Source organism: Hipposideros armiger, unplaced genomic scaffold, assembly GCF_001890085.2.
Source record: "Hipposideros armiger isolate ML-2016 unplaced genomic scaffold, ASM189008v1 scaffold_210, whole genome shotgun sequence".
NCBI classification, from domain to species: domain Eukaryota; kingdom Metazoa; phylum Chordata; class Mammalia; order Chiroptera; family Hipposideridae; genus Hipposideros; species Hipposideros armiger.
The window spans coordinates 1,710,415-1,775,626 of record NW_017731560.1 but is presented as its reverse complement, the minus strand read 5'-3'; the positions used below and the strand labels follow the sequence as shown (position 1 = coordinate 1,775,626).

The following is a 65,212-nucleotide window of genomic DNA, read 5'->3' as shown; positions in this document are numbered from 1 at the left end:
GGGCCAGTGAAGCAACGACCTCCACAACTAGATTGAAGAACAAAAACGACAGCAACTTGTCTGTTCCCCTTCCCCCAATTCCCCAGCGCTGTTCCCCTCCCCGCAATTCCCCAATAAAAAAAATCTTAAAAAAAAAAGAAAAAAGAAAAACAGATACACAGAACAATGGAATAGAATTGAAAACCCAGAAATAAACCCACAATATGGACAGATAATTTTTGACTAAGGAGCCAAAAACATACAATGCAGAAAAGATAGCTTCTTCAATAAATTGTGCTAAGAAAATTGGAAAGCCACATGCAAAAGAATGAAACTAGACTGCCACCATGAACCAAAATTAACTCAAAATAGATCGAAGACCTAAACATAAGACCTAAAACAATAAGCTGCATAAAAGAAAGCATAGGTACTAAACTTATGGACCTTAGGTTCAAAGAGAAATTTATGAATAGACCTCAAAGGCAATGGAAGTAAAACAAAAATAAGTGAAAGGGACTATATCAAACTAAAAAACTTCTGCTCAGCAAAAAACCATCAACAAAACAAACAGACAACCAACCAAATGGGAGAAGACATTTACAAATGCTTCCTATAAGGGGCTAATATCCAACATATATAAGGAACTCATACAACTCAACAACAAAAAGACAATCCAATTAAAAAATGGGCAGAGGACATGCACATAAACTTTTCCCAACAAGACATACAAATGGCTAATAGACATATGAAAAAATGTTCAACATCACTAATCATCACAGAAATGCAAATCAAAACCACAATGAGATATCACCTCATACCTGTTAGAGTGGCCATCATCAACAAGCAAATAACAGCAAGTGTTGCAGAGGCTGTGGAGAAAAAGGAACCCTCATACGCTGTTGGTGGGAATGTAAATTGGTACAGCCACTGTGGAGAACTACATGGAGGTTCCTCAAAAAATTAACGATAGAATTACCATATGACCCAGGATCCCTCTCCTGGGTATCTACAAAAAATATGAAAATATTTTCCATAAAATATATGTGCTCTGATGTTCATTGCAGCTTTATTTATGGTGGCCAAGACTTGGAAACAACCAAAGTGTCCTTCGATAGATGATTGGATAAAGAAGATCTGGTATATATACACAATAGAATGCTACTCTGCCATAAGAACAGATGTAATACTGCCTTTTGCGACAACATGGATGGGTGTTGAGCTTATTATGCTAAGTGAAATATGTCAGACAGAAAAAGTCAAGAACCGTATAACTTCACTCATATGTGGGATATAAAACTGAAAGCAACAAAGGAACAAGACAAATCAATAAAGAAACAAAAACTCATAGACACATACAACAGTTTAGTGGTTACCAGAAGGTAAGGGGGGAGGAGGGATGGTAGAAGTGGGTTAAGGGGGTCAAATATATGGTGGTGGAAGGATAACTGACTCTGGGTGGTGAACACATAATGCAACATATTCATGATGTATGATAGAATTGTACACTTGAAACCTATGTAGTTTTCTTTTTGAAACCTATGTTGTTTTGTTGACCATTGTCACCCCAATAAATTTTAATTAAAAAGTCCTCATCTCAATCGATGCAGAAAGCATTTGATAAAATTCAGCATCATTTTTTTTAACAAAACACTCTGCAGATCTTACACTTTAGATTAGAATGTAGAAAATAACAAAACATCATCACTCCCACCCTACAAATTAGAATAAGCTGGATAAGATACAAAACTATGGTGCTTTTCCAATACCATCATAGAGTTAAGGCTGCAAGTAATAAAAATAAACTATATTATTTTCCAGAAAATGGTAAGGCATTACTGTGAGACTCGTGGCCATTTCATCCCTAGAAGAGTGTCATGGATAGGGGTATGGAGAAACTTGTCAAACTTCCTAAAGAAACATTGAATGTCCCATGTTGACTGGTATGACATTTTAAATTCCCAAAAGTCTCATTTAGTGAATTAATTTGTATTAATTTGTGTTATAAGATACTCTGTCTTAGAAGACTAGTCTCCTGCTAGCCTTGAAGAAGCAAACAGATATGTTATGAACTGCCTATGGAGATAACCACATGGTAAGAAACTGAAAGTGGACTCTAGGAGGGTTATGTCTAACTGACATCCAGTAAAAAAAAAACAAAGGCACGTAGCCATACAGTTGCAAGGAAATAAATTCTCCCAATAAACTCAGTGATGATTTTGAAGCATATTCTTCCCTAGCTGATCCTTGAAATGAGAATACAGCCCAAACAATACCTTGATCATAGCTTTATGAGACCCAGAGCAGATGATCCAGCTAAGTCATGCCCAAATTCCTGACTCACAAAACTTGTGAGACAATAAATGTGTGTTGTTTTATGCTACTGCACTGGAGGTTATAACCAGTGCAATAAGACAAGAGAAATAAGAGACATCCAGATTTCAAAGGAATAAAGAAGACTTTATTCACAGATGCCATAATCATCAATGTAGAAAATCCAATGGATTCTACAAAACAAAACCACCATAATTAATAATATATAATCTGAACTTATAAATATTACTTATATTTCTGTATATTAGCAAATTAAATGTTTTTAAATACCACTTACAATGGCAGAAAAATGTGAAATACAGAGAAGTCTAACAAAATAACTGAAAGACAACTGAAAACTAAAAGTTATTGCTGGTAGAATATAAAGAAGACCTAAATAAATGGAAATTTACCTTAGTGAGTAAAAAGACTGAAAATTGATCTACAGATTCACTGCAATCCCAATCAAAATACTATGAGGCTCTTTTGCATAAATTGAAAACTGATTCCAAAATTCATATTGAAACCCAAATGACCTAGAATGTCTCCGAAAATTTGGGGGGGGAATAACAAATTTGATGGCTCAACAAAATGGTAGCAAAGCAAATTCAACAGCACATTAAAAGGATCATAATCATGATCAAGTGGGATTTATTCTTGAGATGCAAGAATAATTCAACATACACAAATTGTAAATATGGTATACCACATTAATAGAATGAAAGACAGAAATCATATGATCTCGGCTACTGTAAATGATGCTGCAATGAACATAGGGATACATATATCATTTTGAATTAGTATTTTTGTTTTCTCCAGATAAATACCCATAAGCGGAAATGCCAGGCTGTATGGGTTATTCTATGTTTAATTTTTTGAGGAATCTCCATATCATTTTCCACATTTGCTGTACCAATTTATAATCCTACTGACAGCGCTTAGGGTTCCCTTTGCTCTACATTCCTGCCAACAAGTTATTTCTTGCCTTTTTGATGATAGACACTCTGACAGGTATAAGGTGGCATCTCATTATGGCTTTGATTTACATTTCCCTGATGATTAGTGATGTTGAGCATCTTTTCATATGTCTGTTAACAATATGTATGTCTTCCTTCTTTCCTTCTTTGGAGAAATGTCCATTCAGGTCTCCTGCTAATTTTTAATCAGGTATTTTGATGTTGAGTTGTATGAGTTTCTTACATATTTTGAATATTAACCCCTTATCAGATACATGATTTGAAAATATTTTCTCCTATTCAACAGGTTGCTTTTTCATTTTGCTAATTGTTTCTATTCTTATGGCAAAGCTTTTTAGTTTGATGTATTCCTACTTTTTATTTTTGCTGTCATATCCAAAAAAATTGTTTCCAAGACAAATGTTGAGAAGCATTTCTCTTACATTTTCGCCTAATAGTTGCACAGTTTCAGGTCATGCATTTAAGTTTTCAATCTATTTTGAGTAAAGTTTTGTGAGTGGCATAACATATGGGTCCAATATCATTCTTTAGCCTATGTTTATCCAGTTTTCCCAGTGTTATTTATTGAAGAAACTATCTTTTCCCCATTGAGTATTCTAGGCTCTCTTGTCACATATTAGTTGACCATATATGTGGAATTTGATTTCTGGGTACTACTCACTTCCATAGGATATGGGTCTATTTTTAGGCCAGTACCATACTGTTTTGATACCTATAGCTTTGTAATATAGTTTGAAATCAGAAAGTGTGATACCTACAGCTTTGTTCTTTCTGAGGATTTATTTAGCTATTTATGTCTTTTTGGTTCTATACAAATTTTAAGATTGTGTTGTCTTTTTAAAAATTTTTCTGTGAAAAATGCCATTGGCATTTTGATGAGGATTGCTCTGAATCTACAGATCGCATTGGGTAGTATAGGCATTTTGATAATATTAATTCTTCTGATCCATGAGCATGGGGTATCTTTCCATTTGTTTTGTGTCTTCTTTAATTTCTTTCATCAAAATCTTGTCGTTTTCAGAGTACAGACATTTCACTTTCTTAGTGAAACTTATTCTTAAATATTTTCTTCTCGATGCTGTTGTGAATGGCATTGTTTTCTTTATTTCTTTTTCAGTCATTTCATTTTTAGTGCATAGAAACACAACTAATTCCTGTATGTTGATTTTATATGCTGAAACTTTACTGAATTCATTGACTAGTTCCAATAGTTTTAGGTGGTGTCTTTAAATTTTTCTATACATAAAATCATATCATCTGCAAATAAAGACAATTTTATTTCTTCTTACAATATGGTTGCCTTTTATTTCTTCTTTTTAAAGATTTTATTGGGGAGTGGGGGAGGGAACAGCGCTAGAGAATCAGGGGAGAACAAGCAAGTTGCTGTCCTTTTGTTCTTCAGTCTAGTTGTGGAGGACGTCGCTTCACTGGCCCATGTTGGTACTATGATCATTGCGCTCTTTCCGGCTGAGGCAGCCGGTCGCCGGCCATTGGACGGCCACTCATTGTGGCTCACGGCAGTTCACGCCTGCTGCTGGCTGCTCATGCTGGTTGCTGGCCACTCATGGTAGCTTACGGCAGCCCACTGCAGCCCCATTGCAGCCTCACTGCAGCCTACACCGTTGCCGGCGACTCACAGCAGCCCAGCTCCATGTTGAGCTGTTGTTCACCACCTTAGCTGTAGAGGGCGCAGCGTCACTGGCCCACATGGCATCCGAACTAGCGGCCCTGCTGCTCAGAGCTCACTCTCCCAAGCCAACTCTTAACCAATGAGCCACTCGGCTGGCCCACCTTTTATTTCTTGATCTTGCCTGGTTGCTCTAGCTAGGACTTCAAGTATTATGTTGAATAAGAGTGTTGAAAGAGGACATCCTACTATTGTTCTTGATCTTAGTGGAAAAGTTTTCAATCTTTAACTATTTGATGTAATGTTAGCTGTGGGCATTATATGGCTTTTATTATATTGAGGTATGTTCTCCCTATGCCCAATTGGTTGAGAGTTCTTGAATGTTGCCAAATGCATCTGTTGAAATGATCATGTATTTTTTTAAGAAAGTATAGTTGCCATAAAATATTATACTAGTTTCAGGAGTACAACATAGTATTTGACTTTATATACCTTATAATGTGATCACCACAATAAGTCTAGTAACAATATGTCATTGTGCAAAGTTATTAAGGTACTATTGATTATATTCCCTGTGCTGTACACTATATCCCTGTGTCTTATTTATTTTATAAGTGGAAGTTTTAATCTATTATTCTCCTCCACCTTTTACTCATCCCCAACCCCTCCTTTCTGGCAACCATCAACTTGTTCTTTGTATCTATGAGTCTGTTTCTATTTTGTTTGTTCATTTTTTAAAAAGATTCTACATATAAGTGAAATAATATGGCATTTATCTTTGTCCGATTTATTTCACTTAGCAGAATGCCCTCAAGGTCCACCCATGTTGCAAATGACAAGATTTTATTATTTTTAATTGCTGAATAATATTCCTCTGTGTGTGTGTGTGTGTGTGTGTGTGTGTACACAAAATAATAAAATGAGTTTACTTGTGCTTTTTCCACATGGCTTAAAAACCACCAAATAAACCAGGTAACAAACAGGAAAGTAGATTCTTTCAAAACATTCCCTTCACTTCGTGGCCTTCCGTGAAACCAGGTTTTCTTCTGATCGTATTGTTTCCCTTATATTCCTCCCCAGTGCTCACTAAGTTACATATTTAAAGTACAGGGAACAGTGAGGATAATGCCTATGTCTAATCACCACTCTCAGCCCCAATCTCTTGGTTAGTAGTCAGCACTGGGGAGGAATATAACAAGACTTAGAGTGGATGAGCTCTACATTTTTCACTGGCTTTAATATTTAAGGGCTCTAGATACAACTGCTAGGGTCTGCCTGAGATATCACAGTTATTATCTAACAGCTTGTCTTATCTGGAGAGAAAGGACATATTAGGAAGGAACTTGAAGGTTGCTTGTTAAAAGTGCAAACCACATCCAAAACGTACTGACTGCAGGCATCGCAATGCATCTTTATGTCAGTGGAAGAATCCTAAAATGAATGGGCCAATGTAATCTAGTGGTTAAAGACTTCAGCTTTGGAGACTAGCTGTTTTCCACTAACCAGGTGTGAAATTTAGGCAAGTTATTTAAACTTTCTGTATCTTATTTTCCTCAGTAAGACAATGACAGTGATGGTTAGCATGTATCTCAGAGTTGTTATTAATATTAAATAACATGATGCATGTAAAGCTTTAAACAGTGTCAGACATTTTTTATAAAAACTAAATATGTGTTAACTATCATTATAATCATTATAAAATAATAATTATTATAGGAGGGGTAAAATGTTACATTTCTGCTGTCTAAAACTCTACACAAGGAAATAACCTAAAGCACAGTGTGCAAAAATAAAAATACATACCATTTCACTTTCTGGAGCCCTGTCCCTAATATGGGAAATTTCCAAGCATGTCATGAAGTCTCAAGCTTTCAAGAAATGTTGGAGGTCCCTCCAGTCAAATAGCAGCCCACTCTTCTCTTACACTTGGAAATCATGTCTCCAGGTGTTTCTAGGTTTTCATTTTCACCAGTCCAGGGGAGATTTCTCAGTTGAAGAAACTTAGTGATCTATCTTTTTATTCCCCTTCCTCCTGTTAGAGGCCTTCTTCTTAAGCTTCGTTCCTTTCCCCTACTTCTCTTTTATCCCTCCTTAACCATTTATTCTACTTTAACCCTTGCATTCTCTTTATTCGATTGCATCTCTTCCCCTTTTTTCCATTTTACTCCCCTTTATTGCATATCACCCTCTCTCCTTTTGTCCACATCACCCACTCCCCTTAGTTCCTCATCATTCCCTCCTGTTTATTCTACCTCAGCCCCGCCCCGTAATTTCTCATTTTGCTTTCCTCTTTCTTCTACCTTACTTCCTTGATTCCACTTCATTTCATCCTCTTATTTCAAGTAACCCCTTCGCCTTTCTCCTACATCACCCCCTCCTCTTTATTCCACTCACTCCATCCCTTTGTACGATGTCACCCCTCCCCTTATTCCACATCACCGTCATCTCCTCTTTCATCTTCAGCTCCAGTCAGAGCATCCCAACTCTCCAACAAAATTTCGAATTAAAAAAACAACAACACAGTAAGCCAAGAATATTCTGCTGTCACCATACAGATGTTTATTAATGATAAATGCCAGAGAAGTTTTAACAATCACAAATCTTCGAGCTCTGCGGTTGTTACCCATTATGTGATCAGTTTCTATCCCTCAATACAATACATTCTTCATTCTATGGACCTTAGCAGTTGTTACTCTTAAATATCAGCTATAATTTTGGATGTCATACATAACCCATATCTGTGTTACCAGAGCATGTCCCGCAAATTTTTACCGTCCTGCATAGAGGAACTATAAAGACGATAGATAAGATCATTTGTAATCAGGTGACTAACTACTTGGAATTATGTGTCCATACCTAACTAGCTATTTTGTTGACAACAGGGTATGAACCCCAGCTGTCTGTAAAACAAATCCAGGGAATAAAATTAATTTTTTCCTCTAACTTTTGACCAAATGAAAGCTAGACTTATACTTGAGAGTGTTCTTCGTGTTGGCATTACCTGAGCAAAACTGCACAGAATTTTGGGAATGGCTGGTTGATGAGCCATTGGTCTAAACAATTTTGGGGGAAAATATCCTGAGGTGGTGGAGTTGCTGCGGGGACATGGCTATGAGTTGGTGTGACATGGTTTAGCATTAATAGTTTGTCAGCTGTCAATAGGCTGACCTAACGTCCTAGCATGCCTCTTGAGGGCCTTTCCAGTTGAGCTCTCGGGAGGAGGGTAGGAAAGTCAGGAAAAGCATGCAATCCCCTTTGGGGGAGGGAAAGCACCTCAAGATTTGTGAGCTTCTCTGGGACAGGTGTTTACCACAAATGTCACATCAATTAAAGGAAGGGCTGTAGTGTGGGAAAGCCAGGATCAAGGGTAAAAGAGAAAGGCAAGGTAGCACCAGGGAGCCTGGGCATGACACAGAAACATCTCTGCTTTTACCAGCTGAAGGGACCAAGCATCCCCAATGCAGGGGCTGGCAGTGTGTTTGGAATTCATAGCCTGACCCGAGCATCAGGTGGAACTCCTTCTCATCCTGAGATCTTTACCTTTAAGATGCACTCCTTAATGTTTCCTGTGACATCCCAGGTCACCCCCACCCTTTTTCCCTGTCTGGCACCTCATAGAAGGAAAAAACATCTAAGGAAAGAAGTAGCCGATGCCAGTTTTGGCCTCCTTCTCCCGGGGCACACGGAGCAATGGGCGGTCTTGCTCCAGAATGGGGGGGTTACCCGCTCCTTCCTCATCGTCATGGGAACGGGCAGTGCCGGGAGGCACAGCTGGCTCCTCAGAGGAACCTGGAAAATAGTAACAATGTTATCTCCTTATGTTTCTACACTTCATACTTTACACAGCACCCAAGGGACTAAGACCTAATTTTGAGCTTCAAATACACTATGAGGCAAGAAGTTAGAGCAGGAATGATTATTCCCACTTGACTTATAAGAAAACTTCAACCTAACAGTAGAATATAGATCTCTAAAGGTAGGCCAACTGTGGAAGCTGTGGGTGGGGGAAGAGAGGTTGGTTAGAGAACAGAAAGAGTGAGACAGATACCCCATGCTCAGAGCAAACGGATAATACCTCCAGGGAGGCGGGGAAGAATGCGGCCTCCTAACAACCACCACCACCCTATAACCAGCCTAACTAATTTTACTACACAAATGAGTAACAAAGCTGGAGCCGGAAGCTTACAGTACTTCATGGAGGGGAGAAAGCAGGTGTCGGTCTTCAATGACTCTGGGGAGGACTTGTAGTCCATGACTTGACCAGGCTGAGACTTGTTTTTAAGAAGGATGAGGGTGGTATCTACAGGAGATGTAACATCTGCATCTTCTTTATGGAACTGGATTGCTTTTGGATCCTGAACTTCTTTAGAGTCAAAATAATCAGGCACTGGTACTGCTTGCACATTCATGATTTCTTCAAGATTGACAGCCAGATCTGGCTGAAGGTCTGGAATTGTATTGAAAATGGAGACATCATCAGTCTCTGGAGTCACATTGGTAATTTCATCTTCTTCAAAACTGTTGGCTTGGTCTTTCTGAGAATCTGGAATTTCAATATGAATTTGAGCATCTTTAAGCTCTGCAACCACATTGAGAATGGAGTCTTCTTTGACATTGGAGTTTTCTTCAGAGTGTTGGATTCCACTTACATCAGAGGCTTTTTCTTCCGCATCTGAGGCTTCTTCATTGTTTGGGACTCCACTCACATCTGAGAATTGTTCCTGATCTTGAATTTCATCAAAATCAGACACATCTTCTGGACTTGTTACCACATGGAGAGCTGGGGTCTCTTCAGGGTTGGAGTCTTCTTCAGAACCTGCAATGCCATTGACCTCTGGAGTTTCTTCATGATCTGGAATTTCTTCAGTATCTGAGGTTTCTTCATCATTTGGAACTACATCAAGAGCTGGAAACTCTTCAAGATTGGGGTCTTCTTCAGAGTCTGAGAGTCCATTAACCTCTGGAGATTCTTCGTGATTTGGGAATTCATGACCACCAGAGGCTTCTTCGGGACTTGAGACCACATGAAGAGCTGGGACTTCTTCAAAATCAAGGCCTTCATCAGAGTCTGAAATCCCATTGACCTCTGGGGTTTCTTCATGGTCTAGAATTTCTTCACCATTTGAGTCTTCATCATTTGGGATTTCCTCAAGAGCTAGAACCTCTTCAAGATTGGGGTCTTCTTCAAAATCTGTGCTTTCATCATTATCTGAGGCATCTGCCTGGTCTGGGATTTCATCCATGCCTGGGGCTTCTTCATTGTTTGGGATTTCATCAGTATCTGAGGCTTCTTCATTGTTCGGGATTATATCAAGATAGGGAACTTCTGCAAGGTCAAAATTTTGGTAGTTTTCAAAATCTAGTCCTTTGAGGTCATGATTTAGGTTTTCTCCAGGGTTTGGGATTACTTGCACATCTGGGGCTGGTATTTCTTCAAAGTATGGGATTTCAATGAGTTCTGGAATTTCATCATCAAGGTCTAGAATACCCTCAAGGAGAGGAAGATCATCAAAATTCAGGGTATCATCATCATCGTCATCATAATCATCATCATCTTCTTCATCAAGGTCTTGTATGTCTTCAAGATGTGGGCCTTGAATTTCAAGGTCATTTAGTATCTCAATACCTTGGGCTTCTCCGAAGGCCACCTCTTGATTGAGATATTCAAATACTAGCTCTTCATTGACTGTCACATCTTCCTCAGATGACTCATCTTCCTCCAGGGGCTCATCTTCAGCAAAGACCTGGCCTTTAGGAAGGGCCTGACCTTCACCAAGGGACTGACCTTCAGCAAAGGCCTGACCTTCAGCAAGGGTCTGACTTCCAGCAGGGAACTGACCTTCATCAAAGGGCTTGCTTTGAGCAAGAACAGCAGCCCGTATTTCAGCAGAGTTTTCCACTGGATCAGAAAGTAAAGCATCCTCTTCCATCTTTATCCGTGCACTCCTGAATGAGAATCAATTTGACAAAGCAACTCAGTTTGTGTACTTTCGTTGACTAATATAAAGATTGTGTAGGGTTTGAAACCCCCATAGGAGATTCTTTTTCAAGCTAAGCATAAACAAATCAAGAAAACACTCACTGGATCTTCCTCAAATTCCTGCGTCTGATAAAATCAAGGGCTTCAGGACTGAATTTCCACACACGCTTAGCAACCTGTCTCTGAATATGGGGAGGCACCTGAGAGTAAAATGAGCAATGTTAGCCTTTATGAAACAATGTTTCCAAAAATTTATATTTATCTCTATCAGGAACCATGACAGGTTAATGTGAGAAGAATTTCTAGACTGGGGGATTTTGAGGTAACTTTGGCTACCCTCAGGGATGCATGCACAACTTTTCCCTGCCTTGTAAACAGGAAAGAGCTGTGAAATAAGTGTGTCCAAAACTTTCACCTACCTGGAAGAGGATATCCCAGTTGTCAATCATGGCACGGACCACATTGACAGAAGCAACATAGTGGTCAATCCCCAGTCTTGTTTTCCTGGACTCCCTCTTGGCAAATTTCCCCTTCTTCAGGAGAGCAGATCCAAACACCAAGGCCAAATTGGTGGAAGTCATCCGGTTACCTGAAACCTAGGTAAAGGAAAGCAGGAAGTGGTTGACTTTGAGGCAGTAATGGAAGTTATACAAATGGAAACATCTCTTTTTGTTCTTGTTTCCCTCTTCCTCTGTCTCTCTGGTTCTGTCTCTCTCATATACTGCCACACATGTCCCCTACCACAGCTCTCACTACCCTTTGCAAGAGCTTTTTACCAACTGTCCATCAAGGCCAATGGAATCCTCGCAGTTCTCAGTGATTTTATGCAGGGCTTTTAGCAGACGCTCCAGGGTGTCACTGTGGCAGGGTGGCATCAGGTAAACCAGCAATTGCAGGGCAGAAAGCTGATCTTGTGGCTTCAGAGCTATAGGAAAGAAAACAGGGGCTGACTCAGTGGGCTAGCCTTGGCTGCAGCCTGTTACGAAGAGAAATGTGTTTCTGCTTGAAAATCACTGAAGGCTATGGAGAAAGTCGCCAGGCATCTTTTCTTTGCTTATTCCCATAGCATTGGAGCTCAGAAGCCCTAAAAGTAAGAGGTGCTCCTATCATAATTGAACCCCTTCTACAAAAAGCAAGTTCTTCTTTGCCCTGAGAGGACATGCACACCTTCAAGAACCTCTGGAGAAATTTCCAAACAGCAGACTTGTAATGGAATATTATGAAATACAAGGAAAGTAGTCTGAAGAGGTGTTTTCATCTTCAGATGTCATTCTGTCTTAGTTCCTTGGAGTCTTGCAACCTGAGCTCTGTCCCTAGACCCCCCCCCCACACACACACACACTACTAGCTCCTTTCCTTGCCCAACAAGGGAGAAGAGACATCAGAAGACTCACTTGCTGTCAAGAGGAAAGACATATACAGATCATCTGGCAACAGAGAGTCCTTCATGTCACGGAAAAATTCCTTGAGGAGTGCAGCCACATCATGCACATTCTGAGTGTCATCCAGCACTACATCCAGACCTTGATCAAATTCTTCACGGAGCTAGAAAAGGGAAGAGAATACATGTCTTCCTACCCTGACCACCACAGGCTCCCTCCTGGTCATTCCTTCAATAAGTCTCAGGCTTCACTGGAGGTAGCTGGCAATATGGTGCTCCTGGGGGGCTAGAAAGAAGACTTTGCTCCCACTATCAGACATGAAACTCCCTTGGGATCTATGGGGGAGCCCCCACCTCACCTGATTTTCTCAGTCAAGGAACAAAAGTGTAAACATAGCCAATTTACCTCACACACTCTTTTCTCGGAGTATTCCAAGGTAAAAATCCCCACTGTGCTTAAGCCTGAAAGAAAAGACCAGGGGATGGTAAGAATCTCTGGTCCCCTTCCCCATAGATAGCATTTCCTTCCCACCCACCCCCCTGCATCCTTAACCCAGCTGGTGGCAAGGGAACATTTCAAGCACTTCATCTTGTAACCTCTTTTCTCTCTCCATTTCTAGAACACCGTTCTTTCTTTAATGGCCTCCTACCTTGATTTAACCATAATTTGTGTCCCTCTTACCATGTTTCTCAATGAAACTGCAGCAAGCCTCAACAACCTGGGGGATTTGTTTAGCAATCGGATTGAGGCTCATTTTCTTTTTGGATCCCAGGAGTCGCTGGCCAATTGGAAAAGAAATCCTGGAAAGTTGCAGGGTCTGCAGCAGCAGGGCCCCGTCCTCCAATTCAGCCAGACTATCCACAGATACTGCACCCTGTGGAGAAACCCAGACTATCTTAAAATGGGGGATCTGGAGGGTCGCTTCGGACTTTCCTGAGAATTGTGTCACATTCACAACAGGAGGCATTTTTTTCTGGGACAAGCCGAGTGCTCCCCTCCAACTTGTGCTGTACAGCTCCTCCTTTCTCTGAATACACAGGCCTTGACCCTCCCCCCACATCCCTTCACACCTCAGGAAGGGCCCCTGCCTGAAACCTAGAGGGTTTAACTCACTCGACGCCCACGGCGAGTGAACTCTTGGGGCAAGGAGGGCTCATCCCGTCTGCGATTGAAAAAGCGCCTGATGCGGCCAAACATCCTTTGCACCACGTTTCCCCGACGACGGCCCGCAGCCTGACCCACAGATTCTTCAGTCTGCATCGCGGCTCTTAGTTCAAGATGCTTGCGGCGGGTAAGCTCATTCACCAGCACCTCTTCCAGACGAATGCCAAACGTCTTGAGTGATACGACTAGGGAACCAGGGAAAGAATGAGAAACGTCAATGTTTCACAGCGTTTAAACCAGGAGGAACTGCAGGGGCTGTAACATTCCTCTAAGCAACCACCCGCAGTCAATCCTTACCCTTCCAGACCTGCAGCGCCCCTCCTCGCGGAATGAGCCAAAGACACCCTGCAGTGGTTTGGCTGAAGGACTCAGCTCCACTCAACTACCCCGAAGGAGCTCTAGGTCCCTGCCATAAATCCTGCCAGGGGAGTGACCACCTTGAAGCAATGAGGATAATTTCTTCTGGGCGATCAGTCTGGGCTGGATCGAACAGGAAGGCTTAGGCCGATCTGATGGGACAGCCAGACGCATGCAGTTAATGCACCATTTCCTTAAACAATCCCCTACAGGGTTTCTGGGAGGGGACAGTGGGCACGCCTTGTCTCCAGTAGCGAGGGACACAATACAGGAGGGGTGTAGCATCCCATTTCTTTCCTAAGGAAAGTACGAGAGCTCCTCACCCCTCTGTTGTCCTCTCAGAATCAGAAACCACTTCTCCAAAGTGTTTGGACGGTCAGTAGGTAGAGCTATGGGAAGAGAAAAAAGACAAGACACGCACACTCACACAAATAGGATTTGGTAAGTGACTAAAGTATCTCAGTGCATTGATCCGCAGGGATAGGGGAGGGGGGCAAACAACTCTGTCCAGCCCGCAAAAAAGTGGTTTGCTTTCTCTCAGCCTCAGCTTCCCTGTTTGAAAACGGGACTAATCCTATCTACGATATATGAGGTTCCAATAATTGAACCAAACCAGACGATCTTAGGCGCCGCGTGTGGACCACGCATCTTATTTCGCACCAGTAGTAGCAGAGCACAACGCTTAAAACATAAATTCCAGGGCGTTGAGCGCCGGGACAGTGCAACAGGCTAGAGGAAGGGCTCTGACTGCGCAGCCTCCTAGAATAGGTGTCGCCAAGTTACTGCAGACGGGTTCGCACCCGGAATGCGGTCGGCTCCCAGATCTGTCCCCGGCTCAGAACCCCTCAGCGGCGGCTGCCCTACGGGGTCTTGTCGCCCTTTGCTTCGCTCCTTGACCGCTGCGTCAGCTGCGCGAGCCTAGCGAACCTGCCGCCCCTACACTTTTCATTACTGCAGGGGCGCTCCTCGGCCCGCGCGTTCCCCTTCCCCCTCCCCTCAGCTGCTGAATCGGCGCCCGCACCCTTGAGACCTCCTGCACACTCGAACCCCCTCCAAAGCTTGGTCCCACTAGCTCTTCTGCAGCCAGCTGAGCTGGGCAAGCGCTCTCAGCGCACCTCCCTCCGCCGCTCTACGCCGGGATTGGCGCGTCTCTGTCTCTCACAGTCTCGCTATTTCCCTTTACTCTCCATCTCTTAACGGCGCTGTCTCTGCCTGTCCCAGTCTTCTCTCAGAGTGTCCCTCTGCGCCTTTGTCCTCTGACTCCTTCTCACACTGTACCTGGTGCGTCTGTCTCTTCACCTGTCCTCTGCTAACCTGTCTGTCCCCGACATATGCCTGTCGGTCTTACTGTCTCTCAAGACCCCAGATCTTTGACCCAACTCAATTAATCTACACCTCTTTTGCAATTCAACAAACACACTTCAACGCCTGCTTCCTCAGTTCTCCTGGCGCCAGTAGAACGGAACAGATCTGAGACCAGGCACGAGCCCCTCCCATCCTTTTGGACCCCCAGCTCGCCCGTCCCATCCCCGGAGGGTCCACTCGCCCAAAGGCGAGGACGCCACACTCCAGGGTACCGCTCACCTCGGTCAGGTTTGAATTCAGAGAGGAAATGTCTGGCCACGAGTTCGTGGTAAGCAGTCTCTTGCAGCTTCAGACGCTCCAGCTCCGAGAGACTGTGTATTGATATCATCTTCGTCTTGTGGTCTGGGTTGTGTCCTGGGGCTCCTCCCAGGACGTTCACTAAAAATATGAAGGCGGACAACAACAGCAAAAGGGGCATTATTCTGGGGCACAGTGTCCTTGCTGCCTTCAGAAAAGGAATGCAGCCACCCATTCTGGAATCGAATGATTATCAAGGCTGCATCATCCAATTGTCACTGGACTTGGTGGAGGGAACTATGGGGGGGAGGTTGGTAAAGGGGGAGGGAAAACTGGGAGGTGGCTTCACCCTCAAGCAGAGCTGCCTCTGGTTGCTTATTTTAAAAAAATTCAACTTAAAAAAAATCAGTCCTGAACCAATAGTCCAGAAAAGAATCTAATTAGGCAAAAATAAGAAAGAAAGAAAAGACTAAAAAAGAAACAACCTTACTTACAATTTAAAAATGTACACTGAGACAAGAATAAGTTAATCTTTTCCATTAATTAATTAGAACATTGATGAAGTTTATTTTTATTTTTAATGTTAATACTCGATGCTGTCCAGGTTGGGTGAAATGGGCACATCCATCTAGGTTAGGGGCCCTGTAAATCTGTACAGCTCTTTCAGAAAGCAAACTGGACACATGAGTCTCAAGCCAAAAATCATCCCCAGGCCCTTTGACCTAGTAATTCCCCTTCTAGGAATCTATCCTAATCGAATCTTCCTACAAAGAGGAAAAACCACATTTACATGAGCCATAACAGTAAAAAAAAATAAGGAGGGAAATGGTAGCCCAGCAATGAAACTAGTTATATAAATTGTGAAATTGTCACAGTATGGATATTTACAAAGAGCTCTTAAACAACAAATACAAAATGCAGAATTGTATTATGTTTACAACTGTGTGAAAAAGCACACATGAAGATAAAAGACTTAAAGAAATGCACTCAGATACTAACAACATATGTATTATGTATTATAGTATATATGGGATTTTGCTTGCCTTCTGCCTTTTATCTATTTACCAAAAATTGTGCAACTTGATTTGTATTATTTTTTCATTAAAAAAACACATCCATTTGTACCATGACATTTCCAGGACATTTCTGGTGAGACTCCCCATACAAGATTGCTGATCAGAGTGAAGTTTGTCTTGTTGAACTGGCAAAGTTGTCCCTTCTCCATGGTGCCCACTATCTCCTACTGCTCCCAGGTTGCGCAGGATACTTCGGTGGGGATCTCCCTGGACCCCACACATGGCATCCTTTCTTGCACAGACTCACCTCTATTATTCTTTTGTTCTTTCATTTATTCATTTTTAAAAAGCCTGTATTAAATGCCCACTTTGTACCAGGCACTAAAGATTCAAATATGAGTGAGATGATATTACTCCTTTCATAAAGGATTTAACTGTGCAGTGAAGGAGATATACAGGTTAGCAACAATTTGCAAAACCTTGTGATAAGTCAATCAGCCAAGATATAAACAAAGTACCCTGACAGAAGAAAGGAGGAAACATCTAAGTCTGCCTGGAGACAGGGAGGGGGGAGTGTCCAGAAAGAGAGAACAGCTTGTGCAAAGACAAGGAGATGGGAGAGAGGTTGTTATATTCTTAAAGCTGTGTAAAGGAGATAAAAAGAGATAAATTTGGATAGGCAGGGATGACATCATGAATGTCCCTGTTAGCCATGTTAAGGAGCTGGACTTGCTCCTGAAGGCAGTAGGGAACTACTTCAGGGTTTTAAGTGGGGAGTGGCAAAGTCAGAGCTGCAGCTTGGAAAAATAACAGAGAGTAGTGGAAAGCCTGGTTTGGGTAGAGCCTGAAGTAGGTAGATCAGCCAAAAGGCAAGAGATGCTGACACAAGTCAGTGTCACTGGGGCTGGAGCAGGGGATGGATTATATGGGTAGAATTTTCTGTACTTACGGGAATTTTGTATTGTAATGGAAAGGAAATAATTTAAGATAGCTCTGAAGTTTATGGTCTTGGTGAGTGTATATAAGTTGACTCCTGACAGAGAAGATAATTTGGAACACAGGGAACTAAACCTTTTGACAAGAAAGGAAGAGGTCACATGCCACTTTTCTGAGCTTCCCTTTCCCATAGAGTTTTATGATGACATTCCATGTATTATTGGTGGTGGGGGGGGGGGAGATTTAAATTACAAAGATCAGGTTATGTGTCTTTGCCAGAGAAAAGGCAGGTAGGAGTTTATTATTCAATAATCTATATAAATGAGCTCTGTCCAAAAAAACAAATGAAAAAAGCCACCTTACTTTTGTTTCCAAAATTCTCTTTTGTCCACTTTCCTTAATGGTCAAAATCACACATGTCAGAAATAAATGCTGGCCAGATAATTAAAGTGCAGTACGAGAAAGGATGAGGGGGTCTTTCTATGGCTTTTGAAATGAGCTAAGGTGAAAATCCTTAGCATGGGTCTTTTAAAACGTCCTTCAACTGCAATGCACCGTCCCCTCGACCCAAAGCGAATGCTTAAGCCCAACGAACAAACTACATCCACAAAATTACCATTTTAACCAAAGGCACATGCACATAACCTAACCACAGTCCCAGAGTAAGCCTCTAACAATCCTTCATTCACAATAACAGTTCCAAAACCTGTTAGCCGAAGGTCTCATCCTGACACAGGCAACCTAGCTCTGGCTTCATTTTTCTAACATTGTTCCCATCTCCCCTTGTTCCAATTCAGATATTTTTGTACCTGTTTTGGAGTTGCAGTTATTTCTTCTTGCTGAAGCTTACCAGATCTGGTCATCCAAAGAGTATAGCTCGTTCTTTCACCCAAAAATCAAGATGAAAATCAATTCCTTTCCCCCTGCCAAAATAAGGTAAGAACAAACAAGAAAACCTCACAATAACACCAGCCAAAAAGAGAGAGAGAGGAAAGCCTTTGAGAGATGAGTCAGTCTAGATGCTTACAATTCCAAAGGAAATCAAAGGCCTTAGAATAAACCGTTTGTCATTGCCTCCTGCTCAAAGATACAGGGCTAAACTTAAGAGCAATCATATGCTTCAGTTCTGCCAGCAAAATTGACACTATCTTGTTTACTTTCAACCCTCTCAAGGCACCAGTAGAATACACGACAGAAGCAGAGTTAGGAAGGCCATTGTGCCCAGACGCGAAAGCAGATGAGCAGGGTGGGGAAGGGAGGCAAGTAAGAAGGCTTCAACATTATTATGAGAGAGGCACATAACAGGTTCACAAGATCTGATAGTTGTCCTCAGGCTTGGCTTTTTAAGCTGAACACAAAAGGAGGCTCCTCACAGGGAACAAGGTGCCAAGAGACTGCTCTTGCTCCAAAGTGTCTTCTCCTTCCCCCTGCAGCATTCTATGGTGCTGACCTGAAGTGACCAAGTGATAATGACATCAAATGATACTCAAAAAGAAAAATGAAAGCAAGCCCTCTCAGTTTTGGCCTAGAATTCAAGACATTTTCAAACACAACATCTTTAGACAAATATCCTTAGTTTCCACTGGGGTTTAAGCTAAATAGAACTGTTCAAAGCCAGACTTCACAATGTCTTAGCTGTGTGACCTTAAAAAAGTTAGTTGAATTCTCTGAGCCTCAGTGGCTTCCCTTATAACAGGGGGAAATAATGCAGTACGCATTTCAGCAGTTGTGTGAGAATTAAATGAATAATGTATGTGTGATATTTAGCATTGGTTTTTAATAAACACATTGATATTGAAGGTCCTTTGCAGAGGTCGTGACTTTACCAGAAAATATCAGGTTTCAAAAGTAATTACATAAAATTAGAATTTGTAGCAATGCATCTAACCACTTACTCTGATCTATCTCTACTACATTTGAATTAAATTAAACAGGTAAAGAGATCTTGAAAGATTGTTGGGAATAGATCTTTCTTATTCAATCTCCAATGGCATCAGGGTCAAGTATACAAAAATCACCTTATAAAATTTAGAAAAACTAACTGCATAAGTCAATTTTTCAAATGCTATTATTCAGATCAGCAAAATGCTTGTATGTCTCAAAATTTATTTCTCTTTCAAACCATTCACTTTTACATTGTCACTGGCAAAAGAATGTGTAATTTTATTTGGATCAGTAAAAGGGCTAGGGTATAAGCAGATACCAGGAGAGAGAATTTGAACAAAGAGCAGAGGCACACCTAGATGGAGTCTTCAGCGGTATAAAAAGGGGAAACACTCATGAGTGGCATCAAGCTTGTTCCTCACGTCCTCCCACAGTGCATGGCACAGATGGAGAAACAAATTAATGTCAGAAAGGTCACCTGCTTCGACATTGCCAGGACAGAAAGGCTTTCAGCTAGGCATAAATCCACAGCCTTCACAGTTTGGAGGACTAATGTACTCTGCTGACCCTATCAAATACTTAGGGACGACACAGTGCTCCCTAGTAAACACCTATGAGAAAAAGGTGAAGAACTGCATTGATATCATTGTTGGAGTCCTTCTGAGGATTCAGTTTTTATAAATTTTTATAAATTTTAACTATGTAAATTATAAATTTTATAAATTCAAATTTTATAAATTAGTCACTTTATGGCACCATCAGAATTTTGCTCCAAGCCTCCAAAAGCTCTTCAGAGTTTGAGAAATTGCTAGTGGAAAGGGCTGGGTGGCCAGAAGGCATTGCTTTTGTTATTCAAATGTCTACAGGAGGTGACAATGGATAAAGGAATCCCCATTACTATATCACAACACAGGAAAGAAAGGTCTCTAGATGAAAACATTTGGGCACCAATTTGGTCTGCTGGCATATAACCTCATTCATCCCTGTGCATTAATGAGTTAGCCTTTAAGTTGTTATCCTATAACCTCCATTTCAGCAAAGGCAACAGATACAAAATGGCTCATTTTATCCTATGCAGTGATAATGTCCCAAGATAATTAAATTTGGGACAGCATTCTTCAATATGTGAAGTCAGCTCATCATGCTATAACAGAAGCTCATAAACTAGAGGTAGCACTGTGAAAATGTATTGAGAAAAGCTCTGGCTTCAAAAAAATAATGTTTCACAAACTGCTTAGAATATTAGAATGGATCAGGGATAAAAGGGACCTTAGCCACCACCTAGTTCAAAGCTTCCATTCTACAGTTCAGAAAACTAAGGCTCAGACAGGGACAGAGGTTTGCCCAAGACCGCACAGCAATTTGACATCAGCGTCTAGACAAGAACCTAGCTCTTCTCAATCCTAATACTCTTTCCACTGCCCCATCCACCTTTGCTCTTAATAGCTGCAAAATAATGCATAGCTAAATAATGAAATCTGAAGAATGGACATATAATCAAAGCCTGATTCGATATGCCAGGAGAGGTCTTATATGAAGGCAGACAGCCAGCACAAATTACAACCTCTTGGTAAAATAAGTATAGTTGTCATTCTATAGAATGTGGCATGCCCTTTTAAAATTGTATTGACCAAAGAAACAACTCAAGCTCAGGATGAAAGTCAATCTCTATGCTATAAATGTCCCAAAGGATAGCGTAAACAAGGTGATGTGGAATCAAGTACAAGAAGATATAGATATCCTCACTATTATCTGTAGTATGTGTTAGAGTGCATAACAGTACTGGCATCACAAGCTGTGTCACTATTTAATCCTTTTTTCTTTCCCTTTTGGTTGCTGCTTCTATTATGTTGTTGCAGAAAAAGTAAAAAGTGAGATTTTCCATCAACAGGAGGTAATAAATAAATAAATAAATAAATAAATAAATAAATAAATAAATGCCTAATTTGTCTTGTGCCTTATTTTCTCGAAAGCTTTCCATATGTCCATTATCTCCAGGCCCTAGCACACAGTAGGTGTGCAATATGTGTTTGTTGGGTGAATCATAGGATTGCAAACTCAAAGGGTTTTGAGAGAACATAAATGTCTTATGATTAAAACAACTGTTTATAATTCATGGATAAATGAATCATGCTACTTTGCTCTCACAGCAATCTCTGGAGAGGTTGTGACTTACTTGAAGTTGCACAAAAATGTCATGGAAGAATATGATTGGGAAACCAGCTGTCCCTACCTATCCTCAGACCTGGCCTTGATCTTCCCACTAAGCCACAGTATTTCTTGGTATGCATCACCAGCATCTGCTGCCTGTAATAGGGATAGTCTGGATCAAGCCTACCTTCTTTCCTAAGGAGGAGGCTGGATATACACACTATTCCTAAAAAATGAGAGTGAAGGTAGATGACTGATAGTTTAGACTAGATAGATAGATAGATAGATGATAGATACATAGATAGAATAGATAAATAAGACAGATGATGATGAAGAAGGTGGTTTTGAAGAAGACTATTATGAAAGGTAGAGGAGAGGAGTAGATAGAGCAGAAAGGCACCAACAGCTCTATGTATTCCTCCCACAACATCTTTCACGCCAGTCCACCTCCAAGATGACAGCATGACATCCTGAAAAGGTCCTGAAGTATGGACTACAACTTGGGTTCAAATCCCAGCCTCACCACACGTATAATAAGTTCACACACTTACCAAACTAAGTGACTTGGAGCAAATTATCTCACTTTTCTGGTCCTCTCAGTTCCATCACCTTACAAAATAAGAATCATGATGCTTCTTAGGTATGGTTGTGGTAAAGACTAAATAAGAGATAGAGTGGAATGAAAGAATCCTCCGCAGGGTACAGTGCTGTATCAAGGTAGGGAATTGCCCTCCAAAATACCCAAGAGTCAAATTTAAGAGGAAGACTGAGCAGAAGTGCTACTATCTGGAATAAGGCAGATAGTGTCCCCATTGAAGAATGCCCTCCCACCATTCTTTGAAGCAAAAATGGATACTCATCCCCTGTTAGCAGGAAACACACTTTCAGAAGGGATGGGTTGAACTGTCTCTTCACTGGGTCTTTCATGATCAGATATACAAGGCAGTTAGTTAACTGTAGGGATAAGGGGATTAGTCTTGGCCAGGGGTCTGCAAATTTTTGAGACGAAAGAGCCACCAGGGGTCAGCAAACTGTGGCTCATGAGCCACAGGCTCTGAAGTAAAATTAAAAATGAAAATAAAACTATCATAGTTTCATTTATAAAATTTTTAAAGGATATTATTTACATAATGGTGATTATGTAAAATATATATTTATGGTTCTCAAATAATTTTTAAATTGTTGTGAGGGACAGGATTGGCTCGTCCAGGGATCGGCAAACTTTTGAGACAGAACGTACCCAAAGAGCTGCATATGGCTCATGAGCCGCAGTTTGCCAACCCCTGGTCTAGGCTATAATGTAGAAAAAATTTTACCAGCCCACAAAAGGAATTTAATCCCTACCTTTTGCTTCCACAGCACAGTGTGCAACCCATGCATGCCAAGGATGGTGGAGGAAAAGGGGAAACGATCTGGAGTGGCAAACCCCATTTTCTGTCCTTGGGATCTTGCAATCTAGTTGGAGGTCACGTAAATGTCAAGAGTCTGAAGGACTGGGCCAGCTGAGTGGCTCAGTTGCTTAAGAGCTTGCTCAAGAGTGCGAGCTCTGAGCAACAGGGTTGCCAGTTCGATTCCCACATGGGCCAGTGACGCTGAGCCTCAGCTGAGCTGCTTCTGAGCTGCCAATAGGTGACAGGATGGCTCAGCTGGTGAGAGACGTGCTCCTAACCAGGTTGCTTGTTCAAGATGGTGGGTTGTGCCTGCCCGCAGTTAAAGACTGAACTCAGCACTTTGAGCTGAGCTGCCGCCCGGGTGGCTCAGCGGATAAAGCGCATGCTCTTAACAACAAGGCTGCTGGTTCAACTCCCACATGGGATGGTGGCTACACCCACCTGCAATTGAACACAGCTCCTTGAGCCGAGCAGCACAACTAGACTTGGAGCTGAGCTTGCTGCGCCCTCCACAACTAAGATTCAAGGACAACTTGACTCTTCCCCTTCCCCAATTCCCCAACACTGTTCCTCTCTCCCAATTCCCCAATATAATCTTAAAAAAGAGCCTGAAGGACTATCAAGAAAGGCCCATGGGTGTAACATTATCCTTCCCTGCACTGATTTAAGTACATTTGCTCTCCTTTGTTCCTTTAAACAACATCAATAATTAACTGTTTCCTCAGGTCTACCAGCCCTGGGAAGACCTTTACTCAGTCATAGGTTTTCAGTATGCACTCAGTGAACTCTGATTAATTTTTCCCATCTTCTCAACTCCCCTGGCTCACTAAGTTTCCCTCTTTAAGACCATTCCTTTTCAGGCACACACGTTCCTTCTCACAGACATCCATTCACATGTGTATCCTCATATTTTCTCACATATGCATTTTTACAGAGAGAGAGAGAGAGAGAGAGAGAGAGAGAGAGAGAGAGAGAGAGAGAGAGAGAGAGAGAATAGACATCTCCAATGTATTCACTGCAACAGAAGGAAGGAGGGAAATGAGACTCTGAATTCAAGGGAGGGTCATCACCCATTTGGCCCTCCACACCACAGCTAGGGCATCTACAGAATGAACATGATAGAGAAAAGACCAATGAGACACTCCCTTAAACCATCTAGACAGAGGCCTGTCAAGGAAAGCTTCAGAATACAGTTGCTCTCAGAATCTGTGCTGAGAGCTACCCGTCCTCCCTCTTAATTCCCCAACCCCCATCTGCTTCTCTTCCTCTTTAATTGTATCTTCCCCAATAAGCATCCCATTTTCTGCCAGTTTTCCTTTTCAAAACCCTGTCTGAGTGACTCTCATAGGGAATTGGGGCTGTTGCAGATGTTTTCCAGGTAGTTTTCATAATAGGAGTAGTGTTTTAAACCTACTTTAAAACAACCATTTAAAAAAAAATATTAATCCTTATCTGTCTAACTACCTATTTAACCCTCCTCAAAATTAGACTACTGTCTCGGATTTGATGCAGTGGAAAAAGTCCTAGACCAAGAGGCAGGAAGCCTGCGTAGTCACTAAGCAGCTGAGAGGCCTTTGACAAGTTATTGAGCATCTCCAAGCCCTAAACACAACCAGGGCAATTTCTTATTATCCTGTTTATTTAAGAACACTGTAGAGACACAGTACTCATATCTGCAGTCCTTGATTCTTCTACTGGACTAAGCCAACTCTAGAACACAAGGCCACACTGCCACTGTCCACAGCTTGAAAGAGAAAGCACCCCGGCCTCTCTGTAGACCTAAAGACCCCAATGTGTGTGTGAGGAGTAGGGGAGTGAAGGGGATCCTAAGTGGGTCTTCCTTTCCCTTTCTTCTGGAACCTCGACCCTGCCAGGTTGCCAGCCCTGGACCCTGAGCTAGGTGACAGCAGAGGGAATGGAGAGGGGGAGGGGGTGAGGGGGTGTGGTGAAGGGGTGGGAACTGACCAGCTGGCCAGCCGTGGACCTTGCATCCTCCCCCTGGAAGGGTGGTCCTAGGTCCCCGACTGCCCCTGTGCTGCAGAACTTGGCCTTCAGTGTGTCCCACCCCTTTGTGGTTTGAGAGAGCACAGGACCTGCAAAGTTAAACAAAGCTCCTCTGCGCACAAAGACCATTCTTCCTGCCTACTCTTGCAGAGAATTCAAAGAATTAAATCTTTTGCATGCTCAGAAACCCGGGCAAATTTGTTCAGCACCCTCAGGCTTCCTCTCCCTCCCTCACGTAGGGCTCTCCACAACGAGCTGCCCTCAGGCCCCTAGAGCCCTGCTTCTGCACTACCTCTTGGTGACTCTCCTGGTCCGTCCGACCAGGGAATAAGTAGATGTGTGACCAGCTGGTCATTCCTGTGGCGTGGCCACGGCCTGTCCTGGGACGAGCTGTAGATACTGCTAGCAGAGCCTGTCCTAGGATGAGCTGCTTGTGCTAAGTTATGCTACTCAGGTTCCCCACTCTCTGTGTAAAGCCTTTTGCAGAGGGATAGGGGCAGGGGCTGATTCATGGCAATTTTCCACGCAGCAGCCAGCTCAGTGCCTTCTGCATACCTGTTTGCTAAATTCCCTTGGCTACTCCCACTGTTTCTAATTGTTCCCCCACAATCTCCTATCTCTTTATTCAGAGCTGATCCCTTTTCCAAAACTCAGCCCAAATGTCTCTTCCTCTCAGTTCTCTGACTTTCCTCTTCCTTGGCTGTGGCACACAATCTCACATTACAGGTGAAGGAAAGGGAGTTGTGGAGGTTCATACGGCTAAGAAACTTACTGAAGGACACAGAGCTAATTAGTGGAGAGCCAAAAGGAAGGCCCATAACTCTTGGATCTCAGCCAAGCACACTTTTTTGCTACTCCTCATTGTTGCTCTTCTGCCCTAACTTGTATGGCATTGGAGAACAGGGAGCATCCCTTGTTAGACCTGTGCACACAAGGACTGCCCAAGGAACAACCACCTCCTCTCCTTGCCTCACTTTTCCTCCTCTTTGTTTCCCATCTTTACCAGGGTCTCTGCTCTTCCAGACTCAGAGGCAAAAAGATCATTTTGTTCAAAGTTCAATGAGCAGCAAGAGCAAATGATGCTAACTTCACAAAGTCCTCTACACACCTGGATGAGAATGGTGTCAGCCCTCCCCCAACACACACACACACACACACACACACACACACACAACAAAACTATAGTCTTCATCATTTTTTTTTCTATCTTGTTGGCACTTGGAGAAGTCAGAAGGCCATCCACACCTGCTTGAACCATTTTATCTTCTAACACATCTTCCAAAAATGCCTTTTCATCTGCAGCCCAACAATCATATATACAGATCACTATTCAGCCAAGCAAAAATATATTATTCACAAGCATTGAATATTCTCAGCTGACGCATCAAGGGCAATATGGGGTTGTAAACGCAAGTGGGGAGGCTTTCAAATACACGATTACACCCCCTTGAAGTCAATTTTCTCCTCTCCTGGGCAAAGTAAATGGAAAAAGGGAGAGTGCTGTTGACAGAGAAGTACAGGAATGGAAAAGAAAGGGCAGAGGAGAGTGACGAATGTCAGAGACTATGCATGAGCCTGGCAAGAGGGAAATAGAAGGAAGCAGAGTCTAGGTGAAGAAGAAATGGAAGGAAGGGGAGCGGAAAGGATATAGGGCAGCTGCTGACTCCAGGCATGCATACAGGTACTGGGGCAGCCCAGGAAGACATGGACTTGTTCCCCAAAGGCTCAGAGATGTGGCTCTTAGGGACCCGGATTGGAAGTGAGCTCCAGAAGCCCAGTGGCAATTCTCTCTTATCCCCTAGAAAATGGAGAGAGCTTCTGGCTCTGGCAGAAGCATTGGTGGCGCTCTTTAAGTACCACCTCACCACCATCACTACCGCGAACATGCTCTCTTCCCCTCCTCTCCCTTCCTACCCCCCCTCCCGCAATAATTAAATAAATCTTACCCAACACAGGATCGGGGCGGTTTTCCCTTTCATTGAAAGAGAGGATCTCTCCCTCTCCTCTTGCTGAAAATAGGCTAGGTGCTGCCCCTTTATACATTCTAGACCACCAGATCATGAGAGGGGGAGAAAGGGAGGGAGCCGCAGTTTGAGGCCAGTCCAATTTGTCTCTGGCATCCTCTCTCTCTCTCCTGTTTTTTTTTTCTGCAACCCCTCCTTCTGGCCCTGGCAGCTCTGCTCCCCTTCCTCACTGCAGCAGCCTGCAGCCAGTTCCCCCACCCTGTGATAAAACATTGATATTGGGGGTAAATCTTCCTGGTGGTGCTTGCTTTCTAATGTGGGATATTAGAATAATATGACTGGGAAAGATTTGACTTGAGGGTGGTTGGGCTTCCTGAAAGATGAAAAGAGAAACCAAACCAGGTAGCCAACTGCCGTGTCAGAAAAGCAACACAGGTTGACTTTGGGGACAGCTGGGAGACATGATTTGAACCTGAGCGCATAGGGAGCCAGTAGCCAGAGGATTGACAGGTTGTTGGCTTGGGTTACAATGATTGTCTTGATCACATAAATGCATAAAATCTGCATAACATATTATAGAGAAGGAGGGTGACCGAATATCACTCAGCCTCAGTTTTCTCAACTGCAAAATAGAGGAATAAATGCTCACTCCATAGCACTGTGGGGAGAAGTGTGTGAAATAGCATTGGTAAAAAAACAGCACAAGGCCCTGCACAGAGCCCCTTGCCCCCTTAACTTCCGTCTGGAGTTGGGCACAGGAAGGATAAGGGCTTGCCCAAGGTCACACAGTAAGTAGCAGAGTCAGGATTGGAACCCAGGTCTCCCAAGCATACCCCCAGGAAAGGTGCTTTCCACTCCACTTCCTCTGCTAAGTAGGCTGCCAGGGCTATCCTTCAGGACTTCGTGGGGGTGGAAGTGGGGAGGTGGGTTAGGAACTGACTCTGTGCGTACGGATATAGACTATATCACTTAATGCCAGCCTCAAGGGCTCAGGCTTCTGCCTCATCCCCTTTCTCATCATCACTCAGGTAATCTCCCCATGCCATCGTGGACTGATTCATTGCCACTTTAGCGCCACCTCTACTGCCTAACTCTGAGACAGTGAGTCACCTTTTAGCTGGCCAGGGCCGCTGCCCTCCAGGAAAGAGGCTTTCTTCTTAATTGACTGCAGAAACCTCAGTCACAGTGAGACAACACTCTTCCAGGCAGGCTTAGAGTTTGAAGACTTTGAGAAGGAATAGAATAGCCCCTTATTCAAAAGCCACTGCCTTCCACCGCCACAATGCTTGGGGTGTCACTATTGAAGTTCTCTCTATAGATTCCTTGTGATAACTCTTTATGTGCCCTCAGTCTCAGTGTTTCTTAGAGATTTCACCCAGGGCTTTGCTTTGCCACTTGTACACAGCCTGTGCTGTGTCTGGCACTATGCTAGGCACTGGGAAGACATAAAGTAAGAGGAGATGTTCCTGACACTCAATAAGTGTTCACTATAAATATATATTTTTAAAAAATTGACACAGGCAACTTGGAAAACGGGAGAAGAATGCAGGGGTAGTGAATTAGTAAGTCCCTGTGAGGAGGTGAGGAGTGGAGGTGATGTGCCGAATGGTTTCACTGCAGCCCCAAGGACTCCACAAACTCCCAAATCTTTATCTTTGATGAGGATGAGGGAGAGGAGGAGACAATAGAAATCTCTGGGATCTTAACTGAGATAAGCGTGTTACATACACGCTTTACATGTTTTGTCCTTTAAACTTCACAACCACCCCGCGAATTAAGCCAGTGATTTGCCAAGGTAGTCAGATATGAAGTGGCAGAGCTGGGACTCGAACTTATAACGACTCTGAAGTCTATGCACTTTGCATGGCAAGGCGCCGCAGCAGGCCGGAGTTCTCTTCCTCCACCTCTTCTTCACCTGCTATCCATCTCAACAGAAAGGAGGCACACAGAGGACAGGAGCCAGATGGTCATCTGGATGCGGAGAATTCTGCAGTGATCCTTGTAGCCCTCTACGGTGGGCGGGGAGCTCAGAGTTTCCCGAGGGGGATATGCCAGAAGGGCAAAGCACCTTTAGCAACTCTACCGCCCCCTGCCTCTGGTGGCTCCCTGGCCAATGCCTCTGTTCTCAGCAGGGCATGTGTGCTAAGGAAAACAGCTCGCTCATTGCCCAAGAGCTGTCTGGGGCTGGTGCTTGACTGCAGATAGCCCTGACAAATTTGGTGATATCAGCGGGAGGGAGGAACATTTATAATGCCCTACTATGTGTCCAGCGCGGTGTCAGTGATTTCTCACAGTCATTGCCTTCTATGTAGAAAATTAGTTGCTTTGCAAAATGTTGAGCCTTCTATTAAGACAAGTCTTTAAGCTACATTAGAACAGGTTTTGCAAAAAGGTTGTCTGTGGATCTAAACTTCTTACTTGTTGAAACCAGTAAAATCCTCCACCCCTAACAGTTGTCCACGCTTTCAGGTAGGGGAGGAAGACGCTTCCCCTCCGCCCCAGGGGGCCGGGCAGAGGTCTAGGCAGTGAAGGGTTCTGGGGACGATGCGGGGAGGAGGAGCCTCCGGCGGGGTCTACTAAATGCTGAATCAGGGTCCTCGCGGAGCTCTCCAGCCCCGCGCCAGCCACCTGCGGATGAATTCCTTGGACCCTCCAGTTTTCCTGGGTTCTGACTGAACCCCACCTAAACCCAATTCACTCACTCCCTTTGCTTGGAAATGGGGAACAGGCGCGTTAATGGGGTCAAAGGGAAAAGACCGTCTGTGCCTGCACTGCCTCGCCCGCCCATCCTCCTTCCTTCTTTCCCCTCCTTCTCCCCTCCTTCCCCCCTCCCCTCCTCGCCCCCTTCTCTTCCGCCGGAGGAAGGAGGGGGCAGGCTGTGTGTGTATGTATGTATGTATGTTCGCGTGTATGTGCGCGCGCGCGCGAGTGCGGTACGTCTGTGTGTGCATTTGGTGTGTGGCTGTGGGGGGGGTGTGCGCGGTGCGTGTTTTAGTTCAAGTGCATGGTGTGTATTTGGTTTACCCTTACACATGGAGCATGTGCTTGTGTGGTGTTTGTGTGTGCACGCTTGTAGGTTGTGTTTCTGTCAGACTATAGTGTGACTATATGGATGCAGTCTGAATGTGGGTGTGTTCGATGTATGTTTCTGCTGAGGTTGGTGGTCGTGCTTTGGTGAGTGTGTATACGTGTGCAGTGTGTGTGTTTGGTGTGTTTACCCTTAGATGCGCTGTGTCAATGTGGGTTTATGGGTGGCGACTGTTGTGGTGTGTAGTGTGTGAGTGTGTTCGTGAGCAAGCTGTCTTTATATATGAGACTACTTAAGGTGTGTGTGTTCAAAGGCTTATGTGTGTGAGGGTGCAATGTGTGTGTGTGTGTGTGTGTGTGTGTGTGTGTCTTTGGGTGTGATGTGCTCATGTGGATGGTAGGGATGCGTGTGGCTAGTGTATGTGCTCACTTGGAGGGCTGGAAACCGTGTGTGTCTTGGAGGGGGGGGCTGCCGTGTAAGTGTACGGGTGTGTATGAGAGCATGGGGTTGTCTAGAGAACCCATGTGACCCTGTGCTTGGTGGTTTGTTGTTTTTTTTTTTTAATTGGAGTGGGAGGCGTTGCTCCAGGACTGGGAGGAGGAAGAAGTAGGGGCCCACGACCAGGGCCAGGGTCGCTGGCTGGCTTGATCTGCCGGGTCTTAGTCGACCCACCTATGCACGAAGTCCTGCTGGGGCAAGGTGTGTGAGCTTACCTGGCTGCTCAGAGGAAAGAAGAGGAAGGCGCCGCACGTGATTGGTCAGGTAGGGCGCCTAGGGCGCAGTGCAGGGGCTGGTGGGAGTAAACTGGAAAGATTCTTGGTCACTCCCCCACCCCACCCCACTCCACTCCAGCCCCCGCCCCCAGGAGATCCCAGTTTGTGCCCAGCAGAGCCCAACTATTTGCTCAGGGCCTGAGAGTTACACACCTCCTTGGCTTTGTGTGGGCAAATCCTGTTGCCTGGAATCCCTCTCCCCCTGGGCTTCTTGACAAACTCTTACTTACTTTTTAACACTTAACTCAAGAGTCGCAAAACTTTTTCTGCTTCTCTGTACTCCTCCCTCTCAATTGAGGGCTCCCTCATTTGACCCACCACAGCCATACTCTTCATACTTCTTATGACATGATCAAATATAACTGCAATTATTTGTCTCTCCTTTTAAAATCTGAGCTCCTGTAGAGAATGCCTGGTACACAGTAAGAATAATAATAATGAACATAATAATAATGTTAGAATTTATTAAGCACTTATTGTGTATCAGGCACTGTGCTAAGTGTTCTTACATGCATTATCACCTTGAGTCCTCACAATGACTCTGTGAGATAGATGGAGCTATGATTACCTCTGTTTTACACATCAGAAATCAAGCTCAGAGTAGTTAAGCGACTTCCCCAAGGTCACACAGCCAGTAGAAGGTACAGTTGGTATTTGAACCCAGGTCTGCCATGCTCTCTAAATCTTTCTTCTATACCAGGCAGCCTCACCAAGGGTCCCCTGATTTCTGCCAGGCATTGAAGTCTCTATCGAACAGTATCATTTCCCAACAAATCTTTCTTTTAAGTTTACTGATAGCACCAAGAGTGCTCAACATAATTACTTTCTTTGTTTCTCAGATAGCTGATACCTTCACCTAATTACCTGCTTTGTTGACACCTCAAAATCTGTAATTAATCTAGGCTCATAAGCAAGCACCTCACCAGCTCCAGTTCTAGGAGCTCTCCTTAGGCTGGTGCTGAAAGAAAGAGCAGAGAATGAGCATTTTCTAGCCATAGGGTCAGGAAAATTGGGTACGGAGGGGAACGGAGTAAGGAGTCAGGATGAAGTAAGGGAATGATTTCACAATTCCCTCAGACCCCCCCCTTTTTATAGCATTATCACCAGAAATTGGTATCCAGTAAATTTCAAGCAGATCAGTCATTTCCAAATAAAACTGCACACAGAAAAACAAGCAGAGGCCACTCAGAAAACATTCCTGAATGGGCCCAATTTTGTATTATTCATGATTGGGGGGAACACTATGCTTGCCTAATGGGGCTCACGTTGCTCTAATGCTTTCTAAGCAGCCTCATCGGAGAAATCCAAATTAAAACAACACATTGCATTTTGGGGACCACATTTATTAGGGGAGATGGACTCAGTCACAACTAAAGGGCTGCTGGAAGCACTGGATTCCAGCTCAGCCCCCAGGGAACCAGCCTAGACTGCTTCGAAAGGTCACCAGGTGGCTAGAGAGGAACAACTCAATGGTTGTGAGTCACTTTGAAACTTTTTGGGGTAGGGGGGAAGTGAGAAGCATGATTTAAATTGCAACTGTTATTATTGTGCCCTTTCAACTGGCACAAATCAGCCTGGTGTGCAGATGAGAAGCCGCTGGAACAATCATAAAGCCTGCCCTCCCCCCACCCCAGCTGGGCCTGGGTCAGCACCTCATCTTGGGTGGGCAGGAAAAGCATTGCCTAAACTCTTATGTAGCCAGTAAGTCTGCTTTTGAGAAAAAAAAAGTCTAGAGAAGCCAAAGTCACACAGGGCACAGACTAGCTGAAGCCCCTTGGTTAAATTCCTACAAATCTCAGGCACTTGGCTTCCCTGCTACTGCGGAGCCAGTCTGACACCTCCTCACTCTCCTCTGAAGATGCCAGCTTCACTTCCACTTCCTCACAGTCCCTTTGTGAGGCCTCTCACTCTTTAAAGCTTCTCTCCCTTCCTCCCCACCCCCCACACACCCATACCAGTGGACTACCTCTCTAAATCCTGTTGTGCAAGTCCCACCTGGATTCTTGAAGACTGTCTGGTTCACTCCAACTCAGTGTTCCTACCTGTGAAATGGAGGGCAAACCTCAACTTTGATGAAGCCAAAAGCCCCATGGCTACGGCTCCAAAGACGAAGTCCTGGACCAGAGGCTCTAAATTAGTGTAATGGAAGGCTGTCCTTAACACCTCCCACCCCAACCCTGGGATATGAAAGGCTTCCAGGACCTCTGTCAACATTGTCACCACCACGAGATAGACACACACACACACACACACACACACACACACACACACACACACCTTTCTTTGAAGCTTAAAACCCCCACTATAGGCCTCTCTTTAAAGTTCTTAACATGACTATTATATGGGGAATTGTTAAGGTGGAAGAATGTTTTGATAACCCCCATTACTGCCAAATGTAAACAGAAATTTGCCTGTTTTCACCCTAAAAAACAAGAACCTATTGGAGTTGGGCATCAAAATGTGAAGTTGAGGAACGAGACCTTGATTTCCCCCATGAGAGTAAAACCCTTTAAAAATCAGGACCTTCATCTTTTCCACTGGGGCAGAGAAGCTTTGGAGGGAGACAGCTTTGAGTTTATATCCCAGCTCCATCACTTACTTGCTGTGTGATCTTGGGAAGGTTATTTCATCTCTCTGAACATCAGATTTCTCATCTGTAAATTGGAGATGTCAACACCTGCCTTAGAAACTCTCACACAACTGAAGGAGGTAAAATATGAAAAGCAGCAGCCAAATGCCTAATATGTATGTATAGACAATGTTCAAGAAAAGATTAGCTAATTCCCTTCCTTGTTTATCCCCTCTGCTTTCTCATATAGCCCAGATTGTCTCAAACCGGGTGTTCAGGGACTGAAGCTGACTGACTGAACTGCCAATTTTCCTCATTACTGGTTTGTCTGACACTCTTGAAATAGCCCCTCTTCTTGTAGGATGATGTTTTGATCAGCCTAATGCAACCCCGGAAGAATTGGACCCTAAGTCCAATTCTCACTCTGCAGTTTCTCCGGGCAGTGTTAATGAGAGCAAGGTTTCAGATGTACTATTCCACACAGGAAAGTTTCAAACTATCTGCTCAGCATCTAGACTTCCCCCACCCCAACTATGGACTGAGCTCCCCAACCTCTCACTGCAGACCCAGCCACAACCTATCTCCGAAATATGTACCATTGTGTTCAAGAGAATAACAGCATGAATAATTCCTGATTAAACTGACCGACCACTCTTGTTTTGTTTTTCTCACCTTTACCCTAGAAATTAAGACATGTTCCCAAGGTCTCACTTTTTCTAGCAGCCATCAAAGTTGGGGGATAGATGGGACAATGAGGAGAAAGATGTGACGCTTCTCTGAGATATACTTTGCAGCACTTAAAATACAGCTCCAATTGGTTGTTATTCATCTGTTTGCAGTTAATGGAAGATAAAATCTAACCCTTGCAAAAAACAGTAATGAGAGAAGACCCCAGTCTGTGCCCTTTCCTTTCTGATACTGTTGCCTCCCTCTAGAGACCAAAACAAGTTATTACAAGCAAAAGCAGCATTTAAGAAGGGAGTGGTGGGGACGGTTAAGAAGTTGAGGGCAAGGGGTGGATATAATCCCAGGGAGGGACTAAGACGCTACAGAGTAGAGAAGTATTGAGATGCATGGCAGAAAAAGCTCTGGGAGGTTGGGTTTCAGGTTTTCTCAGTCTCTGGAAGATGCCTTCAACTGCTCCTTCTCCTTCACCTTTCTTACTCATCCTTCATACTACCACTCACTGACCCTAGACCCCACCGTGCAAGTTAATCCATTAATGAAACCCTCTGACGATTTAGGGGTTTAGAAAAACTGCTGCTGCTGCTACCCGTGTCTACTTCTGAGGAAGTGCTGGAGCCTCTATTTTGAGGAGGGAAGTGAGAGGGGTAACAGTTAAGAATCAGCCATTCCATGTGGAGAATAATAGTTGGAGCAGGGATTCAGGATAGGACCCTGCCATTTAATAAGCTTCCTTATTGCAGGGGCCAACTGGTTGCTGGGTACTGGATGCCTGTCCTGAGGAAGCTGCGCGGTTTCTCAAGAGGTGTATCTGAGATGTGATAGTAGCTGCCAAGGTTCATCAAACATGCCATCTACCTACTTGTACTGCTACATGGGAGAATAAATTATACTGCCAGAAGGAAACAGAAATCGTTTCCTAGTTACTCAGAGCCCCAGTGATGAGGACACAGGTGGTATTTGCATTGACTTTTCCTGCTAAAATGTGTACCTTTTCATAGAAAGGAATCTATAAGTAATAGAATAGATCAAAGACCAGAATTTACACTCTTGGCAAGGGAACATCACCAACATCATATTGATCACCTTATAAGTGTCTGCTGCATCTCAGCATAGGGCTAGGAGCTTTGCAAATGTGATCCCTTTTAATCTCATTCAAGCTTTGAAATCAGGTCAAAAGAAGTCGTAATACTTGCTCAGTCACTGTGTGACAGTGAGCAAGTTACTGAACCTCTCTGAACTTTTGTCTTTAAAATAAAGATTATGATACCAGAGATGTGTTATGAAAGTTAAATGAGATTGTTTATGTAAAGTAATTGGTACATACTAAATATTTGGAGAAGGAATAAAATGCATCTTTTGATACCTGAGTCATAGAAGGCATTTAATAGATAATAATAACAATTACTATTATTATTATTATTATTATTATTATTATTATTATAACCTGGAAATCTTGTCATTATTAAATCATTTTAAAAGAGGTTGAGTAACTTACTCACAGCACCACTATAAAAAGCAGGCCTAGGATTCAAACCAGTTCTGCCTATTCCCGCCCAGTGTTAGGGGATACTTCATGATCATTGGGAAGATCACATTTGGCTGATCTAATCTAATCTTTACATTTAAACTAAAATTTGAAGGAAAAAAATTCTTCCTATTAAACTATGTGCAGTGCAATTCTAGATTGTTGCATGGACTGTTTCCATAACCTAGGCTTTCAATTAGCCTTTGAAAAACCTGTTCTAATTATAAGAGTGATTTAATAACAAACCTAATAGAGATTTTAGGAAACAGAAAAAATTACTATTATTCCATCAACTTAATAGAATCTCTTACTTTATTTACCTGTTGCTGAATTTTCTTCCAATAGTTCAAAAATGCATATTTGACACAATTATAATCATACCATTTTCCATGTTGTCACCTATTTTTCATAAACATCATTTCTATAGTTGTAGACTAGTCTAACGAGTGGATATGTCATATAGTTTATTTAATCATTCCACTATTATTGGTTGTCTTACTAGATAAGTGTGAAAAAGGAATGATGTTACTTTCACGATTGCCATAATCACCCTCCGGGACCTGGTGTCCTGCTCTATCAATGCCCAACATGCTTTCCGTCATTTGATATTTAAGTGTGATGAATGTCAGCTCTACTGCTGGAGCCTGAGGTACGTTTGCAAGAGTATTATTCTCTGCCCGTTTTCATCACACAGATTCTGCATTTTATCCTCATGGTGGGTAAAGTGTGGGATAATGTAGAAACCTATGTAGAGACAAACTCTAGATTGTCACATTTTTTTTTCTTATGGCAAAATGTTTTTTGAGGTGCAAACAAGTGATTTACAAAAGAACTTTGGGAAGTTCTGCCATTGGTGAATGGGGGTGCTCGTCTGATACCTTGACCAAGGAAGTGGGGTGTCTCATTGGCAACCTTGCTCCAGGTCTGGAAACTGATCCTGTTGCAGTTCAACCAGACCTGGCCTCAGCAAATCAATTGGGTCCCATCTCCAAGAAAATATCAAATTTGTATGAAAAGTGGACCCCAGAGTCCCTTCAACTTTAGAGCTTTGGCTGCTTTACAGGAGTGCAATTGTCTGAGGCTATATGCAATGCCAAGAGTGAACTGGAGAGAGAATTTCAAATGGATCAATTGTGCTGTCCCTTTCCCTGGAAAATAAAACTATTTTTGGCCCCCATTTTTCCCAGAGCCCAATGATGCCTCTCCTAAATGTCTTTATATGGTCACCCATTGCCCATTGCCACCCTCAAAAGATTGTTCTGACATACCAACTATCTCTTGGGAACGGGGGTAATGGGTGGGTGATAGAACATTTAGAATACCTTCCCCACTCTTCCCAGTCAGCGACCAGCTAGTTCCCCCCCACACACACCTCCCACCCACCTCTGACTCCTGAGGATTTCTAGAAGGCATTTGAAGGGTGGCACCAATGGCAATGATAGCCCTACAAAATATAATTGCCCACAAAGTTACCCTTTCAGGATGTATAACATTTCTCAGGGAGAGTGCAATGAATGGGTTCTTACCTGATCATAAAAACTGTACTTATTTCAAAGCAATGTTGTGTGACTTAAACGAGTTCATATATGTAAAGGACTGAGCCTAAGGTGGAGCACCTGAGAAGTACTTCACATATATTAGCTGCTACTATATGAATAATAGAGCTGGTGTAGGCAGTGGTGTGCCACTGGCATATGTAGGGGCACAGGTCTCACCAGATTGGCAATGCAGCAGCAAATATAAGATCTTGTGCTTGGGTTCAAAATCCACCTAAATACCCAATGAAGACTGTGAAAAGAATTTAGGTTTACTTTTTAAAAAAGAGTAGCTTCAGTTGAAAGTATTTCCAATATAAATGAACTATTTGTGTGAACTGTGTGGCACATATATGGGATTTGTGTGTGGTGTGTATATGTATGATACGGGTATATTGTGTTGTGTGTGGAAAGTAAGTGATGCATGTGCAGTGTGTGTGGGTGTGTGGGGGTGTGTGTGCTCATGACTTTGTATGTGGGCATGTGTGGGGGTGGGAATGTGTATGTATGTTTGTATTTAAGGCTTTGGATCTGTGTACCATGAGTGTGACGCGGGCTTCCAAAAGAAGGAAAGTCAGCAATCCAGGACTATATTTATAGGGGCACAGCTGGAAATCCTCTTTTGGCCAGGTCATTGGGCATTCTCAACTTGGATCATGTTCAAAGAAGAGCAGCTAGATGTGGGTAGGCGCCTTACGGCCATGTCACATGTTAGACAGATGAAGGAACTAGGGAGGTTTGGCCTGGATAAAAACAGGGGTGAGTCGGGGTGGGGAAACGGGGAGATCTGTCACTGTTCCTTTGGGAAGATCACAAAAGTCAGCTCTAAGGCCATAGATTTGGGTTCAGTTTAAGGACAAGCCTTCTAATTCTAATAGACATGGCTGTCTTTAGATGGAGATGGGCTTCCTGGTGTGATACTGACCCCCCTCCAGTGGGGTTATTCATAGCGGAGTCTTCATATCCTTTATCTCATCAGAATTACACAGCAACCTGGTAGGCCAGGCAGGGGTGGACCTCCTTTTCCAGGCTTGGGTGTTTTGAGCCGTAAAGCCTTAAAAGGCATCTTATAAAGCTCCCTAATTATTATTTTTGACTCACCAGGATCACATAAATGAAAAAATATACAAAACAAAAAAATAAACTGTGTGTATGTGCATCTCTTTCCTTCTCAGAGACCTTGTGGCCTGTCAGAGACTGTAGTTGAACTAACTAAACATGCTGCAGTCCATTAGCAGTAGGTCAGGCTCCTGGGATGGTTCTCAGTAGGGTGCTGGGGCTGGCAAGAACTAAAAGCAGGATTCTGCTGAATTAAGCTGCTGAAGCCCCTGTCTCCCCGCCTGTGAGGGGGCAGAGGAAAGAGGAGACAACCCCAGGTTTGGTCTATGGCTGGTGACCAATGACGCACTCTCACCAATATAGATTTTGGAGGTGGAGACTATGGAAAAACAGGTGGTAGTGGGGGCAGGTGGCAGCCTGGAGTGGGTGGAGCTTACCAAGGGGGAGTGAAGGACAGTGTGGGTGAGGGTCCTGGGAAATCCCCAAAAGAAAACATCAGTCTCCTGAAACTTCAAGGAGGAAAAAATAATCAGTTTTCAAAATATACTTTATAGAAGCAGTTCCAGGGAAAGGGTGAGATGCCACCCACATATTTATACTGGTGCTGTGCTGTTTGCATACCTATATCCTCAGCTCCACAGGCAGAGGGGAGCCAAGCATTGATTCCGAGTACTCAAGGAAAGACCCAAGATTAAAGACCCCAGGCCTCTGCCATTGGGCAGTTTGGGGCAGTGGGCAGTTGGCAGAGCCTCAGGAAAACCAGATTTGCTGCCAACTCCTTGTATGACCTTGGGCAGGCCTTTCCCATCTCTGGGTTTCAATGTCACCATCTCTTAAATGAAGGGGTTGAATTCCATGACTATAAGGGGCCCATGCTGATATTGTAATTGAAATTGTGACAAGGAGGACAAGTTTCAGGTCAAAAGGACAACCCCCCCATCTTCAGGGCACCTGGACCCTCGGTGCCCTGCCAGGGGCGTTCATCCTTGGACCTTTAGGGACCCTGGGTTGCGGATGGCGCTCCTGCTGCGGATCTGGCCCCACTGCTCTGGTTGTCGCTGAGGACGGCTAAGCCAGCGGCTCCGCCCCCGCGCTCGCCCCGCGTCCTGCCCAGCCATTAGCGCGATTGCTCTCTGTTCCCGGCAAAGCTAGTGATTTATGCGGGGCCTCGACGGGGCAGTCCCTTGAGCCAGAAACAATTAGCTAAAAGCCAGCGGGAAGGGAAGCAAGGGGGCGGCCAGCCAAGCCCCAGGGCGCCCAGCCGGGGCTGCAGCCGCCGGCCGCCCCCGGCCAAGCGCCCCAGCCCCTCCCGCCCCACTCGGTGGGCCCTACTCACCACGGCGGGGGCGGGGCTCAAAGGCCGACGCAAAGAGGCAGTCCAGAATCCACGCCATGACCCGCGCTGTGTGCCGGCGCTAAGCAGCCTCGCAAACTAGCTTCCGCGCTGTCCCCAGCACTGTCCGCCCTAAGTAGCCCCTGGTGACCACGCCCTGAGCCGCACCCTGCACCCAGCTAAGAGTGTCTTGGTCACCGGACACCTCGGGCATGTCACGAAAGGGGCAGGGCCTCAGGGGAACCCCCCCCTTCCCGCCAGAGGAGAGGCCGCTGGTCCCACAGCCCCTTCCCCCACGCGGAGGGAGGCCACCACACAGCTCCTGTCCCGGGAAGTTCTGACTGAGGGCAGGACCCTGCCCCTACCCCAGGGAGCCCAGAGTCTGAGGGGAGACGCCATCTCAGCCCCGGTGAGCCCCGAATCTGAGAGGGAGGGGAGGTCTTTGACCCCTGGAGCCCTTCATCGGGTGCATAAAAGCGGGCCTGTCCCCAGAAGCTGGAATATGAGGGCGAGATGGTGCACCTGACCCAGGGAGTCTCAGATCTGAGGGTAAGACTGTATCCCAGACCTAAGAAACCCCACGTTTTAACAGAGACATCATCTCAGCCCTCAGGAGGCCCCATTCAGGCGGGAAGCAGCATTTACCTCAGGAACCCTCAATCAGGAGGGGCACTGCCTCAGTCTCTGGGAACCCCCTGTCTTAGTGGAAGCATCACCTCAGCCCTAGGTTGCTCCAGATCTGATTTTAGGTCTCTGATCTGTTCTAGAGAACCAAGAATGTGAGTAGCAGAAAAGAGTCTTGCCCCCCAAAGAGCCCTAGAGATGAAAGTAATTTTACTGTTCCAGCCCTGGAGGGAGATGATTTCCTGCCTGGGAACCTTTCTTTTGAGGGATCTGATCCCCAACAGAGAGAAAAGAAGTTAATGTTAAATAGGTATAAATATGGGATGCCCCCAGTTGCTGCTAACTTAGGGACTGGACTCCACCACCTATGCTTTTGCTCAAGGCACTGGCAGAGGAGGGGAACCAACATTTATTTTTAGAAAGAATTTGATATTTGATATTTCAATGGGGGTGGTACTGTGTTGGATTTCATTACACTTCTTTTATGGCTTTGTGTTTTTAAATTTTAAATACATACCATAATGGGCTCAGTGTTTAGGGCATCTGGTGGTGATAAACCAGCCCTGCTCCTAATCCTGGGGTAGAAGTAGCCACCAGTAATGGACCATATTGGGCAAGAAAGGCTTTCTAAACAAAATTTATTTTCCTGTTCGAGTCCAGGGGCCCAAATTAATTCATTCCCCGATTCTCCGATGGTAGTTGTACAGACAGGGCTCTATGGCTTATTTTTCTCCACTGAGGAAATGGGACTCTGTTGATCAAAATGCTAGTGAGGAGATAGAAAGAAATATGAAAAACCCTCATCCAACAGCTCGATTGCAGGCCTGAGGAGTGGAAACTGCAATCACAGATCCTTTGGGGAGAGTAGTTTTTACATTTGCTTTGCTAACCACTGATATTAGCATTAATGTGGTGAAAGAGTTGCAATAAATGGAAAAATCGCCTGTATTTTGCCATGCAATTGTTGACAAAGTAGAAGTATAGTCAGAGTTTAAAGGGCTTCCACTCGTTTTTCTTCCTATCTGGGAAACATGGTACCTCTTTGCCTTTGCATCAATTTCTAAATCATTTCCAAATTTCTGTTTTCTAAAAGCAATCAAAGACAACAAACATTCACCAGACCTGCTCTTTTTACCAATTTCTGCTGTATAAATACCCAGCCATCCAAGCCTAACAAGTCAGACATCTAGAAATGTCCAGTTTCAGGCTCTGGATATTGAAATTTCGCCCTTACCTCTTCCCATGAGCTTATTCACCACCAGCTTCTGTAATGGCCTCAGTGGGTTTCCTTTTTTCCCCTGCTGAATGAGCTTTTTTGGGGGGGTCAGGGGAGCTCCCTCATGGTATGAAGGCTCCCTGCCCAGTCCAATGCAATGGGCCTGAGTAACTGAAGTTTCTGATTCCAGAATAGCTGTACCTGAGGTACAAACTCATGACAACTATTCTTCTTCATTGTTTTTTTCTGCAAGAAGTGTGATGTGGTAAAGGAACAAAGCTAAGGATGCTCATAGACCTAGATTGGAAGCACAGTTCTGCTATGTACTAGTTATGTAATCTTAGGAGGATTATTTAACCTCTCTGAGGTTTGGTTTTCCTCATCTGTAAAATTGGAATATTAATAGTTGTGGATGAGCTCCAGGCAAACCAAATTCTGTTCTTTTGGGAAAAAAGAGAAGGGGAAATACAGGGATTAGAATTCTCAAAAAAAAAAAAGTTAGCAGTAAAGTTAGCAATTCTCTCCCTTCCCTTTTCTTTGACCAACCTCCTGGGCCACTTCATTACTTAGTGTTGCGTTTCCTCTGAAAATATCTGCCCTTAAATAAATGTTACATAGTAAGGGAATGCATTCATTCATCAATCCATCCATTCATTCAACAAATATTTATCAAATGTCTTTTGTGTGCAAGATATTGAGCTATGTATATAATGTTGATTCACTCAATGAATTATTGTACAACTATTTTTAAATGGATAATTTGGAAGCCTATATGATAATCTGAAAATATCCTTATGGTTATTTTAAATGAAAAATAATCAAATAATCAAAACTATTATAGACACTATTACATAAACAGTAAGGATAAATAATAAGCCCATGCATAGGGGAAAAAAAAGGCTAACAGGAAACACACCAGAATCTTAATAGTGATTGTACTTAAGCAATGCAATTATGGGGACTTTTTGACTGTTTTGCTTTTTTCATATTTTAGTATTTTCCAATTTTCTTTAATGAACATATATTATTTTCTGGAGTTAGAAAACATTACTTATAGAAAAAAAAATGCAACCTTGCCTCTTCTGAATAAAGGACTATACTAGGTAGGAGAATGACTAGAGATTTTAGTCTGGGCTTGGGCTACTGGTACATGGCACTGGGGCTCATTTTGGTGACTCAGAAAAAAGTAATAGTTGATCTGTGAGTATAATGCAGGACTCCCTTGTGCAGGGACACATAACCAGTGATGACACCTCCTTTCCAAGAATGCAGAGGTCCTTAGCACCCCCACTGAGCAGCCAGGAGCTTGCTAGCCTGGACCTTCCACCCCTCACCTTAAGGTCTGTGCTCACAAAAGGCACATTGGGTGTATCTGCCTTTACCCTGACAGCCCGGGACCTAGAACTGGACAGCTTGCTGCCTTTTCAGGGTCTCTCATTGCAATTCCAATGAAAAGCCAAGAACCCTGCTCCTTACTTAGGTCATTGTTTGTCATGAGGTCTTTAGCAGGAAGAAAACATTCTAACTTGGAAGAAGTCACAATGATGAAGTCAAGCTGGGGGCTTGTTGACTGAGAAGGAAGGCTTCAAACCTTCCTATCATGTTTTTCCCTAAAACTCAAAAGTACCTAGCACCCAGGCAAACAGTTGCTAATTAAATAGGATTCCAAGATTTACTGGGTCAAAGACCAGTAAACCTTGTCATGAATCAGGGTTTCCCAAGGTATGGTCCATTGGACCAGATGCATCAGAATCACTTGGGATGTGCTGTAACAATGCAGATTCCCTGCTCCCACTACAGATTTACTGAACAAGAATTTCTGGGCATGAGGCCCAGAAAACAGCATTTTTAGTAAGCTCCCCGTGGGAGCTCTTATACCAAATAAACTTAAAAAAAACTAACGTAGAGGAAATACGTTTTTCCCTGAAAACCCTCCAGCCACTGTCTCTTCCCATTGTACTCCAATCACAAGGAACATTGGGGCAGCTCTTCAGAAAACTTGATCCTTTTAATCCCGCTCTAACTTCTTTTGGGTGTGTAGGTAAATATGTAGCATGAGAAACTGAGCAAACCTCGAAACTTGACTCTTGGTAATATTCAAAATAAGTGTATTCCATAAAGGCCTTTCATTTGGATTTTCTAAGAATCCATGTGTGCATGTCTATATAGCATTTTCAGTCAGGTTATCTTGTTTGAACTCCCTTCTTGTTAGGTTCCTTTCATCAGGCAAGAGGCAGCTGAAGCACAGTGGAAAGAGCATGGCATTTAAAGTTAAAACATCAGGAGTGAGGCTGAGCATGCTGACTGCCTGGCTAGATGAATGCAAGAATGTCTGCTTTCCAACCTGAGCCCCAGGCTTCACCTCTTGGAGCAGGGGTCCTTGTCCCCCTACCTGCCTCCCTCAACAGGCTCTTCTGAAGGTCTCCACAATTTCAGGAGTAAGATAACAAAGGATTTAACCCCCAGGGCCCATGGAGAAAATTGGCAGATTAGCAACCTTGCCTCCTAACACACCCTGTGGAGGAGTCCTGTAAGAAGGTACACATGGTGTGTACAGGAAGTACATGTGCTCTGTAAAAGGTGCTATAAGCCTTAGGACCTTCTGACTCTGCCTCCCGACTTTTCTGTTTGGTAAATATTTATCTGAGCTCATGCTGAACATATAGTGAAATCATAGGGGACCTTCTGGGACCTCTCTGAACTTCAGAAGGGCCTCAGTTTCCTCACTTCTCAAATGGGGTTATACAGGGAAAACTTGAAGTTCCTTTCCAGTTACCTAGCATTCTTACGATACACGCCTTCCATGGCACTCCTTCCCTCACCCCCCCATAACACTATTACTTCCAAACATTTTCAAATTGCCAAAGCCTGACAAGGTCTTGGCACCATCTTTATGAGGTAGAAATGGAAGAGAAATATTCCTGTTTTTTTAACTTAGAAAAGCTGAGGCCAAAGACAGTGACTAGCCCAAAGTCACCCAGGGAAGGAGAGATGAGACCAGCCTCCAATCTCTCGCTGCCCTGCCTGTTCTTTTCCAGCACCCCTCACTATATCCCAGGAGCTGTCTGTCAGTGTGATGACACCACTCATGAAAATGCAAGTTTCATTCTGACACTAGGAAGACAGAGCTACAATTACGCTTCAGTCCCCAAGTTGGCAGAGAAATTGCTTTTAGTTGACAAGTGCATCTCCCACACACATACACCTTTGGTTGAATGAAAAGATAAAATCAAGTTAAAAATCCCAAATGCTTACTTAATTTTGTAAAGCATTTTGCTCTTTAAGCTAGGGGTAGGCAGGATAAAAGAAATTTCCAACTCTAGAAGTCTCAACAGGGTGGGAAGCAATAGTATAAATTAAGGGTGAACACAAAAAAATGTCAGAAAGCAGAAAAAGTAGAGGTGATCTTTTAGTTTTGTGTCATAATCAATAAGAGAAAATGGACTTACCTGAAAAAAAAACTAGAAAGAACTGGGGTGTGTGTTTATGCTTTTGAAAAACTGCAAAAGATGCCATCCACTGAGTTTACATTATAGTTGAAAATTCCGTGACTTCAAGTAACAAGAGTTTGGGGGCTGAGTAGGGGGACTATTCACTTCCAGAGACCTCCAGGCCTGAGCTTTACTAACACTGAAAGTGATCTCTGCAAATCACTTGTCCTTGTATGTTTAAGTGTGGCAGCTCCCACTGTGCTCTCATATCTGTTTTCACATGTGAACCCCTTATAGCTTTGGGAGGTTGGCAGGACAGAGATTAGCATAACCCCCATTTTATAGATGAATAAACTAAATTTCAAGAAGTGAAGTGTCTGCCCCCCCTTCTCTTTTGGTTCAGAACCTATACTTGAATCACTGGCTGTGCCTCCTTCTCTGGTGCTTGGCTCCTTCTCACACTATCCATATCCAAGCAGACTGAAATCTGGTCTTTAGATCTCATATACTTCCTGATCCCCTTTGGACTCCAGAGACTGGACACTTTCCCCTAGCTGAGAATTACAAAGCCTTTACAAAGCTTCCCCACAAACATCCTTATTCTTAGGAAGTATATGCTGAAGTATTTCAAAGAGGAGTGTCATGATGTCTGCAAAATACTTTCGGGGGTGGGGGAGGAGGTCAGGAGAAGGAGAGTGTGCAAATATGGTAAATTGTTAATGAAAGTATGTACAAGTATTTTTTGTGCCATTCTTTCAATTTTACCATATGTTAAAAAGTTTGAAAATACAAAACATGGGAGAAATCTCCCCACCTAGGTGGCCACCTCACCTGCCTATAGTAAAATCTGGGAGTCAATGACACATCCCTTCCCACAAAGTTCCACCTCAGGACTCCATCAGAAAGGCTCAGCCTCAAGCACCGAACCAGCTCAGCAGGAGGTACAAGCTAGACCCATGAGTGGTTTTGATGTCTCAAGTGCAGCTCGAGTGATGGTAAATGGCTGCATGTACTGAATGGGAATTTAGGGTGAGGGATCTGGTGGCAAAGCAGCTAAATGGGAGCCCTAGAGAAGGAGTCTCCCCATACATTCTAATCAGAACTAGAATTTTTCCAGAAATAGTTTTTAAAAATTTAGCATTTGCTTATCAGTGCTGGAAATGTCATGAGATCGACGGAGCGAAAGTGACTTATCTATCATCCAGCAAATTAGTGGCTGAAATGAGAGTAGAAAACCAAGTGTCCAGATTCCCAGTCCAGGGCTCAGTCCATTACATCACATTCTCATCCCACCTTGGGTCCATGGGCTCTTGAAAGGTCATATGTCCACCCCAGCCAGGGCTTGCCCTCTTCATACCAGCATGGCACTTGGGGGATTTGCAACCAGCGACAGTCCCTGCAACTGGCAGCAGAGCCAGGCACCTGAAGGTAGCACCTGTGACATCCCATTAAAATGAATGACCACCCTCTGAAACTGAGATGGGTCAGGTGGAATCTGGGAGCTGCACCTTGAGAGCAGAGTCAGTCCAAGCCTGTGTAGCTTGTGCGCCATGGATATTCAATGCAGAAGAGGTCATGGAAAATGTCCTGAGCACTGTTTGCTGGAGAGTTTTCTACCTCTCTTGGACCTCAAGAGATTTATTGATGATTTTCAGGGCAGTCATTCTGGTTCATTGGTTTAGCTACCATTACACCTGAGGGGTCAGGCGTGGGGAGGGGGGTGGTCTGCCTGCTGCTTTCCTTGGTCTCTCTGCTCACAAAATTGGCTAATGGGACAGCTTCGCTGGACCCTCATGAGCATGTTGGGATTAATGGCATTTGACTGTAGATCATGAGCAATCACATCAGTAGCTGAGGGTGGGGGTGGATGGCGCAAGCAGGGGAGGAAGAGAGAAGAGCAAAGGGGGAAGGAAGGAAAGGAGGGAAGAGAAGGACAGAGGAAAATGCGGTGAAGGAATTTTCTTACACACCAACCCCTGAAATTTCTGAGCCGGTAGCTTCTGTCACTTTTAATCATCTCCTTTGTTAACTGCCATTTTTCAATGCAAACAAGTCTTTCTCCACTATAACTTAATCCTGGAACAACTCAGGCCTTAAGCGTGCACTCAGGGTTAGCTCCGGAGCCTTAGTTTTCCCTAGCATGAGTTGTTTGTCCTTCTCCCCTGCATTCCTACATCCCAGGCACTGTGGAGACTGGTATGTGAACAACCAGAGCTGGCCCCAGGACAAAAGACTCTAAGGCACAAGCCCCCCCGCTCTCCTAGTGACTGGGACTCAGCTCCCTCTCCTACTTTCAAACACCCAGGGCTTATAACTGCCCTGCCATTCTGCACCCCAAATCCCAGGAGACTTGTTGCACTGTAAGCTAAGAGGCAAGGCCAGGAGGGTCCATCAGAGCTGTATTTGCCTAGGACAAGACAGCAGCAATGCTGGAGAGGAGGGGTTATAGCTGGGGTCAGATCAAGTGGCACTAAGGCCATATGACACATTCAACAGGGGTGTGCATGTCAAAGAGCTGAAGACCAGATTATATTAAAAAAGGCCTTCTCTTGTCCTCAATAACATTTGGCTGGATCATAGGACTCTGGGCCTGTAGTGCCTTTGCAAATAACAGGAAAGCTCAAGTCTCTGAGTGACCGTGGACTCTCTCTTTGTTTTCAAGAGGGGGGTCTGGGTTGGTGATTTCAGGGAAGAAATTGGGGAGGAAGAGATTATGTGGCATAGGTATAGGTTGTAGATGGCAGACTTTCCTGGCTGGGCCATACTCTAGGGCCCAGTAGCAGAATGGGACTATAGCTCCTGCCCACCTCCCTAGGGAGAGAGCCACCAGTATATTCCCCCAAATCACACACCTTGCTGTCCTCAGAGATTGTCCCTCAAAACTACTCAGTGACAGTAAGATGCCCTGAAAGATATGGGGTCAGGAGTGGTGATATTAGTGTCCAAGGCCAGGTTCAAGTACTGAATGCAGAACCTTGGCCTCTCTCGTTTTTTTGTCCTTCCCTCCCACCTCAAAGGAAGATGGAACCATCGCTGGGTCGCTTTGCATTGATACTCAGCCCTTCTTGCTGTTGCCACCTCAGCCTCTCACGTTCTTGTCCCTTCAGCCTCTCTCCTTCCACTAACTCTTTCCCTCTGCCTACACATATCTTAACCTTCCCCATAAAACACAATCTTTCCCTCAGCCTTTCTCTACCTGCTTTTAGGTCTGCAAAACTTCTCAAATATATGGCCTCTGCCATCCACAAACTATTTCACTTCTTCCCACTTAATGCCCTCTATTGAAGGCCCTCATAGTTTCCTAACTCTAGATACAGTGGTCCATTGTCAGTTCTCAGGCATCTTGAACACTTGGCAGTATTTGCTCCCCCAGGATCCCTTTCTCCTCATTGATTGAAAGTCCCTCTTCCCTGAGCTGTACCTCACAAGTTTCATCTCTCTTCTCCTGCCTGTTCAGTAATCCTCTCTCACCTGCTTTTCATCTTCTCTTTCCCTGTGGACTTCTTCCTCCCTATAAGCCCACAAAGCTATTCAACCCTTCTCTGACCTTGAGTCCCCTTGTAGCTATCATCCAATCTTTGTTTTCTCAGCCTTATTCTTTAACATCTTCAAAGAGTATTGTAGACTTGCTCTCCTCATTTTTTACCATACACTGATCCCTCAATCCACATCAAGATGGTGCTTGCATGTCTACACACACACACACACACACACACACACACACTCCACTGAGATTCTTCTCACTGCAGCAAACAATGCCTTTTTGGAGGCATGATCCAAGGGGACATTAATTTTATTTGCCTTCTCTACAGAATGCTACAGTGTGAATCCTACCCCCCTCCCACTTCCACTTATTGAAGCTCTCTCCCCTTGGCTCTGAGGATTCCATGCTATACTAGTGTTCTTATCAATGATTTCTTTTTCTGGTTCTGCACTCTGCTCTGGTACCCTAAATAGGAGTATCCCTCAAGGTCCTGTCCTTAATAATGCTTTTGTGTGGAGAGGCTCATCAACTCCAATGGCCCTGATCTCTCTGGATCACTCACAGCACCTAAAACAGTGTAGTCCAAATAGGAGACAATTAATGTTTACCTAATTGATTAACATTTGATAATTGCACAGTGCCTGGTACATAGCAAATGGTCTGTAAAGGCTGTTATTAGGATCTTACAGTTTACAAACATTTCTTGTATATTTATCTTACTTCATCCTTATAATATCCCAACAAGGGTGATTCTTTATTACTCTCAATTTTATGGAATAGAGAAGGGGAATGAAGCTAACATCTGTTTCCTGCCTATTCTGTGCCAAGTGTTTTATACACATTTTAACTTTCACAATAGCCCTTGAAGTAGGTGTTCTTGACCACATTTTATAGATGAGAAAACTGAAGCTCAGAGAGGTGCTGAAGATCACAAGGATTATATAATTTACCCCCCTTTTTATTTTATTGTAAATTTGGTAATTTAGTGAGCAATACTCAGGAAGCATATAAAAACATAACAGAGTAGTATTATAATTATTGTTTACATATAAGTATTTTTTGAGTTTGCATTCCCGTGAAATGTAATGTCAAGCATATAAAGAGCTGAAAAGAAAAATAAAACCTTTCTATTTACAAACATTCCCTGCCTTTTCTCCCTGCATACATTATAATATAAGAAGAACTGATTATGATTATTTACTGTGAGCCAGACATTATGCTTACTGCTTTACATGTGTGCTTTCATTTAATCCTCACCACCACCCGATGTGGTACGAGCTACCATTATACCCCAATCCATACATAAGGTATTGCACCTCATAGGAGTTAAATTACTTGCTCAAGGGCCCCTAGTTAGTTTGTGGTGATTTAAATTTAAAATCAGATTGGTCTGACACCAAACCTAATGTTCTCTCAGTGCCACTGGGCTGCCTTTCCAAGAGGATAGGGAAGCCAAGGTTCAGAGAGATTGTGATGTCAAGTCTCCTGACTCTGTATCTTATATTTTCCCACTTTGCTCCAGCTGCTTGCATCTTTTTGCTGAAGGGACTGCTTTATAATCTCAGTAATCTTTATATGTCTGTGGTCTGTCTCCTCAACCACATTGTCAGCTCTGCCAAACCTCTTTAGATCTTCTACAGAGGGTTCTGAGTAAATACTTGTCAATTGGGAAGCATGGGGCTTTCTTCAGGTAAGAGTATTATTAATAAACCATCAGGCTTTGACAAAGTTCTTCTCATTTCCAAAGGAGATGAGCTCTTGGTGCTTAGGAGATGTATCAATTCCTCGTCTTCCAGAAGCTTGAAGTCAGGAGCCCACACCTACCCGCCTCCGCATGGCATCCAAACTCAGGGAGCTTCAATAGCATGAGAATTATCTCACTGAAGGCTGAATTATGTATGTGACTCTGGGAGAATGAGGTCCCATTAAAGAGGGAGAAGAATTTTGGCTGTGATTCTGCATGCAGGTGGACCCTGGGGATTTTCCTTGCCATCTGAGATGATGTGTCAACCTCTAAGAGCCACACTCTATAGAACAAGCTCTAAAGATTGAGTGTTACTGTTATTCTTGGGAATATTAATGATCATTCTTATATTTGTACAGTGAACTTCAATATACGCAAAAGGCTCTTGCACAAGATTTCATTAGTTTTAGTTCTTTTCTGGCCATCTTCAAAATCTTTTTTTGGCTTCAAGAGTCCCCAAAGAAGAAAAAAGCCCTCTGTCCAGCTTTTGAAGAAGGGAACTGCCCCCAGGGAAGCTGATAGCTGAGACCCTGAGAAGGGGGAAAGTTAGGCACCTGGGATTGACAGCCAGCCATTGATCCTGCTGAGCAAAAACCTGCTGAGACGTGTTTCGGCGCTTAACACAGATCACCAACCTCCTCCCTTCTCTTGGCCTATTTCCAGAACCCCAGAACCAGCACCATCACACCAACCCAAGCAGAATCCTTAGCTCCGCCCACCATCAGTATTCACCCTTCCAGGTCCCTTCCCCCATTGATGGCCTCAGGGACGCCTCTGTGGAAACTGGTTCATCAATTACCTCTTCCCCGCCCCCAGACCAATTTTCTCATGCATTTGTGTGAAATTGCTGATGATCCTGCAAAGAGACAGGCAGTAGTAATAATCATAGCTACCACTCATGGAGCTTTTACTATGAGCCAGACACTATATTAAGCCCTTTACATGCATAATCTCTATTCATCCTCATAACAGTGCCATGAGGAAGGTTTATTAGAACCCTCATTTTAGAGGAGGAAACGGAGGTTCTCAGTGAGTAAGTAACCTGCCCGAGGCCACACAGCTAGCTAATGCAAAGCTAGGATTCAAACTCAGGTCTGTCTTACAATGAGCCTCTACAGTTTGCTGTCTCTCAGTATTGGCTTCCATTTCCAAATAGGAACAGTGAGACCCAGAGATCAGAAGGCCGCTAGCATTCAGAGGAAAGAATCTCAGCAGCCCATAAAAATAGAGTTTTCCTCCCATTTCTGCAAGTAACAGGCTAGATGACTGGGTGAGTCACTTAAAAGGCCCTGCTTCTGAATTTGCAAGCAGGGTCCACAGTGTGGGAGATTCAAAAGTGATGTGCCAAGGAAGGTTAATCTCCCCCAAATTTATAAAGTTTAAAAGCACTGTGCAAATGCAAAGTGTTCCTTATCATAATCCTTAACATTATTATTCCAGCCTATACCAATGAACCTGGGATGGAGTCCTGGCTCTACCCCTGGATTCTGGTGTCATTTAAGTGCCAAGACAAATGGTCTCAGAGAGTTGGGGTGATCTATTATCCAGATATGGATTATTTCTCAGGAGTAAATCGTTAGACCTGTCGGGTGGCTGATGAATTCTCCCACTGCACCTGGGGGCTCACTGCTCTGCATGGGACGTGCATGGAATGCAAGCAGCAGCTGGAGTCGCAGAGTGACTCTGCAGACAGGGTCCTGGGGGTGGGGAGCAAGGATGCTCGGGTTAAGTTCTAGGGAGCAGCTATAACCCCACCCACCAGAGAATGAGAAAACACCCTAGCTCAGGGCAGAAAAGGAAAACCTCTCTCTTGATGATTGAAACATCTTTGGGGAAGACAAAACACAAAAGATGCTGATGGAATCATACACAAGGAGTAAGAAGAACAGAATAAAAAGAGAAATCTAGAAAGAGGAACTAAGAGGAAAGGGAGAAAGAAAAAAATTATAAACTGAGAAAGAAAAAAATGAAACTGCATGAAGAAAGCTAAATCTAGAGAGAAAACAAGAACATAAGAACAGAAAGGGGGAAAAATAAAACAGAAAACAAAAGAAGGATATGCATAAATAGCAAAATGAGAGCTAAAGAGACAGAGTGAAATAAAAAGGGGTGAGGGAGTGGAGATGGGTGGGAAAATAGATGAAGAACTTAGAGAAACATGGAAGAAGAAAGAGACTGAGGTCTTTAGGAACATCAGAAATGTTTTTTTTATTATTATTCCTACTTTTGTCTTTTCTCTTTGGCTGCAAAGGCACATATGATTTCATTATAATGCCTCAGGGCTGGTCTTAAGAATGGTCAGAGTCATCAGGTTTCCTTCCTAGCTCAGACAGCTCCCTTCCTTCCACTTCCACCATTAGCCTGTCTTGTGGGGTAAAGCACTGAAGGCAGAAACAGAAAGGCATAGACAACCACCTAGTGAAATAAAATAAAAGTCATGGATACAGAGTGCGAGCACATATGTAGAACACATGCACGTGCGCACACACACACATGTGCAAAATCAGACAGACACAGAGGCACATTTTGAAGCAAAGAGACACGCAGATGCAGAAAGACTTGAGACGGAAAGATTCACAGTAGACAAGTATTAGCAGAGTTAATCTGAACACAAAGATGTGTGCTGGTAGAAGCTGACAAGGAACTAGTAACTGCTGCAGAAGAGGACACAGAGATACAGAAAAAGATGGACACAAAACCAGACAGGTGCAGAAGCAGACACCAGCTAAGGTGAGAGGAGGTGATTCCACCTTATCTCTGTTTTCTCCTCTCTTCCATTTGCCTTAGTGAAGAACTCTATCAAAGGACATTTGCCTCCCTGTGTCTCCTGCCCTCAGGATTTTCCTCTGGGCTTTGTGACAGTTGGTAGCAATGTGTTTTATTTAAATAAACTCACTCCTGTTAATGAGTCTGCTAGTTACTGTGTCATCTTTCCCAGGGAACAGATGTCCCTAACCAGTTTAAATGACCATATTCAAAAGGCCCCTTCAGGCATGAGTTTAAATGCTGAAATATCATGTCCTGTGATTAAGGCAGATTTGGAATCTGTCTTGACTCCTACTCCAAGACCAAGATTTTCCTCCCCAGTATCTCATGATTCTTTCTAACTTCATCGGACTTTCCTTTGTCTGCAGTTTGAAGCAGATGAGAGGGGAAGAACAAGCAGCAAGATGTAATACCTGAACTGCCATTTGAATGAGAAGAGCACCATAAGATTTCACTGGATAAAAAGTGTTTCTTGCAACAACAACAACAACAACAACAACAACAACAACAACAACAACAAAGTTTGAAAACCTTAGGGTTAGACAGGGCCAGATGAGTTCTAAGGGTCCTTCTAGCTCTGACATTCTAGGATTCAATGACTAAGAGCTAATTCGTTCAAATTTAAACCTGTAGTAATTGGGAAAACCTTGATTGAATTTTCCAAGCAAACATGGCGTCACTGTCTGCCCCAATAAATATTTAGCCATGGACCTGGTTTATTGATTTTGTGCAGCATCAATATTTCTTGGCGCAGTTTCTGATACTGACTGGTAGGCACATGATGATGTGAAACATGCAGGCACAAGATGCCCTTTCCAGGAAAGCCACAGATAGTTGTTGGTGTGTTCATCTGGCTTAGGCTGACACACAAACTGTACCACCCACTCTGGTTTGTGCTGGGCCCATGAAGGAGTGAGACAGCTGCTTTTGAAAGGGGCATAATGCTTGGGTGAACGGATCACGTTGGCTTAGAAGCTCAGGAATAAATAATATAGCCAACTGATCACAAGGAGAACTTAAATGAATGAGGCTTACTTTGTGCCGCTGTACTTTGATGATGGGAAACATCCCTTAGAGCTTTTCTCTCACTTACTATTCATTCATTCATTCATTCGTTCATTCATTCATTCTACAATGAGTACTTTCTCTGTGCCAAGATCTGTGTTACAGCTAGGGATACAGATATGAACAAGATACAGTCAAATACCTTTCTCATATCTCATTTGTAAATCAGAATTACGGAACAGTCAGTGGGCAGTATGTGAGCTAAAGCCGAGAAATATTGATGCTTCTTAGCATTAACAAACTTAAGCTATGGATAAATATTTATAAGGAGAAATAATATGGTAAGAATATTACTGTATATGCACACTTTTAATTATTCCCACTGGCAAAACTGATGAATCAGAGACCTTTTTTATATGCAATATTCAAGGTGCACAGAAGTTTTGTAATTATAATAATTCAGGTAAGACAACCGTTGTTTTCTAAGTACGACTCTAAAAAGTACAAGTTAGCTTAATACTTTCTGTTAAACTTTTAGTTACACATTCTTGGTGACAGGGTTTCATTTATTGGTGATGTTTTGAGAGCAGTGGTTTTTTTGGAGAGACTTAAGGCATTTACTGGAAGAAAGGGAAGATTCATGTATGACACTAAACTTGTCATTCCCAAAGATACATTTGTATACATCTGTTCTCTTGGTCATTCATTCTTTTGCTTATTTAGTCTTCCATCCATTTGCCAACTGTACACCAAACACCTTGTCTGAAGTATGTACTGAGTGAGATATGAAGACACTGGAGATATTCAGACATAGCCCCTGCCCTTGAGGGACATATGTTTTAGGAGGGGAACCACCAAATAACTTGAAGACTTTATGATGAATGCTGTAGCAGAGGTGTTCGCAACAAAAACTAAGAACAAGGACTAAGAGATGAGGGTCGTTGGAGAAGCTTTAAGAGATGAGGTCACCCATGGGTAGGCGAAGGTATGAAGGTCAGCCCTATTTATCACCATGGGGTTACACGGAGCCATCTCCGTTCCCCAAGCTCATTTTTTAAAAATCAGTAATGTATATCTGTAATAGCCACAGAGCTGCACAAGCAGGTCAGTTTGTGTTGGGGGCTAGCCTAGTACACTGAATCAGTTTAACTGCTTCAATTTAAGATGAAATATAACTACTCCTTAAAACACACACACACACACACACACACGCACACGCACACACACACACACACACACAATGAAGGGGTTGATCACAGATTTGTTCCAGCTTCTTGAAATCAAACTTTCCCTGCCCACTCTACACCCCTTTCTGGCAGAATTATTCTTTCATGGGGGCAAAGGGGTTGAGTAGTACTGGGTACTGTGGTTGCTTTCAAATTATTCACATTCCAAAGGAGCCTTAATGATTTCCAAGATAATTGGTTGTAGAAATAAGTCCTTCTAAAAACCGAGCAGTAGAATATTCGTGATGCCACAGAATGATTCAGAGCATTTGGCCTTAATTACTTTGATTGTCCGCCAGGATTTAATATATGAATATTACATTGCAATCTTCAATTTAATTTCTTGTGTAAATGGATTGTGGCAGAACCCTGTAGTCCTGGAACTGGCACATAATTCAGCGTGGGAGACACTATCTTAACTCATCTCATTACTCAAACCATTTGTTGTCCTTCAGGCTTTGACAGCCAGGATATGGGAACATAGCAGAGGTGATGTGATCTCTCAACCTGGATGCAGACAGACATGAGCCATACTCTCTGCTGATTACGTTGTTACACAGACAGAGACACCACTTATTCTGAGAAAGGAAAAAAACCACTCTTGTTAATGTGCAGCTGTGTGCCCTGGTGTTTCTTAACATAGTTGAGTGGAAAAGGCTGGGACATACATGTTAGAGGCCTGGGTTCTACTCCTATCTTGGCCATGAACTTGCAGATTGACCTTGGATAAGTCCCCCAACTTATCACTTTGAGCAAGTCCCTTAATTTTTCTGAGTTATTTTTTCATTTGTTTTGCTTTGTTTTTTAATTGGGGAATTGGGGAAGGGGAACAGTATTGGGGAATTGGAGAAGGGGAGCTGCCAAGTTGTTGTCCTTCAATATTAGTTGTGGAGGGCACAGCTAGTTCAGCTGCAAGTCCAGTCAACATCCGGCCGCCTGTCGGCAGCTCACCGCTGCTCAGCTCAAGGCGCCATGTTCAAACTTAGTTGCACGTGGGCATAGCCACCATCCCATGCGGGAGTCAAACCGAAAACCTTGTTGTTATGAGCATGTGCTCTCACCAGCTGAGCCATCCAGCAGCCTGTTGGCAGCTCAGCTTGAGTGCAGCTCACTGGCCCATGTGGGAATCGAACCAGCGACACTGTTGCTCAGAGCTCGCACTCTTATTTGGTCATAATAGCTTTAAACAGAAAATGGTCCACAACCCATTTACAGTAGAATGGATAAATAAGTTGTGGCACATTCACAAAAAGGAATATTACACAGCAATAAGAAGGAACAAACTAAGCTTCATGCAACAGCATGGATGAATCTCACAAACAAAATGTTGAATGAAAGAAGCTAGATACAAAAGATTACAGACTGAATGATTATATAAAAATCAGTAGCTGGTAAAACTATAGTGTTCAGTGAGGAATGCTAAGGAGAACCAGTATAAATAAAAGCACAGAAGTGATTTAAGTAAAAGTCAGAATAGTTCTTAATCTTTAGGAGAGAGGAAAGGAGTTACATTTTAAAATTTGTTTAATTTTTCAATTACAGTTGACATACAATATTATATTAGTTTCAGGTGTGCAACACAGACTTTTACATATTGGGTTGTCGGAAAAGTCATGACTTATTTTGTCTATGTTTTTCAAAGGTCATTTATTTATATAAAGAACAAAGATCAATCAATGATATATTACCCATTTTGTTTGATAACCTTTTGCCATCTTTCAGTGAGATTCATAATTCCTCGTTCATAGAAAGACCTACAACCCACACAAGGGACACACCTGGAGCACCTGGCTCAGGTGACCAGGGAGACTGTGCTACTGGACCCCACAGAATACCTACTACATAAAGTCACTCCACTAAGACTGGGAGGCATAGCAGCTCAACCTAATACATAAAATAAACACAGGGAGGCAGCCAAAATGGAGAGACAAAGAGACATGTCTTAAATGAAACAACAGAGCAAAGCTCCAGAAAAAGAGCTAAACAAAATGGAAACAAGCAATCTACCAGATGCAGAGTTCAAAACACTGTTTGTAAGGATGTTCAATGATCTCAGGGAGAACTTCAATGAAGAGGTTAAGAAACATAAAAGTAGAGATAGAAAACATAAAAAAGAACCAGTCAGAAATAAAGAATAGAATAACTGAAATAAAGAATACATTAGAGGAAATCAACAGTAGATTACATGAAACAGAGGATCAAATCAATGATTTAGAAGATAAGGTAGGAGAAAAGATGCAATAAGAACAGCAAAAAGAAAAAAAGTAAAATAAAAATAAAGATAGTTTAAGGTGTCTCTGGAACAATATCAAGTGTACAAACATTCCCATCATAAGAGTACCAAAAGGAGAAGAGAGAAAGCAAGGTATTGAGAACTTATTTGAAGAAATAATGAAGAAAAACTTCCCTAACCTGGCAAAAGAAGTATACATGCAAGCCTAGGAAGTACAGAGAGTCCGAAATAAGATGAACCCATACAGGCCCACACCAAGGCACATCATAACTAAAATGTCAAAGGTTAAAGACAAAGACAGAATATTAAAAGGAGGAAAAGAAAAGCAGTTAGTTATTTATTGGGTTGTCAGAAAAGTCTTGACGTATTTTGTCTTTGTTTTTCAAAGGCCATTTATTTATATAAAGAACAAAGATCAATCAATGATATATTGCCCATTTTGCTTGATAACCTTTTGCCATCTTTCAGTGAGCTTCATAAGTTCTCGTTCATAGAAAGACCTGTCTTTTCTTATGAAAAACTGAGCAAGGTGCTGATTTACAGCCTCATCTGAATTGAATAGTTATACCAACGCAAGGAGTTTTGAAGAGAGTGAAACAAGTGAACGTCTGACGGTGCCAGGTCAGGCAAGTATGGAGGGTGTGGCAACACATCCCATCCAAGCTCCAAGAATTTTTGATGGGTGATAAGACTTGTGTGTGGTCTCGCGTTGTCACGGTGGAACAGAACTCCTTTACAATTAACAAGCTCTGGATGTTTATGGATGGTGGATTCGTTCAAACTGTCCAAATGCCGACAGTACACATCCGAGTTGATTGTTTGGTTCCTTGGTAGGAGCTCGAAAAACATGATTCCTTTAAAATCCCACCACACTGAGAGCATAACCTTCCTCTGATGAATGTCTGCTTTTGATGTTGTTTGAAGCAAATCATCATGTTGGGACCAAGACCGTTTACATACCACATTGTTGTAAACAATCCACTTCTCATCACCAGTTATCAGTCGTTTCAAAAAAGGATCGTTTTTCTCATGTTTAATGAGCATATCTCAGATGTTTATACGTGCTGTCAAATGAACTTCTTTGAGTTCATGTGGAACCCAAATATCGAGCTAGCTTACGTATTCCAGCTTCTACATGTGGTCATGAATGCTTGAATAATAAATGTTCAATGTTTCTGCAATCTCTCGTGTCATGTAATGTGGGTTTGACTCCATCAATGCCTTTATTTTGTCGTCATCAACCTCAGTGGACCTCCCTGACCAAGGACTGTCGTTGACATCAAAATCACCATCACAGAATTTCGTGAACCATCAACGGCACTGACATTCTTGTAGAGCATGGTCACCATAAACTTTATGCAACTTTTCACAAGCTTGACACACGTTCTTCCCTTTATGGAAGTAAAACAGTAAAATATGGCAAAAATGCAGTTTGGTCTTCCATCTTCAACTTGTTGTAAAATCTCCAAAACTCAACCAAATCACTCAATTTTTTTTTTAGAATGCAGCTAGAATTGTCAAGCCACATCAAAAGCAGACATTTATCAGAGGAAGGTTATGCTCTCTGTGTGGTGGGATTTTAAAGGAATCATGTTTTTTGAGCTCCTACCAAGGAACCAAACAATCAATTCGGATGTGTACTGTCGGCAATTGGGCAGTTTGAACGAATCCACCATCCATAAACGTTCAGAGCTTGTTAATTGTAAAGGAGTTCTGTTCCATCGTGACAACGCGAGACCACACACAAGTCTGATCACCCATCAAAAATTCTTGGAGCTTGGATGGGATGTGTTGCCACACCCTCCATACTCGCCTGACCTGGTCTTGGTTGCTATTTACATGTTAATGGGAGGGATTCAATGTCATGCTAATTGGATGTGAGGACTGGCTGTGACTACAGTGAAGGAACTGTTGTGCAGAAGCTGACCCTACAGAGCAAGATTTGTTTTAGCAGAGCTCTGTTCCCTGCCCAGTTTTCCATTTGGGTGTTTATTTCATGGAGGTGGTTAGGTGATGCTCTGGTGTAGTCTGAAGCTAGCCACCAAGTTGGTTCTGGGGACTCTTGGGAGGGGATATGTTGCAGGCTAAGGTCAGCTGCTACCTGTGCCCTTCTGGGGGCCACTTAGTATGAGCTACAAAGTGATCTGCTGATGTTTGCTAATTGCGCTGGGCTTGGAGGTGCCTGGGTGAAGCCAAGCTGCGAACCAAGGTCATCTTCCATTAGTGTCGGGCTTAGGGCAGCTTAGCAAGAGGTATGGGGCATGTCCAGCCCAGATGCTGCTTGCTTGGGGTTTGAGAACCTTTGAGAGATTTTAGGAAAGTCTGCAGCATGAGCTAAGGTAGGTCATTTGTATGGAAAAGCCACTGGAAGCAGCTTGGGTGAGCCACAAGTTGAGTGAGGCAGGGTCTCAGGGCATCACCAGGGTGGGAGCAAATAGTTTTAGCTAGGTTAGTGGAGATTCAGATATGGTGCCTGCCTACACTTGTGTGCCAGGAGGGTGGAGGGCTCAACAAAGTACAATAGCTCCTGCTAGCACTTCTCTCTGGGAGAAAGCTGCCCCTCTAGTCCTCACCTTAAAGCTAAATAATTCATTTCCTCTCCGTATTTCCCTGGCACCTTTTGAGCTGCTGCCCTAGCACTGGAGCTCAGAGTGAATCAGTTCATCAGCAAATAAGTCTGTGTGTGGGCCCTTTAAGAGGAGTGCCTGGGACTCCAGCAGCCCTCTGTCTCACTCAGTCACAATCTCTGTTGGTTTTCTCAGCCAGAAGTTACGGAGACTTCTCTTCCCGGCACAGGCACCGTGGCTGCGGAACCTGTGTTGGGGCTGGAATACCTCGTTCCTCAGGGTGGGGAACCTCTGCAGCTGAGATATCCCTCCCAATTTTTAACCACCACATGTTGTGGGACCAGCCTGTTCCAGGTCTCCGCCCCTCCTACCAGTCTAAATGTGGCTTCTTCTGTGCATCCTTACTTACAAGACTTCCATCCAGCTACACGTCAGGTGATTTTCAATGATGGTTGTTTAGTAGTATATTTGTAATTTTGATGTGGTCATGACAGGAGGCAAGCACAGCATTTACCTATTCTGCCATCTTGACCATATCTCTGGGTAAAGGAGTTATGATTAGAGAAGTGGCACAAGTTGCGTATCAGGGGTGCTGATAATATATATATATATATATATATATATATATATATACACACACACATACATATACATACATACATATACACACATACATACATACATATACATATATAATTAAATTTATTGAGGTGAAAATGGTTAGTAAAATTACATAGGTTTCAAGTGTACAATTGTATAATACATTATCTATATATCACATTGTGTGCTCACCACCCAGAGTTAGTTCTCCTTCCATAGCCATATATTTGACCCCCTTTACTCTCTTATACAATCCTCCCTTCCCCCTTACCCACTGGTAACCACTAAACTGTTGTCTGTGTCTATGAAGTTTTGTTTCTTTATTTGTTTGTCCTTTTCTTTTGTTGCTTTCAGTTTTATATCCCACATATCAATGAAGTCATATGGTTCTCGACTTTTTCTGCCTGACTTATTTCACTTAGCATGATAATCTCAAGATCCATCCATGTTGTTGCAAATGGCAGTATCTCATCTTTTCTTATGGCAGAGTAATATTCTGTTGTGTTTGTATACCATATCTTTTTTATCCAATCATCTATTGAAGGACACTATTATAGCAAGTGTTGGAGGGTCTGTAAAGAAAAAGGAACCCTCATATGCTGTTGGTGGGAATGTAGATTGGTGCAGCAGCTATAGAAGGGCAGTGTAGAGGTTCCTCAAAAAATTAAGAATAGAATTACCATATGACCCAGAAATCCCTCTCCTGGGTATATACCCCCCCAAATCTGAAATCTTTTATCCATTAAGATATATGTACACCAATGTTCATTGCAGCTTTATTTATGGTGGCCAACACATGGAAACAACCAAAGTGCCCTTTGATAAATATTATATTTTTTACTGGGTGATACTTAACACATGTGTTTCATTCCCTAAGCTATACACCTATGAATTATGCACTTTTTCTTTATGTTTGGCATATTTCACACACACAAGAGAAAACTTGAAATATACAAAGGTAGAAAGAAGCCAAAGACAAATCTTCATCTCAGACTAGTATGTCAAGTGCTATCCATCCTATCAGGACCTTGCTTCTGGTTAATGGTATTCTAGCCTTTAGTCAAAGAGAAGGTTGAGATTGTGTCTTATTTCTCTCTGTATTCATCTGCCACAACTCTCCATTTCCAAAGCCAGCCTGACCCACATTTGTACCTAAACAGCTGTCAGCTACTTGACTGTCAGCCAGTTGCCTGGAGTCAAAGATACTATCCTTGCTGCTATCTAGGCCCCTTCTCTTTCCTCCCTTTCTCAAACTATTCTTGTTCCATTTCAATTTTATCTTTCCCCTGAGTCTTTAATTTTGTCTTCTATTTTCAGCCTTGTTCATGCCCTTTGGATCAATGACTGAGTGACCCAACTGGTTTTCCTTTGCTTGAACCTCAGCAAGCCCTCCCTGCCCAAAGACTTCATTATTTATTCTCTTCACTATGCAGCTTCCTCTGCTCCTGGCCAATTCAAGTAGGGTAACCACCTCCACACTGCCCCCAGATGTTATAGGGCAATAGTGCCTTATCCAAAATCCTTGGGGCCAGGCATATTTCAGAATTCAGAATTTTGGGATTTTTATCAAGGTGGTCCTGTATATTTGCCTTTATTTTGTATCTCTAGCAGGATGTGACATAATCAAATACATTAATATTTCTGTCATGAAATACATGAATATTCATAGTAAGTGGGACAATTAAAGACTGTCAATATTTTAATGCAATTTAAAATGAATTTTAGCATCAAACTTGTGAGAAAGTTTTGGATTTTCAGAGCTTTGTGGTTTGGTAAGTACAAATATGGATTCAAGATATGTATTAAGAACCCAGTGATTGGTTGGTGTATAGATGGAAGCATGGATGGATGCAATACATTACATATGTTTTTTCTTTCAAATAAGTGACAAATATGCATTTAACAAGCATATTCATAGCTTTAACCAAGAGTATCCAATTGTGGGCACAGTAGAGTCTACTGCTAGGAAGAGGAATACTATTAGAAAAATCCACTACATAAGTCTGCTACCATATCATGGATAGCCTGCCTTGCATTAGGTGGCCACCCATTGGGCCAATCAGTGGCCACTTCTGTGCATAAAACAGCCAAATTTTCCCTGACTATGGGACTGTAGGTGAAGCAGGCCTAATTAGAAGGGAAAGATGAACATGGCAAGTGCCTGGGGCTATTTTTTTGGGTCCAATGTGAAAGAAATGGATGAGCTGCATGTATCGTAAGGCGATCTTCTGCAAATAGTAGTGCTTTCTGCAAGGCTTTGCAAAGGTATTGAGTGGTGGTGAGTTTAAAATCACCCTTCCCTAGCAAGTACTCCGAGTACAGTGAGTTTATATTACTAGTTAAGGGTAGAGCTAGGGGCTTTTACTTCCAGTCTCCTGGGACAGGAATATTATATCTTGCTCTAGGTTGCTCCAGAAGCAAAGCAGCAAGTTCCAGAAGAGGCTATCATGGAACTAGAGCATAAGTCGAAGCCAAACCTTCAAGGTCTCTTACCCAGGAGACACCAAAGAATCATGAGTAAATTCAGCAGGAGAAAACCCCAATGCCTAGAGGGAAACCCAGATGCGAAGATGGATTCGAGGGGAGGCTAGAAGCCTCAGCCTCAGAGCTCCAGGACACTGGGCCATTTGCTCCCAAAAAGTAGGGACTGAATTACTAGCTTGCTATTTCCGATAGAAATGCCCCAGGTTTTTCCACATTAAAACAAAGGGACAAGACTTACATCATCTCTAAGATCTCTCCCTGCTCTATTTTCCAGCACCCATTAACCTATGATTTTCATTTAAAAAAATGCTCATTTTTTTCTCATAATAGCAATGCATGCTTCTTGTTGAAAATTTGGAAAATCAAGTAAATATATGAAAGTTTACACACACCTATCATCCCACCTCTTGCACATTTGAATGTATTTCCTTTTTGCTTGCTTGCTTTTATTTTCCATCTCTTCATAAAATTGTAATTATAGAGTTTTATATTTTGAGTTATACACATAGGTATTTTGTGAGCACTTCTACATCATTACAAAAGCTATGATTCTAGTTTAATTTGAAAGTCCACCAGACATTGTGGGGCACACATAAAAGTTTAAAATGTGTACCTTGCCCTATGGAACTTACAATCTGGTTGAGAAGATGAGACTGATACACAGGAAACCAATAATGAAAACATTTTAAAAGACCCAAAATATAATTAAATGTCATTTATTGAGACAGGCTGGAAGGACAGTAAGAATCCAAATGAATAAGAAATTGATGTGGACAACACTAGCGAGGGAAGACTCCCAGAGAAGGCAGGGCTTATGCTGGCCTTTAAAGGGCAGAAAAAGGAGAATGAGGAATGCAAAAGCATCAAGGAAAGAGAAACAATGGGGGGAAGCTGAACTGAGGAATCAAAATCCTTTTACGCTTTGTTGTTGGTAATATAGAAATGCCCATAGCCAGGATTTTAGGACTCTCCAGGGGCTCATATTACATATGAACAAATAAACCCAGGTTTCTAACCTAAAGGGGTTTTGGAGGATAAATGCGTGAAAAATGAAGCACTCATATTAATGTGGCAGTAGCTTAGGCTCAGACCTTTCTCAATTTAGTAATTGATTTGTTTTCATGCCTCATCTCGAACAATGATGGCTCAATAGTCATGGTGCTAGTGGCTAGAGTCCCCAGTTGGACCACTTCCTGTCTAGATGGCTCAGTGCATGACTCCAGAGTCCTGATAACAGTCAAGTCACTACTGTGTGTTGGTAATCACGAGAAAAGAGAAATGAAAAAATGCCTGTGGCACAAGTATCTTTCTCCATCCACGGAAGACATAGCTGAAAATTCATTGAGAAAGTTAATTAAGCCTCATCTTTGGTCTGAAGAACTCCACAGATGGATTAGGAGTTTCTCAGGAAAAGAAAACCTGTGGTGTGAAGAACAATAGAAAGGTACCCTTACATGAAATACCACAGTTCTAGATTCATTTGTGATGTATCAGAAAGTGCCCTTGCCTATGGTCAGGAGACTTGCCATTAACTAGCTGTATGATTTTGACCAAATTCCATTACCTCTCTGAGTTCACCTCAGCTTTCTTTCCCATCTGTAAAATGGGAACTATTCCAAAGTTCCCTTCTGGCACAAAAATTCTATGAATCTGTTATTTCTTTGGACCTTCACAGCCTTTCAGATTTTAGGACTCTCCTACAACAATGCAAATAATCCTGAGAAAAGGCTACTTCTTACCCTTGTGCTGTCAGTCACCACCATACCTGGGAATCGAAGTCCTTTGGGGAATGGGACCAGGAGAGTGAGCAGGCTCAACCCGAGGGGAAAAGCACAGAAAGGAGAAGTATGTGGGCCCCCAAGATGTCACCAGTTAAGCAGAAGGAGGATCTTGATACTTCCTCCTCTATCTGCCTCTCCCCTGCATGCCCAGCAGCAGGCTGTCTGACTGCATGCCTACGTAGGTGCCTGCTCACCACAGGGTGCCTTGGTTGCCAGCATGCTGTTTCAAGCCAATGGGAGAACCCTGAGGTGAAGTACCCTGGGTCCAATCATAGGTGGAAGTATCACTTTAATATCCAGAAAGACTGCATCCTTGGCTCCTTTTCATTGGTTCAGGCCAACTGAAGGCTCTCTGGACTCTCAGCCAATGCTGAGCCCAAAGCCAACAGGAGTGGGCTTGGCTGCTGGATCCTGTTTTCCTCTGAGGCTGATGGGTATCCCTGACTCAAGGGCTTCCTTGTCTCCCCATTGTCATCCCTGACTGAAAACTTTTGCCATGAATCACAGAGCGCATGAGCAGGGGGACTTAATTGAGGCAGCCCGATAAGAAGCAGGCATGCTAGGGGCCAGGAGCCATGCCCATTCCCAGTTTCTGCAGGTGAGTGCAGGTGAAACAGCAAAGGGAGAAAACAGCAAGTAGAACTGGTGGGAGTGGGCACTGTAGGATCAAAGCTAAGGGCAGATCCTGACAAATGAATCTCTTACTGTTTCCTTCTCACAAGCCATCGGTATCTAAATGGCTTTTCCAATACACTGTGGTGCCCTCTCTGTTCTTGCCCTGTAGTCCAAACCACAACTAGGGAAGAGAATCTTCCAAG

At 43.2% G+C, this 65,212-nt stretch overlaps 1 protein-coding gene across 2 annotated transcripts; it reads right to left on the bottom strand.

Annotated features, from left to right (window-relative positions):
- Positions 1-7,427: 7,427 nt before the first annotated feature.
- Positions 7,428-39,447, bottom strand: ARHGAP36 (Rho GTPase activating protein 36). 2 transcript variants are annotated; one of them, XM_019653920.1, is made up of 12 exons: positions 39,237-39,447; positions 15,361-15,519; positions 14,100-14,165; positions 13,369-13,604; positions 12,937-13,129; positions 12,661-12,716; positions 12,268-12,418; positions 11,650-11,798; positions 11,293-11,469; positions 10,976-11,073; positions 10,733-10,839; positions 7,428-8,682 (listed from the first exon to the last, which is right to left on the bottom strand). In XM_019653920.1, the coding sequence occupies exons 1-12, from the start codon at positions 39,292-39,294 to the stop codon at positions 8,525-8,527; spliced, it is 1,608 nt and encodes a 535-aa protein (XP_019509465.1). In that variant the 5' UTR covers positions 39,295-39,447; the 3' UTR covers positions 7,428-8,524. The 2 variants fall into 2 exon arrangements, with proteins under 2 accessions (XP_019509465.1, XP_019509464.1); XM_019653919.1 differs by lacking the exon at positions 39,237-39,447 and having other exon boundaries at positions 7,432-8,682; positions 15,361-15,752.
- Between the last annotated feature and the right edge of the window lie 25,765 nt (positions 39,448-65,212).

What these genes read in the sequence shown, in the direction of transcription:
- ARHGAP36 (XM_019653919.1), bottom strand. Translation starts at nt 15,613, where the DNA reads ATGGGTGGCTGCATTCCTTTTCTGAAGGCAGCAAGGACACTGTGCCCC. An exon ending in TCTGAGAGGACAACAGAGGG is followed by an intron (nt 13,605 to 14,099) that starts GTGAGGAGCTCT and finishes CTGGTTCCCTAG; the next exon opens with TCGTATCACTCAAGACGTTT. An exon ending in TTGGCCTTGATGGACAGTTG is followed by an intron (nt 11,470 to 11,649) that starts GTAAAAAGCTCT and finishes TCCTTTACCTAG; the next exon opens with GTTTCAGGTAACCGGATGAC.